The following is a 55000-nucleotide window of genomic DNA, read 5'->3' on the forward strand; positions in this document are numbered from 1 at the left end:
CTCTGCTCTTCCTTTCCTCTTCTCTTCTCTTCTCTTCTCTTCTCTGCTCTTCTCTGCTCTTCCTTTCCTCTTCTCTTCTCTTCTCGTCTCTTCTCTTCTCGTCTCTTCTCTTCCTCTGCTCTTCCTCTTCTCTTCTCATCTCTTCTCTTCTCATCTCTTCTCTTCTCTGCTCTTCTCTTCTCTGCTCTTCTCTTCCTCTGCTCTTCTCTTCTCTTCCATTCCCTTCCTCTGCTCTTCCTTTCCCCTTCTCTTCCCTTCCATTCCCTTCCTCTGCTCTTCTCTTCCCTTCCTCTGCTCTTCCCTTCCCCTTCTCTTCTCTTCCTCTGCTCTTCTCTTCTCTTCCTCTGCTCTTCCCTTCCTCTTCTCTTCCCTTCCTCTGCTCTTCTCTTCCCTTCCATTCCCTTCCTCTGCTCTTCCTTTCCCCTTCTCTTCCCTTCCATTCCCTTCCTCTGCTCTTCTCTTCCCCTTCTCTTCTCTTCCTCTGCTCTTCTCTTCTCTTCCTCTGCTCTTCCCTTCCTCTTCTCTTCTCTTCCTCTGCTCTTCTCTTCTCTTCCTCTGCTCTTCCCTTCCTCTTCTCTTCTCTCCTCTTCCTCTTCTCTCTCTTCCTTTTCTCCTCTCTCTTCTTCCTCTTCTCTCTTCTTCCTCTTCTCTCCTCTTCCTCTTCTCCTCTCCATCTCCTCTTCCTCTTATCTTTCCCTCTCTCTCCTCATCTCTTCCTCTTCTCTCTCTTCCTCTTCTCCTCTCCATCTCCTCTTCTCTCTCCCTCTCTCTCCTCATCTCTTCCTCTTCTCTCTCTTTCTCTTCTCCTCTCTCTCTTCTCTCCTCTTCCTCATCTCCTCTCCATCTCCTCTTCCTCTTCTTCTCTCTCATCTTCTCTTCTTCTCTCTCCCTCTCTCTCTCCTCTCCTCTTCTTCTCTGTGGTGAGGGCATGTTATGAGTCCTCAGTAAAGCTAACAGAGCTGTTGCTGATCCTCTATTGTTCAGCTGGTTTCTTTCAGGCCACATTAAACCCTTTACATAGACAGTAAAAGGTCCATTTGAATGTGTCTTCAGAGCTGCGAGTCCTCCCTGCCCCCTGGCCTCGACTCGACCAGAGAAAGAGAAGGTGTGTGTGTGTGTGTGTGATCAAGCCCTGGAGGCTTCAGACCTTTTATGGGCTTCAAGGCTCTTAAAGAAGCGGATCTTATTGGGGACGATGAACCCTCTTCTCTCGCAGGTCCTCATTTCAGCTCTGCTGTTTAGAGGAGAATTAAGGCTACGGACACATTAATCCAGATACATCTGACAACGTTTTCGTTTAAAAACGCTCTCCGTCCACACTAGCGTTTTCAGGCGTTTCATTGTGGATGAGAAACTTCGGGAAAACACCTGCAAACGCTAAATTCCCCTTTATTGTGCATGCGTAAACCCTCACGAAAGCTCACTGAGATGATACAGATGGAAAATAAATAATAAAGTTATCACACAATTCTTCTGACAGGATCATTTGATTTAGCAATATTCACTGATCGTCCAGATCGCTCTCATGTTTCACTGCAGCAAATGCGAGTGAGTTTTCTGTCATGTCTGCAGGACTGTGATATGAAGAGTGTGTGAAGTAACATATTTTAGCAACAGTGTGAAAGTGAACAGCACATTACAGGCACAATACCATTATAAACATCAATATCTATTAGTACAATATGCGTCACATGATTAAACTTATGTCATCGCTTTTAAACAGCTTAGTTTTCACAGTCCACACGACAACACGGAAACAGCGTTTCAGATTCATCCACTTTGAAGAACGTTTTCAAAAAGCTTAATTTTCATTAATAAAAACGGCATGTCAGAAAAAGATGCGTTTTCAAACGGAAAAGTGGACAAGGCCTCGGTGTTGCCCATGTTCTGTGCTTCCCTTCTGCCGGAGTCTCAGGCTTTATAGAGCCGGTCTCATGCAGAAGAATGAACACACATTCGTCATATAATCACCCATGATTAATTAAGCCATGAAGATCATATGATATAAATGATATAAACGCATGAGTGTGTTGTGCCGGTCCTGAGTGGGTCTGTGTGTAAACAGCTGTGGGCCGGGTCGGGGGGGTTCTGGGCTCATGTAATCTTCTGGCTAGTCTTCTGCCAGGAAAGAGTGGGCTGTGTGTGATGTGGTCAACTCTCCGTTTTCACCAAACCAACACGAAAATCACATCTGGTGCACACTGCCGTTCAGCAGTTCGGGATCGGTGCCACTCATAATGCTTCTGAAAGAGCCTCTTCTGCTCACCAAAGCTGCACTTATTTGATTAAAATTTAAATAAAAAAAACAGAATATTGTGAAATGTTTTCTATTCTAAAGTGTAATTTATTCCTGTGATCAAAGCATCATTACTCCAGTCTTCAGTGTCACATGATCCATCACAAATCACTCTAATATGATGATTTGATGCTCAAGAAACATTCATTATTATTATCAATGCTGAAAAAAGTTCATATTTTTGTGGAAACTGTTATCCATTTTATTTTTGAGGATTCTTTGATGAATAAAAGTTCAAAAGAACAGCATTTATTTGGAATATAATCTTTAATAAAAGTCTTTACTGTCACTTTTGATCAATTTAATTCATCCTTGATGAATAAAACTATTGATTTATTTTATTTATTTCCCTCAAAAAAATTAAATAAAAATTCTTACTGACCCCAAACCTTTGAACGGCAGTGTTTAATGTTACAAAAGCTTTCTATTTCAGATAAATAGTAATACTAATAAAAATATAAATGACTGTTTTCATCACTGATAATAATAATGAATGTTTCTTGAGCATCAAATCATCATATTAGAGTGATTTCTGAAGGATCATGTGACACTGAAGACTGGAGTAATGATGCTGAAAATTCACAGGAATAAAATACACTTTACTGTATATTCACGTAGAAAACAGCTGATTTACATTAGAATAATATTTCACTATATTACCGTTTTTTTTGCATTTTTAATCAAATAAATGCAGCCTTGGTGAGCAGAAGAGACTTCTTTTAAAAACATTATAAATCATATCGATCCAAAACTTTTGACTGGTCGTGTGTATTGAGACTATTCTATGTTCTATGTATATAAATATGTTGGTGTGAGTTAGCATGAGCGCTCTCAGGAGTGAATAACGCACCAGAGAGGCTCAGCATTGTGGGAACAGTGCGGATAAAAGAGGAACAGGGACGTCAGAGATCTCCCAGTAAACGGCATTCGTCACTGAGTCTCCGTCACAGGACGTCCTTCCTCCTCAGGACAAGAGCGAGGCGCTGAAACATGTTCACACACACACACACACCTCTGGGGCTGTGTGTCCACACAGCGTCTCGATCAGCAGAGACATGGGGATAGTACTGGACAAAACTATTCGTTTTGGATTCATATGTCTAGAATTTAAAGAAAAAGAAAGAAAAGGAGCACAGGTTTATCTTTATCACAGGATTATTTAGGATGCTCTTGTCTGTTTTTAGAGTAAAAAGGCCAATGAAAAGATTATGAAAGTAAATTTAAAATAAATGTAATTATTATTGTTTTTTTTTTTATTTATTTGTTAATTATTTTATTTTGCTTGCATAATGTGTGTGTGTGGGGGGGGGGGGGGGGGCATTTTCAATTGTGAAAATGGCATGAAAATAAATAGTTGTTTTTTTATGGTAAAAATGCATTAAAAAAAGTGTTCTGTTAGGTTTAGGGTATAGGTTAGGGTTAGATTATAATATTTATAACTGTCTTCATATAAAAGCAGTAGGTGTGTGTGTGTGTGTGTGTGTGTGTGTGTGTGTGTGTGTGTGTGAGTGTGTAGCAGCACAGTGATTGTTAGATCGTGTCCTCTGGGGGCGGAGTCAGTGACACTGGAGTGGGAGGAGTCAGTGGGCGGGGCCAGAGTGCCTTCAACAAGTCAGACAAACATGCTCAGTTAGTCAGTCAATCTCAGGCACTCGCAGGAGAAGTCATTACCATCTGGACTAGCAGTGGGACGAGACGGAGAACTGAGCTGCACCTGTCCCACACACTCACTCACACACACACACACACACTCAGGGGAGAGATCACACACAGCCTCTATGTGTGGCTGGGACCAGAGCGTCCTGGTAAGTGACATTTCTCTGAGCTTATTTCTGTGGGAAGCCAAGAATGCGCTTTACATTACAATCATCTGTTTCTGTTATTTCATTAGTTCAATGTTTAGAGCTTATTTAGTTGTGCAGAGGTTGTTAATTATATGTGGTGTGATTGTTTGTTGTGAGGCTTGTGAACTGTTTTATTGGGGCTTTCTAATTAATTCTTTTTTTTTAGTTTTAGTTCTCGGCTATGAGACTGTAGTCATTTCTATTTATTTAATTCATTTAAAACAATTATTATCTTCTGTATTTATTGGCTGGATGCATCTATATATATATATATATATATATATATATATATATATATTTGTTATATATAAATTTATATATATGTAATTTATTTAAAGTAAAGGTTTTTAAATGATTTCACCTAAAAGTAGAGTTTTAGATATAGTTTTATCTGTTATCTGTATATTTAGTTCACTTACATCTGATTTCCATGTTTGTTAATGTTGAGTTTCTCAGTTTCACTATGAGTTTTGGTCCTACAGCTGTCCTACGCGCAAGACTTTCTAACAAAAGAAAAAACTGTTTTCTGCTCTTCTCTTGTATAAAAAAATAGTACAAAATACTAGTATAATAGAAAATGCTCAACAACAACATAAAATATCCACGGATCAACTTTTTTACTTTAGAAGTTGCTGTCTGTTCTGAAACATGAAATTTGACTAATTCAGGGAACTTTATATATTTATACAAATTATAGAACATTTGTGAACATTTGTAGTTTATAGGAACGAAAAAAGTTCCCATGAATGCACTTTTAATTCTTCAAGAGGTTTAAAAAACACTCTCAAAAGTTTTGGTTGAGAATTTTACCTATTTTGTCTGGAGTGTTGGTTGAAGTATCGGATCGTATCACTTTTGCGTCCCAGTGGAAAAACGTTTCTCCTCTTTTGTTTCTGTTTCTCTCACACACACATTCTCCGGGATGGATTGATGGTTCCTCTGATTCCACATTTAGCCACATTCAGAAGCAGACGGGACTTCCTTCCTCTGTTTTCCTCCATTTGTGACTATTTTTTCCCTCCGGGAAGAAAACAGGGAGAGGGGAAGAGGAACGAGGGACAGTTGATGGACAGAAATGAAGAGTAGGACACTAGAAGAGAGATTGTGATCAGTTCAGCTCAGGATGTCTTTTATTTACTTTAAGGAGCACTTTAGCTTCTCTGTGTTGAAAGACGATTCGGCAACACTTCATGTATGATGCATTATAAAAGCTTTCATATTGCATTGTCTTTTTTCATAAATAGTTGTAAGCAAAGTTAAAATGCCGTGTGATATTTGCAGATTTCTTGTTACATCTGAAATGTGTTGTTTTTCGTGTGTTTTCATAAATTACACTTTCTAAAGGCGTAACATAAGTATTGTAATATAGTATAACTGTGGTTACAATTATTAATGAGACCATACAATGCATTATAAGGTGCATAATTAAATATATTATAAAGGCTTTAACCACTCATCGTGTGGAAAAATGACTAAATTATTTTTTAGTTTTCAATGAAATGAATGTACTATATTTTAGTTTGATAATGTTTTGTATTTAATATTCAGTATTTTTAGGGGATTTTATGGTACTAAATTATATTTACGCTGTATTTATAATCCATTTATTCACTTTTTGAGCACAGACCTGAAAACTAAATGTCCAACTTAAACTGGTAAATCTTGAACTCTTTAAAGCAACAGACTGAAGTTTGATCTCTTTTCAAAGACGACACTTGGCAGATTATTGCTGACGTGAAAGAAGTTTAAAAAAGTGAACTTAAAAAAAGTCCCAGAATGTTATGTTTAAATGTCCGAACAGCACCAGGGGATAAAGTAAAGTTTTACCAGAAACAACCGAGATCTAATTTAGGCAAGAGCAAAAGTTCAAATTAATTTCTTGCTATTAAAGAATATTTGTGTATTATAAATGTTTCATAGGAAAAGAGCATTGATGTAGTTCAACCTTTGCCCTTTACCTAGATAATGTTTAGCTCTCACACAGACTACAGCTCCTCTTCTTGTCCTCAGGCTGCTTCTCATCACAGCTCGGCAATGTTGACTACTGAGGGAGCGCCCTACACCGCGGACAATGAGGAGCTCAAGATGGATGTGGAGGATGCAGACATGACAAAATGGACGGAGGACGAGTTTGAGGAGAAGTGCACGTACGTGGTGAAGGACCACACCTGGGAGGGTCCGGTGGAGAACACACGGGCCGAGGCGTCCTTGCCCAGAAACCTGGCCTTCAAACACCCGGCACACACCAAAGAGGTACGACAACGCCAGCACACACTCATGCTTTCTGAAATCAGGTCACAACACAAGCAAACGGAGAGAGTGTCACATTATCAAACTGAAGAACTTTGAATGGTTGTGATTTTTTGTTTAAACGGCATCTCCATAAAGCCACACCTACTGATCACACAACTGGTATTAATCTTCTTTATCTGCACTGTCAGCCCTTGTTTTGTTGAAAAAACCCTCCCTGTCTACGTCTGTGTGTGTGCTTAATAATTTCTAACTCGCATTGTCACTCGGCTAACACAAACATCCATACATCAGCGCACCGCATGACAAGCTCCTCGAGCACCAGAGTGCAAAAGTTGAGCGGCGCGATCGTTTGCCATCTATCACACCGGGTTTATCTCCACGTCTGTGTCCACCACAGTCCACAAACACACTACTTTCCACCTTTCCTGCGCTAATGATGGCTGACGCTGTGAATGGGATTAGGCTTCTCTTCTTTTCAAAGTGTTTGTAGATCAATAGGAACAGGGTTATGGATTTTTTCATCAATTGCTCTGTCCGTCTTATCTCTTCCTGTGAGCACGTACTTATGAGCTGATAAAGAGTTAGCGCTCTTTCTTCAAGAAACACCTGAGGATCAAACAGGAAGAGAGTGAGTGAAGTCATGTGGGAGATTAGCATGATGAGAGACGCTGTTTAATGAGTGCTTTTAATCGCTCTTTACAGGAGTGCATAGATCCAAACAAAAGTATTTGAAGTATCAAACTCGTACACTGTGAAAAAATTATCGTGATTTTAACAGTAAAAGACTGTAAAATACTACGGTGAAAAACTGTTAATTTGTTAACGGATAGTTTTCATACTATATACGGTGAATAACTTTTTTTGGATGTGAAAAAGAACAAGTCATTGTGTAATTTACAGTGAAAAAACGTATATTGACATTCACATTTGATGTATTTTTGATGAAATAACTGTTTCTTCATAGTTTTTTTCTAATCAGTTATGTACATTAGGGTTTTATGTCACATTTAATGTTGTTAAATTAATGTTTATTGCATTTTTAAATTTCATTTCATGTGTGTTATGATGGTGTTTAGTGTGTGTGAATGACACTGTGCAGCTTCTATATTAGTATTAACTTTCTCAGCTTGAGATGAGCTTTGGTTCATCATGTGACTCTCATCACCGCTGTGATTAGTGGATGTCAGTGTATTACAATGGTACAAAACAGATATTAGTACTTCAATAGATCAGTAAATTAACATATCAGATAATGAAATACGGTTATTTACTGTATATTTGTTAAGTCTGTAAAACCTAAAATGTTGCTACCGTATTTTTTACGGTAAATTTCTGGCCACCATTTTATTACCATAAATTTAACGGATTTTTTTTTTTTTTTTACAGTGTATCACCATTTTGTAGTATAAACTTGGAAAGCCTGTTCCAATAGGCTTTATTAATATAACGCACCTGTATGATTCGGTGTTGTGTAGAGAGGTTAAGCTCTGGCGCTCTCGTCAGAATTGTCCGTGCGGTTAATCAGAGGTGAAGCGGGACAAACGAGTCGTCTCTCTCAGCCTTAGGACACAACCTTGATGACCTTTCACTTCCCGTGGCTGTCGGGAGAGGTGACGGTTGAAGAGACGCATGGCTCTGTGTCTTTCAAGTGCGCACATCTGGCTGACTGTCAATTAATTACCCCTCTTTCTCTCTCACACACACACACACACAGACACACACACACACTAATATAATGATGCTAGCAATGAATCAGAAAATTATTTTGGTCCTCTACCTCTTTCTCAACCACCTGTTTACCTGCTATTTTTTGACCAGGTCATTGGTGTAGTAAGCAGAGATAAATAACTCAACCCCTGGGTTGTTGTGTCTGACCCATGATCTGGGCAACACAAGAAAACTACCCAAACACTGGGTTGTTACGTCTGACCCAGGAGCTGGGTAACACAAAAACTACCCAAAATACTGAAAAAAATAACCTAAAAAATTACCCAAATGGCTCAACCCAGGATTTGGGTAGAAAAAAACACCCAAGATTTTTTTTTAGAGTGTAAGGTCATCTACCTCTTTCTTAACCACCTGTTTATGTATTTTTTGACCAGGTCATTGGTGTGGTGAGCAGAGAATACATCCCCAAAGGCACACGCTTCGGCCCCCTTGTGGGAGAAAGTTACACTGCAGAAAATGTCCCCAAAGATGCCAACAGGAAGTACTTCTGGCGGGTGAGTTGTTTTGTTTCAGAAGCTTTCAATAAAAGTAGGAGCGGACGAGTAAAAAAAAAAAAAAAAAAAAATTACCGGGTCACTTCCTGTTCCACTGACTGACTTCCTGCGTGACATCATGGGCTGGATGGTTACAGAAGCAGTGAGTTTGTATTGTCAGAGCGATCAGAAACTGCTGAGTAAAGATCTGCTGTTTTGAGAACTGCACTGACTGAGAGTGCAGCGATTCGTTCATCTTTATTTGACTGTGCAAGTGTGTGGGACCGGAAGTGCAGGATGACTCTTCAGTTTCTGCTGCTGTAAATATAAACGTCTTTCTTGAGAATACGTGAGCTCGACGGATCATCCGTGTCATCGCAGCGTTTGATCAGTGAAAAAAGTCAGCATCACAGTTGTTGTGCCACTACCAATCCCCTCACTCGTCGTCGCGGAGAAACTTCAGCTCTTATTTATTCATATAGCACATCTAATAGCAACGTTTATTAATTTACCAAGCCTAGCAAATGAAGGCATGACTACACACTCTTAGACATGTACACCCTCACACAACTGTATAGTGAGATCAGTATAGAAGAGTTAGAGAAAAAAACTAAATAAAAATAAGTTATTACTTCAATGAACAGATTACCCTTAACTAAGTTAAAAAGATAAGTTTTCACCTGAGACTTAACAATCTCTATTGTTTGAGCTTGCTGGATATGAAGGGGAAGACTGTTCCACAACTGAAAAAGCTCACTCAACCTTTGACTTTTTCTTAGAATAAGGGACAAAATTGGTTTGTTGATCTTAATTTCCTACCTGATAAATAAAACCCTAAAGGTCATTTGGGGACGTTATGCATTCTTTCCTGAGTTCCTGTCAGAAAGTGCAAAGTCACCCCGCTCTAGTCTTATTTTCTGTCACTTCTATTTTGCTGCCAAATCTAAGATCCCCAAGCGGAACAACTCTGGTCTTTACCTACTAGTGACAGCATTGATATCATTCTTTCCTCAGTTACTGTCAGTCTTTCGCCGTATGGTGCAAGACAGGTGATGACACAGTCACTGGTGAGAGTTTTCAAGTAGAAGAGGAAGTACAGTGTTGACGTTTCAGAGGGAAACCTTGTTTGTGACGTCTCAAAGTGTTCCTGGAACTGGAAAGCTTAGAACTCATACTGAGACAGGCGTCCCCCCTAACAAACTTCAGACGAGTCCTAGGACTGTTGGAGAGACTGTGAATATTAGTGCGGGGGTGTTTGCTGACTCACTGTGTGACTTTATAAGAGCAAATCCCACTCATTTGTTTCACAGACTTGAGAAACACACTGGGGGACTTGAGAACAGAACGTTTTTAATCGCGTCTGATCTTCATTTTCTTCTGTATGTTTTGTAGATATACTCAAATGGAGAGTTCTGCCATTTTGTGGACGGACTGGATGAGGAGAAGAGTAACTGGATGCGTTATGTGAATCCAGCTCATTCCCAGCAGGAGCAGAATCTTGCCGCCTGCCAAAACGGGATGAACATCTATTTCTACACCGTCAAGGCCATTCCTGCTGACCAGGAGCTTCTGGTGTGGTACTGCCCTGAGTTTGCCCGCCGCCTCAACTACCCTGCCTCTGGAGAGATTATGATGCAAAAACTCAGTAAGTTCATGCAAACAACTTCTCTTTGTTTGTCATAGCCCTGGGGTCTCATTTATAACCGCTGCGTGGCACAAAACAGGCCCTGAAAGAGGCGTACGCCACTTCACATGCATAAGTTGTGATTTATTAAAACAAACTTGACAGGAAAATTTTTGCAAAATTTGATCCATGCGTACGAACATTCTGGAGACGGAGCAGTTTAACGACACCGATGATGATCTGAGGGACTGATGAAGGAAAACCACTTTAAATCTTCATTATGAGTCCTAATCATAAATACAGTTCACAATAACAGTTTACATAAATAAAATAATGATTAAAACTATCTAATATACACATTTAGATTAAATATGCCACTCTCATTAATGGAGTTAAGCACTTATTTCACATTTCCGAGAAGTTACAGCATTTTTAATATTCTAATAAATAGAAATATTTGTAGTGGATGTGATGCTTTTGAACACTTTTCCTGCGGCATGCTGAGTTTTAATGTTTTAACTACAGCGAGGATCACTTAGCGCACTATAATAGCAGAACTCATGGTCTGAGGAAATATTTTCACGCAAATAATGATCAATTATTCACAATAAGGACTATCTGTTTCCATTAAAAATATAAAGCAATTAAAAATACTATTTGGCCGGTGGAAAAGATTGAGAAAAACTTTCTCTGAAATGTATTTTATACAGTTTGATTGATATATTCTAAAACAAGGCGAGGATCGGCTACTAAATGATTTTTAACCATGTAATGTGACACACTTTCATATGTTCCTGACGTGGATGAATATGCATATGCAAATGATAGGATATGCATAGTAAAACAAGGCATTGTAAGCTCATATATGGTTATTTCGGGGAGGAGAAGCGTGTTCACAATCTTCCTCTGACTGGGATTATAAAGGGAATTTTGCGCAGGTTCTGGCGTTCGCACGTTTTTTTAAGTTTGAATATTTTTTGGCGTTCACCATTTTTGTCTTTCGGGCGCACATACACTTTTAGTAAGGATCCTACACACAGTTTTATAAATGAGACCCCTGGTTCCTCGTTATCTCAGTTTAAGTCAAAGAAAACATGCCATCCCACTTTAGAGATAGACCATTGTGCAAACACACCAGCGTCTTCTCTTTCATCTGCGTTAGGATCGGAATTCTTTGAACCACTCGATTTCTCTGCTTTCTTCCCCAACAATGTTTTCCTTCAGACTAATTACAAAGAATAGCAGTGTAATGTTCCAGCCATTGGTGTTTGAGGATGTTCTTTAAACATGAAAGTGCAGGCTAAGGTTTGTTTTGCCCAACATAATAAACCGGCAATAAAAGTCCTCAAAGCTGAAAGGACGAGACAGAAGAAAAGATTGATACGGAGGACAGGGGGAGATTATAGTTAGGTGAACAGGCCAGTCAGTGTGACTCCTCTCCCCAGAGTCATGCGCATACCCCGGGGCCACTGGATGTAGCCGACCCCTTGAGCTCAACACACACACACACACATAGACAAGCCTGTAATTACACCTACTCCCTCATACCTGCAGCCTGAAGAGGGAATAATAGCCCCTGGATCTCAAAGCTGAACAGCAGTGAAACCTAGTGTGACTCAGCCCAAGAGAACGGGGTGATCTGACTGACACAACCTCCCACATGAAACTGATTTAGACGTTGACTTTCTATTTCACTGGCCCTGTCTGGTGTAAAACGACAGCACATTCAGCCAACGTGTATCCTAAGTGCCTTCATTCCTACCATCCTGCCTCAGGAGGTGTGGGAGGAACTTTTTCATTTGCTTGCCACTTTAAGAGTAAGGAGAGGCTAGTAAGAGCGTGCGCAAGAGAAGAAAAAAAACAAAAAAAAACTCTCCATTGACTAGTTGAACTTCCTGGCGGCAGGGCTGTGCTGACAGATTGATATCTCTGTGATCGCCGGCTGTTTGTTTTTGGCAAGCTCTCTAGGGAGGAACAGAATTGGTGCTATCTGTGGAAGAGAGGTGGGAGGGGAGAACTGATAACCTCTCGGTTTGTTTACACGTAGCTGCCGGGACAGAAGGATAGGGGAGAAGAGAGTACGGTACATCTTTTAAGGGATGCACACAGTCATATTCACACTTGAATTCTACACAGTTAACCCTGTGAATGTTAAGTGGACAGGAAGCAGGAAGTTATTTAATTGTTTACATCCTTTTAAAGGAGATAAGTATTTAAGACGTATGGGAAAGTAATTTTCTAATTAGCTTTCCACCTTTCATTAAATGTGGGTGTGTGGAAGAGTCCGGGTGGTTTATAATGGGTCTATTTAGCCCAAACATTCTGACTCCTCATCTGATTTTTTTTTATTTTTTTTAATGTGAATTCTGTGCAAGCTTTTAAGTTTGAGGTTGTGCAGAAATTTGGGAGCTCATGAAAGATCGATCACTAAATAATATCCGGTCTCTTTGGACTCTACAAGGGAGAGATCTAGGCATGTAGATCCCTATTAGCAGGACGCCATCCGTCCCCCCACACCCACTCAGTGAACCCCATTAGATAGTATCAGTGCATCCATCCCACCCTGACCGGGGCGCTGTCAGGCTCACATCCTGTAGACCCTAACACCAGACAATTTGTCAAGCTGTCACACTAAGTGAACCACTGGGGTGCTTTGTTGAAATTTGGTTTAAGAAGAGCTATGTGCTCTGGGACAATGGAGCTGCTGTATCCCTCAAATTAATAATAACTGGACTGGATGTACTTGTTTCTCAGTCTCGTTGACAAGTAATATGTGTAAAGCATAACACAAAGTAGAGTTGTCAAAATTGTCAAAAAAAAAAAAAAAAAAAAAAATTTGACGCTTTGAGCGGAATCGTAAACGCCTCTGATTACCCACAATGATCAGCGCACGGAGCGCATTTTCTTTATTACCATTAGAAAATAGTAATAAAATACGATAAGAAGTCATACTCATAAAATATGACAAGAAGAGTTACCAAATCAGTTGATATTTGACTGGTTTTGTCCATCCTTCTGTTAGACTGTCTCACACATGAATTATGTTGAATATCTGTCAGCTGTTAAATTTAACTGCACAATTAGATAATACCAGTTTAGCTCAACCAATCACCAAGCAATGCTTCATTTTGTTCAGTCTGTGTGTAAAAAGAGCATTAGCAATTAAAGAACACACACTTCAGCAGAACATGATCAGCTCAAAGTGTCTGAATCATTTCTGGTCCCAAAAGTTTATAAATGTTACTGGTAGTCACTGTATGAAGAATATTTGGGTATAATATGTCAGTTTACTTTATTTTGCCCTCCTCACTTACAGAAATTAACTATAGTGTCCTGCACACACTAGTAAAAAAATATAAAAAATTATATCTGGTGTCTGAATATTTTGTTGTTGGTTAGACTGTATATTTACAACATGTTTTTGAAGCGCTGATCATTGTAGCCAATCACAGACATATTCGATGAGTGCGTGAACATCATGGCCAATCAGAGGTGTTTATGGTTCCGCTCAACAGTGCTCAAAGCGTCACATTTTTTACACTTTCAGTATTGACTTGGTACAGGAGTCTGTACTTTTTGACAACTCTAACACAAAGAGATATGTGAATTCGTGAGAAAATTATTGACATTGTTTTATTGTGTGTGAACAGAGCAGAGCCTGATTGAAGCCAAGCAGCAAGCGACCGAAGTCAAGCACCCGGTGAAGAGAGAGCACAGCGTTTCAGAGATCTTGAAAGACGTTCTGCAAGAACCCAGCAGACCTCTTCCCACCCGTCCCCGTTGCCCAAACACCCCAGACCGACCTCTGTACCCCAGTCCTGTCTATCCGCTCCGCCCTTCCCTAAACGAGGACTTTTTAAAGAGCGCCACAGTGTTTGGCCTCCCGACCCGCTCCCACAGACAGTGTTCAGCGACGCCCAGCCCTTCTGCACACAGCAGCCCCGAGAGAAGTCCAGAAAGCAGTCCTACACCAGCATCCCTTGAGCCACGAGACAGTCTTCTTTCCTTCTCTCCAGCACTGTACAGTCGAGGCCTGAACCCCTACCATGGCTACTCACCGGCCGGCTCAATGCCATTCTACCCGAACCCGCACTACTCACGCTACCTCATGCCCCACTACCCTGTTAGTAGTCTGAGTGGGCCACCTACCCTAGGGGGAATGTTTCCACACATGTACCCGTTTTACAGCAGCCTGATCCCCCCTCATGTACCCTTCCCACCTGGGATGCTTCCATCCGAGGGCGGTCGACAATTCCTGCTTCCCCCTGACTCTCCGGCTCCCAGGGATCTCCTTCTCCCAGCGGCCAACAGTGCCTTTTCCGCAGCCACTTCTCTGAAAGACAAACCCATCATCCACGGGCACGGGCACCACTACGCTCCTGCTGGCGGGTCTCCAACAGCCGGTTCGGGAGCCTCTACGGGACGCGTTCCTACCAAGCCTACCTCAGCCATTCTGAGCACCAGCCGCACAGAGGACGAGGCCATCAATCTCAGCAAGATGAAACGAGGCTCCGCAGGCTACAAAAGTCTCGATTATCCACTTAAGAAGCAGAACGGGAAGATCAAGTACGAGTGCAATGTTTGCACCAAGACTTTCGGTCAACTTTCCAATCTCAAGGTAAGCAAGAGGACTGTCTCTCTGTGTGCTATATTTGAAATACTCCTCGTAGTGCCTAGTAGGGTTGTGTATCATTTGAATTTAAACGATTCCGATTTTGATTGCGATTCTTATCGATTCCTGATTTCGATTCCAATAAGGTATTAAAAAAAAAAACGTATATATCATTCACATAGTCTTATTGCAAAACATTTCATTTCAGCTGAAGATCATGAACAAAAATCAACAGGCTAAAGAACACTTTGCCTGTAGTTTAAAAACACCATATAAAAACAACTAGCCTAACTAATATACATTTCAAGCATTATTAAAGACAAGTAAACACTCAGTAATTAAAAAATTACTTTGATTCCAGAACTGGATTTCAATTTGATTCGATTCCCAACTCTAGTGCCTATCTAAGCTATCTTTATTTTCAGGTTCACCTGCGTGTCCACAGTGGTGAACGACCCTTTAAGTGTCAGACCTGCAATAAAGGATTCACCCAGCTGGCCCACCTGCAGAAACACTTTCTGGTCCACACCGGAGAGAAACCCCACGAGTGCCAGGTAAAATAAACATAAAATGTAATATAATGTACAGTCAAACCAAAAAATGATTCAGACACTTTGAGCTGATCATGTTTTGCTGAAGTGTTTTTTCTTTAATTGCTAATGCTCTTTTTACACACAGACTGAACAAAATGAAGCATTGCTTGGTGATTGGTTGAGCTAAACTGGTATTATCTAATTGTGTAGTTAAATTTAACAGCTGACAGATATTCAACATAATTCATGTGTGAGACAGTCTAACAGAAGGACTGACAAAACCAGTCAAATATCAACTGAGTTCTGCTCATGTTTTATTACCATTTTCTAAACTATAGTGAATAAACTGTGATAATGTGAGAAATGTTGAAGGTGTCTGAATACATTTAGTTTTGACTGAGTTCTCCGCACAGATGAGAGCGAGATCCTAAAACTCTGCTTTGACCTTCACAGGTGTGTCACAAGCGTTTCAGCAGCACGAGCAACTTGAAAACACATTTGCGGCTGCATTCTGGGGAAAAGCCCTACCAGTGCAAGATCTGCCCGGCCAAGTTTACACAGTTCGTCCACCTCAAGCTGCACAAACGGCTACACACACGAGAGCGTCCACACCAATGCCCACACTGCCACCGCAACTACATCCACCTCAACAGTCTGCGGCTCCATCTCAAAGGCTATTGCTTAGCGCTCATCCCTCCTCCCAGCTGCAGCCTCGACGAACTCAACCGCGTCAACGAGGAGATCGAACGCTTCGACATCAGCGATAATGCAGACCGGCTGGAAGAGATGGAGGGCTTTGACGTGGACGGCATGGTGGAGAAACAGATCTTTGGTTTGCTCTGGCAAGAGATGGATTTTAAGGCGTCGTATCACGCGGTTAGCACTAGCGGAGACCGGCATCCGTCGACACCGTATCGTCTGAGCGAACATGGAAGTGAGGCGTCGGTCATCAAGGTTCATTGCAGCAGCCCTATTCAACTCCTACCCATCACGGTTAAAAAGGAGACAGAGGAGGCCATGGAAACCTAGCCGACGAGACGCTTTGGACCAGAATACACAATTCTTCTCAAAGAATCAGGCCTTTAAAGGGATAGTTCACCCAAAAATGAAAATTAGCCCATGATTTACTCACCCTGAAGCCATCCTAGGTGTATATGGCATTCTTCTTTCAGACGAACACAATCAGAGTGTAAAAAATGTCCTGGCTCTTCCAAGCTTTATAATGGCAGTGAATGGATGTATATGTATATAAGTCCATCATAAAAGTGCATCTATCCATGATAATAGTGCATCTTGTCATACACACCTATGATGAGTTGAGGGAGAGTAAATCATGGGCTAATTTTCATTTTTGGGTGAACTGCTCCTTTAAGTTCAGGGACTTCAGTACTCAGGGCTAACAGACATTGATCCATCAGTGCTCCAGTATGTCCTACACAAATGATAAAGACAATCATATCTTTTTTTTAATTATTATTATTATTATTTGCTCTTCTTGGTGTTTATTTTTAAGTTTGTTACTTAATCTATTTAATTTATTGTTCAACGCGTCATTCTTCACAACCAATACAATGTTTACAATGACTCATTGTAATTTACTGTTTTATATATTTCCTTCTACTGTCCTCTTCTTTGTGGATGGTAAGTGTAAATAGTGTCCCGGTTGACTGTGATTTGATGCGCGACTGCAGAGAGCTTCCCACATTCAGGTTGATTTTTTAATGTGGGCTGAAGTCAGAGGAAGGTTTTTTTTTTGTTTTACTCTAGGAAAGGTTACATATCTGTGTACGTGTTTTACATAACATTTATTTCTCTTAATGTTGAGCTCTACACAATATAATGAATGCAAAAAGGGCATATTATATATTAACAACTGTTACCTCAGATGTGGGAGTGTGTGTGTGCGTGTGTGTGCTTGTATTGAGAGCTATATGTGATGTTTGTTTTGCTAACCAAATGTCCCAGTGTGCAGTTCTGCATGTGGTCCAAAGAAACGCAGTCTGTCACACACAGGCTGTGAGATCGACACTGCTTCTTCTTCCTTATGTGTGGCACATCACTGAAACCAAAAATGAGAAAGAAATGAGAATGTGTAGAGACTAACCAAAGCGAACTCTTCAGAGATGTGCAAACGCAGTGTGAGCTGCTGCGACTGTCTGTTCTGAGGTCAGTGGTGACGACCACCTCGGCCTTCGTATGCACTGGCTCTTTGTCTTTCATCTTGTGTTTGTACTTTTCCCTTTGTTTTTAATATGATTCTGTCCAGCGATATTAGCAGGAGACACATGTGCTGTGAGGTAGTAGTAGTATCTCATAGACTCTCTGTTCTAAAGTATGACCAAAGTCTACACCTCATCTTCAGCTTTAAATTAAAGAAAAAGACTGTCTTTGTTTACATACTGGTTTACGTAGCTATTTAAGTACAGCTTTGACAAAATGTAAATTATAATATAAATCTTCACTGATCTAATGCATTTTTGTCGCTTGTGTGCTCTTTCATTATATATAGGGTACAAGGTTTGATTTTATTCTCCTCTAAACCACCAAAAACTGAGCGCAACACTTTCCTAAACATCCGCGGGAAACTGGAACATTGGCTGATCCTTGACGCCAATTCATTCTGAGAGAAAGGTGTTTTGAGCCTCGAGAGGGATATGGAGATCAACAAAAAATGGTCAAATATGTCAAATGTTTTGGTTTGCGAAATCAGGGGAGCGCAAAAACTTTAGTGAGAAAAGGCAAAAGCATATATCTCTTCAATTAGAAAATAAATTTGGCATTCAATCAGATTTGTTATTTTTAACCCTTAAAGAGTTTTTGCATCATGATGACTTTTGTTTTTCAGATAAAAACATAGTGTTCAAATGTGCAAAAAACGTATTTGCAATTAAATACAACAACAAAAAACGGCCAAAAATACATTTAATTTAGAAACTAAACATCCGTGTGAAACTAAAATGAGCTGATTCTTGACGCAAAGTTGATTCTGAGAGAAAGGTCTTTGATGGAACCAGTAAAGTGATACGGTGACGAACAAAAAGTATGTTGAATGTTTTGGTTTCTCCCGAGAAACTTTGTGAAATCTTTGCGAGCGAACGCACAGTTTCTCAGGGGAGCGCAAAACTTTAGTGAGAAGATGCAAAAGCATTGAGATATATTTCTTCAATTAAAAAATATATATTTGGCATTCTATCAGAGCTGTTATTTTTAACCCTTAAAGAGTTTTTGCATCATGACTTTTGTTTTTCAGATAAAAACAAATGTGCAAAAAAATTATTTGCAATTAAGTACAGCAAAAAACAAACAAACAAAAAAAAACAGAATAAATTCATTTTAGAAAATATGTAAGGGCTCTGATTCTTAGGTACTTAAAAATACAGCAAACTACCCTAACCAGTGCATTAAAAACTATAGCGAATAGCTCCGGGGTAAAAGTTAGCAACCCCACAATTACGAGAAGCTTCATGAACATTTCCCATGACTCAACAGACAAAAGAATCAGCCAATGTGTCAAATTCCACACCGCACAAATCATGAGCTGTTAGTAATGCCACCACAACAGGCCTATACATCACACTACCCCACTATAATAATGAAATGCATATGAATGCAAGACAATTAATATCTTTGCACAAAAACATCAAAATGTTGTGTACAGTACTGTGACCAGCTGTGACCACAACAGGGCCTTGTGATGGATTATCTGGCGTGCCATGCAGGGTATCCCACTAACTATGACATCTCATTAGTCTAAAACCCTCATAACTGTATATGAGCTAGGAGTTCAGAGGTCCATTTCAAGATGTTCTTATTTTTAATGAAAATCTGTCCGAGCAACTTTTACTGAAGCGACCTAAACACTTCAAGCCAGAAACAGTCTGAACTGAATGAGTAGAAGGTATTTTGATTGTTAGACAGATGTGGTAACACACAGCTCTTCCTAATCCAGCTCTTCTGAGAACACTGACTACATCAACTGGAATCCCTTTCAGCTCTTCTAAACATGTACATTTATAGGTCCCATGTGAGCATGTGGATTATACTTGATAATTGGCTTTCTCCGTTTCCCGCTGGGATGATGATGATGAGGATGATGATGATGATGTCTGAATCACTGACGCTAAAAGGGGAAAGTTGCAGACACAAGTGTGTTTTCAGAACAGAATGGACAGAACAGCAAATCTGAATCTACCAATATGGTCATATTGTTTAACCGAGAATGAACATAAAAGTCACAGGTTCATTGGAAAAAACAGGCCTCTATCTACATTTTTAAACAGGCAAATCATTGATAAATAAAGTCTTAATCTCACACGGTTACAGCTCAATACATATGTAATGAGCTCAAAACACTTTTACCACAGTATGATTTGTAAACTACTAGCCTATATTTTAACGTTTGCATCACATGATGTGTGTGTTCGGCTCACCTGATCAGTAGTGCACACTTGAGGAGTCAAACACACACAAGTCACAATCACAGAGATAAGAAGATGCAGTTAACACCACATGCTTTAGCATCTCAGTTTGCTTCTGTTCACACTAGAGTCCATCATCGGAGCTAAAGCCGTTTCTGACTTTATTCTCTTCTAAACCACTCGATACGGCACAATCAATCCAGCTCAGCACTTTCCCGCGTTTATGATGATGCTCGTGGAAATGTGGCTGATGCTGGACGCGATCGCGGACAGCGAAAGGATCTCCTGTTAAATAGTTAATAATTAATATTACATTATATTAAAGCGGCAGACAAGCACGCGCTTAGAATAAACAGAACGATACAGTTCGCTGGTGTGGATGCTAATATTTTATAGTTTAAAGTTATCTTTATCGTTCTTGGTGTGAACGGGCCTTAAAGGCACATTAACAATTTTCATTATACAATAAACAACAAATAGTAACATGATAATAAACCGCTGGCATGACTTTTCCATTTGATGACATGTCATCATCGTTAGATTCAAATGGTAAATATCATAGGCTATATTAAGTTGGGTGTCCACCTGAGATAATAACCATATTTATAAGGAAATCGTCATAATTAATATTAATAATAATATTAAAAACCATATGCTAGTAATGGTTAGGTTAGGTTTAGTCTAGGTGCTGCACTATTTTCAAACGAGGTAAAGCATAACCTTTAACAATACCGGACATTTCTGAGCGCGCGCGATACGTACAACAACAAATGTAGAATAACAAAAGGCTGTCAGATTCATGTTCATCTGTTTCAGATAAAACTGAGATGCTTTTAGCGCCTAGGACGTGCTAGAAGCAACAATATAATTTTGCTGAAAAGTCGGCACATTTAAAAATGTCCATAGCATAGAAGTATAATTGATGCACTTAATATTCAACAGTTTTATTTATTATTGAATATTATATGAGAACTGAACTGAGCTGGATGATGACATCGCTGTTTTCTCCAGAGCGGCTATATATAAATGAACTAAATTAATAACTTTTTAAATGAACATCACTTAATTTACTTAAGCTGCATGGACTATATTTCCCACATTTCTAGTACAATTATGTGGGTTTGTTTCATTAATACAGTGTCTTCTTTTTTCTTGATTTATCCTGAAAGAATGGAAATGAAATGGGACAACATGCCCCATCACATGCACATTATATCATGACCATAGGCCAGATTCAAATGTTATCTGATCTAATAAAAAAATATACAAGACAAACTAAAATATGTTGTCAATAAAACACAATAATTAACTTTTTCATATAAAATAATGGTATTTTTTATTTATTTTTTGACAACAAACAGAAAAACACAACTATATACAGAATAGCTCAAAACATAATAATAATTAATGATTTCTGAACATTGACTCTCAGTCTTTATTCTCCTTTTTCTCATGGTTTCTCGATAATTCATAAAAGTATAGAACAGAATATCATAGTTCTAATAGGGGCTCATTGTGACGCAGTGAGACAACATGCCCCGCCTGAACCCGGCGAGTGTTTCTGCTGTTAGATCAGCATTAAACAACTATATCAACTGTTAAATTACAGATATAAGAGTAAAAATAAAATCAGATTTGTCTAAACACTAAAAAACAGATGAAAAATTAACATAAGACTACTTTTACTTTTGCTATGGATAAATAAATGTTCAGTGATATCTTCCACATTTTTTTGAATTGTGGCGTATTGTTTTCTCCTTATAGCGTTGATATGGCAGTAAATACTCTAGGTTTGGTCATGCTAGCATGTGTGGTGGAAGTGTTTAAACGAGTGTGTGCAACTACAGCTGCGTTAGTTTGTGCCCCGCTCTCTCCTACTGAGGAAACAAATGAAGGAAACAGGAAAAAGGAAGGAAAGAGGAAGAAGTGAATCAAAGTATAAAATCCTTTTTTTAAAAGAGAGAAAACTGAACAGGACACACAAGCTGAGTGACGTCACCGGGGTCCGTCGGCACCTGTGCATTAGGGCTCAGGTTAATGAGAAGAGAGAGATCCTCCTCTCCTCTCTCAGCTCCAGGTGTTCCCTGCGGACAGAGGGAAAGTTGTCTTCGGACACCTCGTATAACTCAGCTGAGTTATGGCCTTGAGTTTTACTTTTATATCCAGTCAGCCAGTGTAGGGGAGTGAGGACGCGAGAGTAATGTGCATACAGACCCACATACGAGACATGAACCTCATTAACTTCACTTCAAAGAGGGTCAGGACTAAACCAGCTTCCCATGGAGGAAACCACGAGATGCAGGACATGAAGACAGGAGTTTTTACTGCTCTTACGGCAGAACAAATGTCTGCGGAGAATGACAGAGGAGTAGAGTGGCTCCTGTGATCTTTAAGTGACGGGTTTACAGGAATCAGTGAGTCTCGACCAGCTCTTTATTTAATGAACACATGAAGAGAACTGGGCTTCACTTTGATGTTCTCTACGCCTCCCACCCGTCTTCCTGTGCGGAGACCACTCACACACACATGCGCACACACTCACACACATATACACAATGGTCCTGAAAATTAAATACTAACATTTGTTCTGTTTGGTGGTCATTAATGAATGGAGACGGAGTTCCTCTAGTGGAAGCGTCTGGTACTGCAGCCGAACACACTCTCACTGAGAGCTCGTTTACTGAGATATCAGCCGAACATCTGGAGCACAACTTGTTTATTTTCTCACAGTTTTAGAGTAAAACATATTTTTGAGAATATATTTCATGTAAAAATTGAAAACAGTATTTTTCACATTTTTCATAACAAAATTCTGTTACTTTTTTAAGTTCTCTTTTTAAAACTTTTCTCACGTCAGCAATAATCTGCTGAGTGTCGTCTTTGAAAAGAGATCAAACTTAAGTCTGTCGCTCTAAAGCGTTCAAGATTTACCAGTTTAAGTTGGACATTTAATTCTTAGGTCTGTGCTCAAAAAGTGAATAAATTGATTATAAATACACAAAAAAAATTAATTGAGTAGCGTAAAATCCCCTGAAAATACAAAATATTAAATAAAAACCATTATCGAACTAAAATATAGTACATTCATTTCATTGAAATAAAAAAATACATTTGGTCATTGAATGCAATGCATTCAGCGAGACTGTACATTTTCAGTGTGAATAATGAACTGGAAGTACGGAGTCTGCGAGGGGACAAAAGATATCGTGGCCATTAATCAAACATTTCCCAGACAGCAACATAGAGTCGGCCCAGATCCGGCCCACATCCGGTACTCATGATTCCACACGGGCCGGATCCGACAACTTAATTTCATCCCTCATTTTAGTTAGACAGTGGACACAATTAAAACAAGGAAACAAATTAGTACAAAATGGCCACTATATGGCCACGAATGAATAAATCGTGTGAATGATAGACAGGTGTAATATTGGCTTATTATGAGCAGCTGGCCTGTGACAACACCACACAGTTCTGCTATCAGTTCGAGATGAATGAAATATGGATATCATATTAAAAATAAAGGTTCTTTATGGGAATCAATGAAGATTCTTTAACATCTATGAAATCTTTCCATTGCACAAAACGTTCTTTATAGTGGAAAAATGCTCTATAGATTTTTTAAATATTCTTCACACTAAGAAAAAAATAAATGGTTGTTTTAAAAAGAGTTAATTCTAACGGAGGTTTACTGTAGAGTTAAAGGTTACGCTTCTCAGGATCTCCTTCTGGACTCATCACTGGAATGTAAAGTTGTAATAAAACTGAAGTAGAAATGATGTTTTCTTCACATTTGAGTGAAACGTGATTAGAAAGGACAGCATGTACGATAGGGACGTCAGATGGAGAGAGTTTGCTGTCGACTCACAAAAGGTGCGGGTTTAAAAATTTAGTCCGTCGTTTCACCAGAAGATTAGAATTATGATATTTTAACAAATTAAAATGCCTTTTTTTAAAAGGAGACAAGCATGGATGAATGGTTCATAAGACCAATAACATACAGCTCAACCAATCACCAAGCAATGCTTCACCGTGAGTGTCTGCACCGATTACGGAGATCCTGTGAGAGAGATCTGAGTAATAAACACAGAAACACGTCATAGTTATAAAATAGTTTTAATTCAATGCATTTAAATGAATCTAGCAAAGACAGAAAAGCAATCACGCACACTGGAACCAGTTATGATTTAACCGTGTTAGTAGTAGAGACGGGTCGCAGCATCTTTATTCAGTACTTATGCGAGGAATGATCTAAACATCTGAGAGTGTGTACACACACACACGTCTCTGTGTAGAAGAGTCTGCCGAGAAGTGGCGTAAGCTCTGCGGTGTGTGTGTGTGTGTGTGTGTGTCTCGCTCCGGGGGAAACACTCACCGATTCCTACACACCAATAATGAGAGTCAGCTGTGTGTCGTCTACAGTCCCACATCCCACACACACACACACACACACACACACACACACACAGGCTCAAGGCAGGGGGTAAATACACGCTCAGAGAAGAAGAGAATACTGTAAGGTTACTGGGGAACAGTGTGATATGTCGATGTGCTTGTTTGGCTTTTGATACAGTATTAGTCTCTAAACGAGTGACAGCCGTTTCCCAGATAATGAAGCGAAGGTGACCGGTGTGTGTGTGTGCTACAGTAATGCCTCCTGTGAGCTGAACCCAGACACACACTCATGACTTCCTCATGTTTCTGTGAATCTCCTACATTCGTCCCTGTAATAATCGAGTCGGTCCTGCAGTTCAGCGGCTCGGTGAACACCGGGACTCCTCCTGACACTGGTGAAGGATGAGCGAGTCTAAGCGTGTGTTAGCGGGATCAGAGAGAGGGAGCGGGAGAGTTAACTCTCAGTAAGGCTTCTCGATGTGTGTGTGTGTGTGTGTGTGTGTGTGTGCAGATCCTCTATCCGGTGTTGTTCTCGCCGGGATCAGTCGCTGGGCGCCGGGATGACGCTGATGTGCAGGAAGTTGTCCGGGTGGCTCAGGTGTTCGCTCAGCCACTGGAGCGGCGTCTCCAGAAGGGGTTCGATCCCGTGGACCATCACCTGGAACCGCTTCGGCTCGTCTGAGAAGAGGAAGAGGAGGAGGATGAGGAGGGAGAGGAAAGGACACAGTTAAGCATCAAGGGAAGTGAAATGGAAGGAAAGCAAGAAAAGCTTGTATGTTCCCTGGAAACTTCCATAGTAACCAGGGTTTGAAATTAACTTTTGGCCACTAAACCTTTAAATTACAGGACATTCAGAACTTCTACTAGCCAGAAAAAGAAAAAATAAAGAAATGAACCAGATTAACTACGTCACCGCTATCATCATTATTGATGTAGATATCATTTATCACCCAGCCCTAGTGAAAAACTACATTACCCATGATGCTGTGCAGAAAAGTACACCAATCAGAGAGCTGAAACAAGAGCTCGTTAGCTCCGCCCACTCCCATGAAGCGAAGGATGTAATCCTGTAATCGCCCTGCGCTCTACACTATATATACACTATAAAGTCTATATTTACTATCACTATAAAACTTGGATTTCATACATTCATTTAATATTAAAAAAATCCAAAGTCATTCATTAATCCTCTCCTGTGGCCTCATGGGATATTAAAGTGTCCATCAAATACACACTTCAGCTTATATCTGGAAGAAGTTGGTACTTTTCACCCACTCTTTTATGAGAACTGTGAATTTGTTCATACTTCTTTTGTCACACACTGTTTTTCGTCTACTATAGTATGCGATTTCAAACACAGCACACCTTTATTCTCATCAACTCTGCACAGCCCGGAGCTGAAACGGACTTCAGTACTGTGGTGTATTTTCAGAGTGAAATGGAATATTAAAAATGAGCAAATAAGAGGGTGAGGCTTGTTGATCCCACTGGGAACTGACTGAAGCTCATGCCGTCTCAGCCGGAGGTCCCGGATAAACATCTAGATTCTGATCATTTCTTTTCTTGTGAAACACATGTAAAAAAGAAGAAGCAAGCCAAAATATTAATGTCAAATATGTACCAAGTAATTCCAATATTTTATAGAGGAGGTACATTTTCCAAATAAGATTTATTTCAATTTTCACCTATTTTTTGTGTCTTTCTTCAGAAAAAAAAATGAAAAAAAAAAAAAAAAATCAATAATTTGACTTTCCAAAGTTTGGCTGATTTGACACTGACCCAGAATAAATTGAACATTTATGTTAATTGGAAGTAAAGCTGAAATAAAATATAAATATTAGTTGAAAAACCAACTAAATAAAACTTAAAAATGGGAATGAACTGAAACTATTTAAAGTTGAAGCACTAAATGAATTGGAAATAAATGAAAACTAAAACTGATATAAAAAAAATAATTAAACCTCAATGTTTAGAAAAAGAGACAAAACCACAGAATGAAATGACTAAAAATTAAACAAAAATTAACGTGAAAACTTAAAATATAAAAATAAAAGCAAATTCAGAATATTAATAAAACTGTAATATACATATATACACTGTATGTTTATAAAAGTATATAGTATTAGAGATGAAAGGATCCGAGTCTGCACGTCATACTGACACGAAATGCTGCAGTTTTGGGAAACACAGAGTCGCTGGCCTATGCTGGTGTCGGGAACTGTTCTGCAATAATCTAAATGCTGGCATTATAACAATATAACCGTAAAATCAGTGCGTTTTATGTTTTTATTTCTAGAATAAAACTTTTAGAGATATTTTGTAGCTTAAACATTTAATACAGCTCAATGGTTTTCAAGAAAATGCTAAAGTCGCCATGATGTTGAGCAGCTGAATGTGGAAAATGAACACATTAGAGTGTTAGTGTGAGCCTGTACGTCACCACTGTAAGTGTGTGACGACTCTGATGCTGGCACTGATGATCCTGAACTACTCAGATCATTTCATCCAGTCCTCTCTGACATTTCACACAGTCAAACCCTGACATGCGGAAAGTACACGAACAGCCGTTCTGAAACCGCAGCATGATCATTACTGCTGTATCATCAGCATGTGTACACACACCGGCTGCAGACGAGTGTAGAGCTGGAGGAAGCGCTGGAGGCGGTGACATTATACCGTTAGCCTGCTGACCCGCGGGGTTAAACGGCTAATGCAGTCTGAGTCTGACAGCCAGTGATGGTTCAGACATCAGCATGACCTTCAACACTACACAACTACATCACTGATGATCACTGCCGACCACAGCGCTCTGGCCCTTAAAGGGACAGTCCACCCAAAAAGACCATCATAAATGTGCACTTGCACCTTTATCATGGCAGATGCACTTTAATGGACTTCAAAACAGAAACAGCCATTCACTGCCATTATAAAGCTTGGAAGAGCCAGGACATTTTTTCTATAACTCAGATTGTGTTCGTCTGAAAGAAGAATGTCATACACACCTAGGATGAGTTGAGGGTGAGTAAATCATGGGATAATTTTTATTTTTGGGTGAACTATCCCTTTAAAACCTTCAGATAAACGCAGGATCTCGCTGTACAGATCTCCCTATGATGAGTCCTGAACAGCACACACACACACACACTTCATCAGGTCTGTTCTCCTCATCTATCAGTGTGTGATGAGCTGTAGCTCACACACACACACACACACACACACACACACACACACACACACACACACACACACACACACACACACACACACACACACACACACTCGTCATCTATCAGTGTGTGATGAGCTGTAGCTCAGGGCTGAGGGGTTCAGGACACTGATAACGAGCGCAGGAAGGAACTTCTCCTCATAATGCACTCTTTTGTTTATTAAACGAGTGGTCAAAAAGGCACGGCCTCAGCTTTCCCTCTGTCAGATCAATTACCCTGAACTACAGTCATGCATCATCTACGCTTTCATTAGCCGGAGCTGTCAGCGAGGGCAGCAACACAACTGCTTTTATATTTCTGCATGAAACAAGCAAAAAAAGTGTTTACTCTTCATCTTTTACATGCATTTCTAATGGCAAACCCCACTGTCTATGTGTCCTGTACTGCTGCTTATCTGTCTTTTTACCTACTGATATGTGTGTGTTTGTGCATTCACATGTATTTATATCGCGCTTTTCACAAACACATCGTTTCAAAGCAGCTTTACAGAAAATGCATGAGTCCACTTTACAATTTACAGTGATCTGTTATCAGAGGAAACTGTCTAAGTTATGTTTTTCAGAAATGTATAAAATCACAGTTAACTAAAAATGTATTAATTAAAAGTAATAATTTAAGTCAGAAACAATGAGCTAATTAAAGTAATGAATACTTGTAGATAAATCACACTGTAGATCAAGGTTATTATCGCTAACTAAAACTATTGAAACATTTCTGTTAATTAAAATGAAGTTGAAATAAAATATAAATCAGTTGAAGAACATAAACTAAATGAAAATTAGAAATTAGAAATGTTACCATGGCAAAAAGTTAAACTGGAAATAAATGAATTAACCCTAATTAACCCTAAATAGCAATTAAAAAAAAAAAAAAAAAAAAAAAAGACAAAATCATATTGAAATAACTAAAAATGAAACTAAACTTAACATGAAAACAAAAAATATACAAATAAAAGCCCATTCAAAATATTAACACTGCTTTAATAAAACTAAAATGAACGTTAGAATAACACTATTGTAGATGAATTTTGGTAATTGCAAGAATATGTTGTTGTCTCTGAGTTTAGTGGAGGTGGTTATGATTGTTATTATTAAATAATAATATAATTGATGATGATGATAAAAGTTTCCATGAACAATGCTAGAAAACAATAGTGTATTTAACGAGGGTTTAATAAAATCCTCTAACGAGCGTGTTGGCAGGTGTTCACGGCACACGTCCTTCAGCTAGTCTTAGTCTCATGGTCTTCAGCTCAACAGGAAGAAGTAAAAACACACGCCTCCACACACACACACACACACACACACCCAGAACAGGGGACTCACCGAAACACAGGCACATATGACTACACACTGGATGACCCTTACACACACCAGCACACACTCTTTCATCAGCAGAACCTCCACGTCATAACAGGACTGACTCCATGCCCACTTATGCGACACACTTATATTAATGGAAAAAAGAATCCATGAGAGATTTATGATCTCAGAAACCCTGAACAGCTCAGAGCTTTATAGATATCGGACAAACTGGACACAAACAGACTCAACGAGAGGAATACACAACAGGGTGAGAGTGACGAGCAGGAGGCACTGATTCCTTGAAGATCTGTGTGTGTGTGTGTGTGTGTGTGTGTGAGAGAGAGAGTGTGAGTGTCTATGTGTGAGAGAGAGTGTGAGAGTGATGAGCAGGAGGCACTGATTCCTTGAAGTTCTGTGTGTGTGTGTGTGTGTGTGTGTGTGTGTGTGTGTGTGTGTGTGTGTGTGTGTGTGTGTGTGTAAGGTGGGTGAGTCCCCACTCTCACTCTCAGAATGATGCGAGGGGAATTCAAAAACAAACTCATATAGTAAACACGAACACAACTTGCTTTTATTTTCACAACTCGCTAGTTCATCGGTTATGAGGAGCGCCCACAGGAAAGCCCTGGCACGGTCTCCTGTGCGCCGGGATTATTAATAAACCATACGTGCTGGGATGACCTTGGCATTGCTGGCGCTAATGTTGTCACGTTAACTTCAGTAGTCGAAACCAAAACCAGCCAAATCCCAGAGTTCTCAGTGTCCGGTTTGGAAAAGGCTTTATTAATGTCCGACAGCTGGACAGGAAAACACAGCGCACATTAGACAACGATCTGAGAACACAGGGAGAATACACAGGGACATCAGGAGGGAAAGAGGGAGGACAGGTGTGGCAAATAAACCAATAATCAGGTAAGAAGAGGGGCGGAGTCAAGACGATCACATGGGCCAATGAGAGCTTCCGTCACAGATATTCCTCACATCCTCCTTGTGCAGAGCTGACCTTACGGGGAATTATTATTTTAAATGGAAAGAATACGCAGCTTGACATTACACAAAACTGTATAAAATACTGTAAACATTTAATATACAAAATTCTCTGTCTTGTTGAATGATTCGAGTCCCCCCGTAGTCAATCATTTAATTTGATCACCAAAATGACATATTTAAAAGTTTTTTCCTTGAAAAAAAATATCTTAACGCCTTAAAATATCTTGAGTGTAACTCGACACCCTTGCCTCATTTAGTATGCGTGGTTCTATGAATATGCAAATGAGCCCCGCCTCCACTCACTCACTCACTCAGCTCAGAGATCCACTGGTTGACGATCACACGTTGATCTGATTGGTTACAAGGTAGTTTGTGACGTCAGAAACACCAGCGATTTCAAAGCGTGTTTTTGAGACTGTCTTTGGTTCACTGCAGTTTTAAGGAGGAAATACTCAGCAATGCTGTCGACTTATGAACTTACACATGGTTTGTCTTAAAGCATATTAAAAACACCACAAAGACACATAAACAACACTAAGCGAACTGGTTTGTCATTATTGCTACTACAAAATATTTAGGAATTACACCTGAACTCGGACAACTCGTTTCATATATGACATAAAACACTTCCTGAACATTAATTGAGACAGTGAATATTTGTATGAAAGTTTGACGGGTTTGGAACAACAGGGGCGAGTAAATGATGACAGAATATATTTCTGGGTGAACTAACCCTTTAAATCAAAACTTATACAGTAATTCAAAACAAGACCTAAAGGTATATATGCTCTGCCTTATAGATTCATGTACAGTCAAACCAAACATTATTCAGACACCAGATATCATTTTTTATATTTGTTTTACTAGTGTGTGCAGGACACTATAGTTCAGTTGTGTAAGTGAGGAGAGCAAAATAAAGTAAACTGTGACATATTATACCCAAAAACTCTTCATACAGAGACTACCAGTGACAATTATACAAATGTGGGACCAGAAATGATTGGGACACTTTGAGCTGATCATGTTTTGCTGAAGTGTGTTTTCTTTAATTGCTAATGCTCTTTTTACACACAGACTGAACACAATGAAGCATTGCTTGGTGATTGGTTGAGCTAAACTGGTATTATCTAATTGTGTAGTTAAATTTAACAGCTGACAGATATTCAACATAATTCATGTGTGAGACAGTCTAACAGAAGGACGGACAAAACCAGTCAAATATCAACTGAGTTCTGCTCATATTTCATTACCATTTTCTAAACTATAGCGAATAAACTGATAATGTGAGAAATGTTGAAGGTGTCTGAATACATTTAGCTTTGACTGTACATTTCAACCGAATAATGTTGATAAAAATCCATTAGCACATTGTGTAAACTACACGATATCTCATGACTTACATATTCTATAAGTCGTCTTATGAAAAGCCCTCTGATTTCTAACCTCAGAATCTAGAGTTTAGATCATTTCTGAGTAACTAACCCCATTTTTCACCACATTATGAAGGTAAGAGAGCGTGTGAGAGCGTGTGATGGAGGTGGGCGGCCCAGCTGGAGCTTTCTGAACCCGTGGGCTGATATGAAGGGATGATGGGCGGGGGGTTTCTGTGCAATTCATTTATTGAAGCAATACCACCACACACCCTCTTATTCACTATAAACCTCTCACTCTTCTGACCAACTTCTACAGCAGAACAAAGGGAAATTTTAGATTACCGTGTATTGCCGTTTCGATATATATAATTTTTTTATCTTATTGTGAAAGGCGTAGGAGAGGCCGAAACATTTGAGCATGTCTCCATTTTTACCCCCAAAATGGATAAAATCTGTCAACAGATTCCATTCCACTGGGCGTCTGAGACGAGCATCACCAGCCAGTCTGTCTGCAAATCCTCTTTATTTTTATTTGTGGGAATCCCCATTTTGTTGCAAACATAACAGGACTGCAAGTCATCATCTGTGGCGTTAAAACACCAAAGCTTCACACAGAAAAACTACATCTGCTGATAAAACAAGACGTCTAAAGTCACAAAAAGTAGATATTTACTCATGTGTGTATTGATGAGGTATTAATCAAGCCAATGACACATGAACTGAGACCATCTGAAGTAGGGCCTTATCAATTCCCATTCTTAGAGATTCCCGGTTTTGATTCCAATAAGGAAGAAAAAATTTAATTTTCCAAAAAAAAACAAAAAAAGTGTTGCAGCTGAATAGCAAGAGCAAAACTCATCAGGCTACTGAACACTTTTGCTCATGGTTTTAACAAAAATACCACAGCAAAAACAGTAACACTCACTAATATAAATTTCAAACATTATTTAAGACAAGGAAACGGTCAGTAATAAAATACGAACAAATAAAGAAATGAGCAATAGCACAAATAAATACAAGTGAACCATGAACCAAATTAAATAAAGTGTTTTTAGTTTTTCAGGGAGGCATAGTACAGAAACTGAAATCAAATATAATAAAATGTAAAAAAATAAATTTCCTGATGATTTACTCTCTTCCTCGTCATCCAAGATGTCCATGTCTTTCTTTCTTCAGTGGAAAAGAAATTACGTTTTTTGAGGAAAACACTCCAGGATGTTCCTCCATATAGTGTCTTCAATGGGGTCCAACGGGTCGAAGGTCCAGATGTGAGTTTCAGTGCAGCTTCAAAGTCTCGACACGATCCAGCCGAGGAATAAGAGTCTGATCTAGACAAACCAGCGGACATTTTAGAACTAAATAAACTTTTTAACCACAAATGCTGGTCTTGCACTAGCTGTGATGCGACACACATTACGTAATCAGGTTGAAAGGTCAAGCGTGATGTAGGTGTAAGAACATTTACAAAAAGTAAATAAATAAAAGGTAAAATAACGATGTCGGACGATTTTGAAGCTGAAGGAGAATGAGATTGAGTTTTTCACTCTACTCTACATTTCTGATCCGGAACACGCGTGACCTTTCAACCTGATGACGTAATGTGTGGCGCATCACAGCTAGTGCAAGACCAGCATTTGTGTTTAAAAAGTGTATAAATGTTTATTTTGTTGTAAAATGTCCGCTGGTTTGTCTAGATAAGACTCTTATTCCTCGGCTGGATCGTGTCGAGACTTTGAAACTGCACTGGAAAAAACATATGGACTGAAGAAAGAAAGACATGAACATCTTGGATGACGTGGGGGGGGGGGGGGGGCAATTATCAGGACATTTGAATTGTGAAGTGAACTACTCCTTGTTCATAAGCGCAATCAAAACCCTAATCTTCTGACAGAAAAGGCATTTCCCAGGTTGAGCAAGTCGAGATGTATTTCCCTGTAATCTCGACACCATGAGCTGTTATCAAAGCTAATCCCACATATCTGGAAGAGGCAGAGCAATAACAAAACACAAAGTGCCACTTTCTCTTCAACCCGACTACAGACAAAGCATCAGGCCTTGAATAGACACAGATGTGCTGGGTTCCTCACGGCTATTGTCTGCTTATCTACTTCCCATCAGGAGGAACACACACCGCCTCTGTTTTGGCTGTGGATTTCATTCATGCAACCCTCATGTGTCTTTTCCTTTCATTTCCCTTTTCTCATCTCCTCCGTCTATCTCCAGATGTTTTCCTCTACTGTCTCCTCCACTAATCTTTGATTACGACCTCCCGTGAGAGATTAAAGGTGACATTATAGCCCTTTTCACAAGACGTAATATAAATCTATAGTTTCCCCAGAATGTGTCTGTGAAATTTCAGCTCAAAATACCAGATCATTTATTACAGCTTGTCAAAGTTGCCCCTTTACACCGTGTCCTAACTACACGAGCCACGACACATGATAAAAGGTTATTTTCCATGTTAATCGAGTGTTTGTCCTAACCAGCGACGGCGACAAGTGACGATTCTATTGTAGAAACGGTTTCTATTTTTCTGCGACGTCGCGCTGCAACAACAAACACAAAGTGTGGCGATGATAATCTCAGGTGCTGTTTATGTGCTTTATTTAATGTTAAAAGCGTGTCATGTGACTCTGAACATCATTTAGTGCTCCAGCTTTGTGGCTGTAAAAGCAACAGTGGATAATTCACCTCAGATCTTGAAATTAAACAAATGGAAACAAGAACGTTCAAACTGTGAACAAACAAGTGTATTCTTTGACAAAGACTGTTTTAGTAACTCAGCCTATGTATTTTTAATAATGTTTAAATGGTGTAATATTTGTGAATTTGATTATGTAGCTACTTATCCATTTTCTTGCGAGTGCCGTCAAGATTTCTCTCTGGTACCATGCACTCGCCGCGAGACTCCGCCCACACGGTGCTCTGATTGGCTGTGGGTTTTGATTGATTTCGACGCATTTCGCAGTCGCGTCATGTCTAGTGTGGACTGACTAATTATTTGTCTCTGAAATATCGCATTGCGTCTGGTTAGGACACAGTGTTATGGGTGTGAGCAAAAACACGCCGTTTTAGTGTGTGTCCCTTTAAATGCAAATGAGCTTTAGCTCCGCCTCCATTCAGAAGAGGGCGGAGCCTTTACACAAGCTTCAGAAACTCCGGCAATAACAGAACAGGCCAATCTCCCTCATCCAGAATCCCAGAATAACCAGTAGCGAGTGCAGCCTTACGGAGAGACTCAGGAAGAGCTTCTGAATGTTAGCGGAGACATTTCTGTAGTTGTTGTGGAGTTACACTGATCATCTCATCATCATGTTGAACTTCTCCACAAGTGTCCACAGTTCCTGAGGTCTTTATAAGACAGCGGTGACATGTTCTGGTCAATAGTGTTCAGTGCTCGTCTGTGCTCAACCACAGAACAGTTTCAGGCTCTGCTGGATCTTCATCATTGCGTTAGAACTGGTCTCTGTTGGCGCTCGTGGAACCAAATGTCGGCTGGTGTGTGTAAACGTGCAGATTAAGGGCCGGTAATATTATAATAAGATCCTCTTCATACGTCAGAAGGGAAGGGAAATCTGATCGGCTTATTTTCTGACATGCTTGCAGAGAAAGGCTCTCCAGAACACAGTTACTGGGTTTCACTTTTCATGTTTTCTGGGTTGGTAGAAGCACCGGAGACCCGATTATAGATTATAGCACTTAACCCCCTGAGGTCGGCTATCGCGCCGGCGCGATAGGCTCGTTTTTTTCCGTATGAGTGCAAAAAATTTATTTAAAAAATTTATTAATTTTTATCTTATATGCTTGTGTTATACATCAATCGATCCTGTTTAGTGTGTATTTTTTTGTGTATGCTCATAATAAAAACAAAGTGTTGTGCTTTTCGCCAAATAAAGAAAAATAAACATGATGCGAGTTCTGCCTCCTCTCCGTCAGTGAAGTCAATTCTGAAACGCGTCCGAAAATGAACGGTAACTCAGCGAATACTCAGTCAAACAGGCATACAGTCACACAGGCATGAAGCTTGAATTCTCTTCTTTTAAATGAAGTAATTTTTATAAAAAACAAATATTCACAGTTTATGTAATATGTATGCAAAGAGAGAGATGTCAGTCGTTCTCATCTCAGCTAATTAAGTTTTAATGTGCTCCGCCCACGGAGAGCGCGCGCTATTCAAACGCAAATGTGAGGCGATCCAAACAAACCTGTGAAACGCCCACATCAGCTGAATAACACACACCGCGAGTTCACTTTCAGACTTATGTACTTTACGATGCTGTGAGGAATAATACTATCTTGATAATAATCCTGCAAAAATTTACCTCAGAAGTTCTGGAAGTATCATTTCGAGGAGCAAACGGATCCCGCTGAGGAATTAGGTCAGTTCTGTTTGCTTTGTTCTAATCTGAATGAATGAACGCACAGATGCGTGCTGTTGTGGAGCTACTACAGCTGGCAAAAATACTGTTTAAATATGAATCGCGTTTCTGTGTATGAATGAACGCACAGATGCGTGCTGTTGTGGAGCTACTACAGCTGGAAAAAATACTGTTTTAATATGAATCGCGAATACAAAGAAAGATTACACTAGAAATATTGTTACAATTTTAAATGTTGTTGTAATTGTATAACCTTAAAAAAAAAAAAAAAAAAAAAAAAAAATTATATATATATATATATATATATATATATATATATATATATATATATATATATATATATATATATATATATATATATATATATATATAAGGATAGATGTAAACAAAATCTTAAAAGGTCATTATAAGCCTTCTCTTTAAATAATTTTATTATGCTTTATTAGTGACACATTTGGGAAGAGAATATATTCCAAATCTGAAAATACAGTATGAGAACAATTAACTGCACAATTACTAGAAATGTTTACCTTGGATATTGTACAATTTGCAAGCAAAATTTGTGGAAAAAAACAACAAACCAGTTATATATTGTCCTTGCATTCTTGTGGCTCAGTCACACACCTGAATGAAAGGCTCATTACGTATGCAGCCTCATTATGCGGGCCCCATTGACTCCGCAGGTGTGAATCACGCCCACCCGCATATGGCCTTTCCAAACAAAAAGTGTTTTACAAGATTTAAATCAATGTATTGTGTTATGTGAATAGGGTTGAGTACCGAAACCCGGTTCCAATAGGGAACCGGTTCCGACGTAAACGGTAGTAACCAGACCGAATAAGAACGAAACTTTCGGTGCCTGATTTCGGTGCCTGACGTTTTTTACCGCCCCCTATAAAACATCTCGCGGCACGAATGATCCAATAATAAAACATCTCCAGTTAACCAGCAGAGCATTCATTTAGTTCGTTTGTTAAAGGGGACCTATTATGCAAAATTCACTTTTGCATGGTGTTTGAACATAAATGTGTGTTGGCAGTGTGTGTACACAACCACCCTACAGTGATAAAAATCCACTCACTCCTTTTTTTTTAATCTCCATAAATCAAAAGCAGTCTCTCCAAACGACCCGTTTTCAGAATGTGGCTTTAGTGACATCACTAAAGCCACAGGCCCCGCCCACGAGTGTTGACTGACACTGCCGTTATAACTTAGACCCGCCCTGATCGAGTTCACTACGAGTTTACACATCAGCCATTGCTGCAGCAATGCACTCACGAGAAGCGTCGAAGCATCTCCCAAGCGTTGAAGGTGTTGTAGCTGGATGTATTCATTCACATAGCTCTCTCTATTTACTCTTGAAATCTGCCAGCCACTGAAGACGAGGTGGATTCATTTTGTTTTCAAAGAAAATGCTCCCTCAACTCTACAGAAATTTATGTAAGTTACTTATGCACTTCTTATACTGTTTACTCAGCTCTAACAGTGATTTTCTGAAGAAAAACTGATCCTTCATCTTTTGTGTGACATACAGTAAACTTTATTAAACTCATCAGTATATTTTGTGTCATCATTCAGACAATTAGATCATCAGACGGAGTCCTACAGCAGGCTTGCATTAATAGTGTATACAAGCAATGCCAAATAGGTTATAATCGTAATTAAACTAAACTATACCTTTTCCAACTCCATACAGCATATATTCTCTGACTCTGTAGGCATTTTTTTGGTCGAAATGAACACCATTACTGTGACTGTCTGTTTTATTATTATCATCTTTTCTGTTCTCTGGCTCTGATCGCGGCTGCTTAGGCTCCGCCCCCTGTGCCGTGAACCAGCAGCTCATTAGCATTTAAAGGAGAAGCACTAAAACAGTGCGTTTTTCACAGACCCAAAAAAATGATGATTTAAACGTGCTGTAAATAAAATTCTGTTGGGTATTTTGAGCTAAAACTTCACATACACACTCTGGGGACATCAGAGAATTATTTTACATCTTGTGAAAAGGGGCATAATAGGTCCCCTTTAAATAAGAGACGATCTAGCGCTGAAATGTGTTTTTTAAATCAAGTGATCAAAGTGCTCGTTGCCGCTGCGATCAGTGGCTCGGATACAGTGTTTTCTCTTGGCTCCCGCACTGTCTTCACTCGGACGCGCGCTTCAATACGTTGCGGAGATCGATCTATTTATGAGGCGCCGTCTATATGATTATGTGCGCAGAGAGTTTGTGTGTGCGTGCTCGCGTCTCAGATGAGTATGTGCGCGGAGAGTTTGTGTGTGTGTGTGTGTGTGTGTGTGTGTGTGCTCGCGTCTCAGATGAGTATGTGCGCGGAGAGTTTGTGTGTGTGTGTGTGTGTGTGTGTGTGTGTGTGTGTGTGTGTGCTCGCGTCTCAGATGAGTATGTGCGCGGAGAGTTCCGCGCGTCTCGTGTGTGTAGAGTTTGCGTGTGTGTGCGTGAGCGACTTTAGAAGTTGTGCATTTCATATGTATTAGTTTGAGCATTCAGCAGTATACATGTATGTGTGACTACCTAGTATATGTGTATGCAAGGGTTTCATATGTGCGTGAATGAAGTTTGATTTAAGCCCTATAGACGGCGCCTCATATCTATTCGTTCTGGTGAAATCTCAAAATATAATGGACACAAAGTGTCCCTGCTTGATATACAACCACTGATGAGCATAATCGGTTTAAAAAAAAAAAAACTACAAATGCGGATTAGAACCCAAAACCTCTGACACGCTTGACTAAAGTTCAAGTTCAGCTGCCAGTGTTCCTCTTTGGGTAAGTCTAGTATTTTAATGCCAACTGCAAATCTTGCATATCAAGTATGAAGTATATCAATATCAAGTATATTTATATGAGACTATACTGTGTGTGTTAAATATTTCTGCTCAGTGTCAGATATTTCTCTGTTTTGTAAAAGTCATAATATGAGAAGACAAAATTTTTATCTTAACTCAAGTGTTTTGTGCTACATCAGTAGCCTTTTAAACGGCACAATTTTTCATTTAATCAGAAATCAGAAAATCTTTTTCAGAAAATCACACACACACACACACACACACACACACAGAGGTATTATTTTTTTTATAAAGTGTGTGCGGTTTAGTTTTCTTAAAGGGATACTTCACCTCTGGGAAGATGAATGTGTATTTAAAATAGGTCATTTAAGTAGAAGAAATGTGGAGAAATTTTTGAATTTGGAGCTTTCTAGACTGAGAAAAGCCAGAAAATGTATTTTTGGCTTATGTGGATGAAAGACAACAACTCCCAGAATGCACTTGCTTCGCTGCCTTAGGAGGCCACGCCTACCGGTTAGAGAGCACAGTTGAAAACAACAAGGCTAGCCTAAGTAAGTGATGAGTTTGCCAGGGATTTAGAGACCCAAAATGTCCGGGATTCGGCTTTTGCGTTCTACAGTCCCCATTCATTCATTATGTTTACTGTGGCGAGCAGGACGAGGCTGACGGCCGCGGGAGAACAGCGCGAGGCCGGTGGCGTCATTACTGAGACGCGCCGGGTCTCGCATCTCTCACGGAGGAGCGGGAATTTTCTTAGCAAGGGTAAAACGCACATCAACCGATCACTTGTTTAGCGTTCATGTAAACACTACAGTCAGATTCACCGATCGGAATTAATTCAGTTAGATTGAAACGAGAGGTGTGCATGTAAACAATGAATGGCGACCGCAGAAAGCAAAAGCTGAATCCCGGACATTTTTAACAGTCTCGCCCGCCGGACAAGTCCGGGAAAAGGAAGATGGTAACCCCTACTTACTCAGCTTTCTCCTATTATTCAGCTTTCTCCACAGAACAAGAGCATGCTAGCTTAGCTTCCAAAGAAAGACGGCTGACTGTGTGTACATTCTGTGAGTGAGATCCCACCCTGTATGGGCGGGTTGTAAACATGCGGAACAACGCCATCTACTGGCTGTAGTCTTTAGCCTCTGGACAGAAAATCCTCCGATGACGCAAAATGACGATTTTTGCGTCATCGGAGGATTTTTTCCAGACAAAAAATACATAAATCTCTCCTCTCAGGGGGATATGAGGGGGGAAAGCATGGTAATTCGAAAATACTACAGGTTTTCTACTAATACAAAGCTTAATGCTAAATCCTGAAGTAACCCTTTAAGTACCGTTTCAAGAACCGTTTAAGCACCGGAACCGTTTGAAAAATACCGAGTAGGTACTGGTATCGGATAAAACCCAACCAATACCCAACCCTATATGTGAATGATTAGGCAGGATGATTTTCACATAATTTAGAAGAAAAAATTCTAGGCAACGTCATCCATTAGTCAAAAGTCTTATTTACATATATTTAGAATGTGTTTTATGGCCTTATTTCAGAAACTTTAGTTTTTTGTTTTTGAAAAAACCATGCATAAACATTATTCTATCAAAAATACAAACATGTACATGCAAGTTGTTCACATATTATGGTAGCCCTGTTTGTGCTAAATAGAGTGAATTTACACCTTTGCCATTAATATGTTTATAAGCAACTGAAAAAAGCACAAATGTCAGGGCATGTCAGAACATCTCAAGGACCCCAAAAACCCCTCAGACCCCAGAGGGTTAAGGCGAGACACGGCAGGCAAAAACATAGTTTTTTTACTGGTCAATTTTGAGATTTTTGGATATTTGTCTTCAATAACATATCTTCTTTCAGACTTGTGGTGAAAAAAAGTCCGAAATACACATTTAGGTCTTTATTTTACTACACTTTGTCTGTTTGTGTCTGTAGATTTCTCATAAATTCAACAAAAGTTGGCGTTGTAAATCCTCCTGCTGCTCCGCAATCTCTGTCTCGCTCCCTGACATCACACACACCGTTAGGAAGCTCTCTCTCTCTCCTGTGCAATGCTGTCACATCCATATATGGTCATTTCCTTTTTATCAGCAACCAATCGTGAAAGTAAAAGGGCTGAATGCGCAATCTCATTGGCTGATATAAATCTTTAAAGCCCGTTTTCTCAAAATGACTTTTCTCTCATTCTCCAAGTCTAAAATCTCCACTCCAGTAGCACCGATATACACCAAACCTTCCAGTCTTGTAACTACTTATATTATGAAGACATTTACAGAGGGATTTGTAAATATATTATTCCTAGCCTGATTTATATAACATTTTATTCCAAAAAACATGGCGAAAATCATTTTTTTAAGGCTACTGACAGTATATTCTGATTTACAGGATAACAAAAGTAGATATCCATAAATCCCTCTGTAATTTTTTTCCCATCTAGTATGTGAACACAATGAAAAAATATTTTTAACCTGGCTTTATCCAATACTCAGATTTCGTTTTTTAAATTATATGCAAATTAGCGCATATTTAATTAGATATTGCCTAATTTGCATATTTAAACATTAAATTACAGACAACTTGTAATAATTTTTTTTCTCATCTTAATGTAGGTAATCAACTGGGAAAGTTTCATGGTGATATCTGATAGTTAAAATTTTACCCTATTCACCTGTAGTGTCTCGCCTTAAACATGGAAAGTCAGATTTTCATGGTATGTCAAACACGGCTCACCTTCCACACATATGCTGGAGGGAAACATCTCCTTCAGAAGGTCTCCCAGTGTGAGAGTGTGTCCCTCGGCAGACACGGGCCGGAAGAGCTTCTGGATGAACGGGCGGTCACTCGTCGTCTGCAACGGGACAGAGATCAACACTGTTACACTGATTATAGGGAGTGTTTTTATCACAGCTTGTAAATGTTTTAAATGAAACTATATGTGTGTTTATTGTAATGTATGTTTGTTTGTATGTCCAGTGTAACTCTCCTGCAAGGCTGTTGTTGAAAATAAGAACTTGTTCTTAAGTGACTTGCCTGCTGAATCTGAATTGTGTAAAAATGCAGCATATGTTCAAAGCTATTAAGATACTGATATGCGAGACCGTTATTGGTTATTTAACAGAAGTTCTGCCAGCAGCAAAATTACCCAACAGCCCTTTCAATAGAAACTGAACATTTATGGATTTCGGAATTTTTAAGGTCAGTTTTGAAGTAAATCCAGCTTTTAAAGTTGTTTATGTGGTGTTTTTAATGTGCTTTAAGACAAACCATGTGTAAGTTCATAAGTCGACAGCATTGCTGAGTATTTCCTCCTTAAAACTGCAGTGAACCAAAGACAGTCTCAGAAACACGCTTTGAAATCGCTGGTGTTTCTGACGTCACAAACTACCTTGTAACCAATCAGATCAACGTGTGATCGTCAACCAGTGGATCTCTGAGCTGAGTGAGTGAGTGGAGGCGGGGCTCATTTGCATATTCATAGAACTGCGCATACTAAATGAGGCAAGGGTGTCGAGTTACATTCAAGATATTTTAAGGCAGGAAGACATTATTTTTAAGGAAAAAACGCTTAAATATGTCATTTTGGTGATCAGAGATGAGTTTTAAGAGATACAATGATTGACTACAGGAGGACTTTAAAAGAAATGTTCAGTGTCTAAATACATGTTACTGACGATACTACTTTTTTCTACTAATCTACATTTCCTTCAGCCTGAGGCTTATTCATTTCACTTCTGGTGTGAAAGAGCCGTTACATTTGCCAAAACTTTGTTGCAATATTTGTTAATTTTGTACGATGTAACGCATTACTTTCTATAAAAAAGTATCTAAGTAATGCAATTACTTTTTAGGGAGTAGCACAATATTGTAACGCACAATCTAACTCTCATCAGATGCTTTTAACATTAAATAAAGCTCATAATCAGTGATTATCACGGTCATGTTGCAGATCCAGCCGCGACGTCGCAGAAATAGAAACCAATTCTTAAATATAGTCACTGTGTGTCATTATTGAGAGCTAACGACAAAATTCATGTGTTAATATCTTGTCAGTGAGGAGCCCACACTGGTGTGTGTGTGATGCTGTGACCAGCGGAACGAGATATTGAGTGTGTTAACAGCCGGTAGTCACGGCATAGTCTTTCCTTTGGCCTCGGGGTGTCGAATGCTGGACGGGATCCAGGTTTCACACACATCTCGCATGTGGCCAGTGACCGAGCGTGTCATTCTGTAAGATCTGGACAAACACAGCCTGGTAAACAATAGGACTGGATGTTGGCGCTGTGAAAAGCTGCTGTGACACGACACCCTCGGCGCTCGGGAAGAGAAGGTGTCTCAGGATGATCCGCTCTCGATCGGGTTTCCAGAAAAACTGACTCACCGAGATCATCTGAGAGAGAGAGTGTGAGAAGCGACAGCTACTTCCATGCATTTTTAAAGGCCAGCATCAATTATTGAGCTCGGCATTATCCGAAAGGCTCCTGATGCTGATGAGAAGTGTGATACTCTGGGTGCCGACACTTTCTTTTCAACTCCCCTGACACTCGACCTGGAAGACCAACACATGACCCGGCACAGGCCTTTCTCTGAGCTCTCGGGTCTCAGACGACTGGATATCGTCATCAGCATTAGAGGATCTTTCAGGAATAATCAGAGCCTGGGCTTAATCCAGGGATATGGTCAAGAAGAAAAAAATTAATAAATACCAAACAAGTGAGAAATCTGAATATTGAAAACTTAAATTTGGAATTGAAATATTGCAAGTGACTAAATTCAAACTATCAATTCAAATATTGAATGCAATATTGAAGATCAGAGGCGGACTCCACTCTTCTGAATATGATGATGATTAGAGGATCTTTCAGGAATAATCAGAGCCTGGGCGTAATCCAGGGATGTGGTCAAAAAGTTAAAAAATAAAAATAAAACACCAAACAGGTGAGAAATTTGAATATTGAAAACAATCAGGGATCAATTGAAATCAACTTTTTCACTCACCGGCCAATTTGGCTACTAAACTTTTAAAGGGGGGGTGAAATGCTCATTTTCACTCAATCTCCTGTTAATCTTGAGTACCTATAGAGTAATATTGCATCCTTCATATCTCCAAAAAGTCTTTTGTTTTATTATATTAATCAAAGAAAGATAGGGTGTACCGAGTCTTTCCGGAAAAAACCGAGCGGCTGGGGGCGGGCCGTGTGGGCGAAGCTTAGCTGTGCTAACGCACCGAGCTAGTGACAACACACAGAGACATTATTTGTTCAACAGTTACTCACCGTCCGGTTCCAACGCACGACCGCGAACGTTTATCATTGCGACTGCTCGATCCTTAAGCATTAGACGATCTGGGCTTTGTTTATAAAACAATCATCGTCGAAATGCAGGGAACAAACAGCTACACAACTCCGTTTATGCTCAGGAAAACAAACTCCATCCACGGGTTCCTTAACGCTGGGTTCTTTGGGAATCTGTGCAGGGTTGTCTTGCCCTGGCAACCAAAAACCCACTTCTTTGGTGACATTGACTTCCCAAAAGCCAGGCAGGGCGCTTTGATGGCGAACTGCTTTCGCTCTCTCGCTCTGGTCTACGAGTGCGCGCGCGGCCGCGATCTTACCGGAGAAGTGCCCTTAGAACCCATATAAGGAAATTCCGCCCTAACTTACGTAAGACAGAGCCATACTCGAAAAAAACTTTCCGAAACTTGTGACAAACCGGAAGGAGTATTTTTGGAACAAAAATACTCCTTCAAACGTACAACTTAGTTTTTGAAACTTTGTCCATGTTTAGCATGGGAATCCAACTCTTTACCAGTGTAAAAAACTCAGTATGCATGAAATAGCATTTCACCCCCCCTTTAAGTTACCGGCCATTCAGAACTTCTACTAGCCAAAAGAATAAAAATAAAGCTTTCTATCTATCTATCTATATTATTTATATATATATATATATATATATATATATATATATATATATATATATATATATATATATATATATATATATTATTATTATTTTTTTTTTTTCATAAAATTTGAAATTCATACATTAATTTCTTATTCAAACAAAACCCTGTCATCCAGTGTCTCCTTCTACTCTTTCCTCCTCTTCACCAAACACATGTTGCAGGAGGACAGATCAATACTGTACAGAGAACATTAAAAATTGTAGTTTGTTGGAAAATAATGTCTTTGAAAATGTGAAAAATGTTTGTTATGATGCAAGTGTGAATAGTGTGTGAGATTAATACATTTTTTGAGCTCATATTGGACTTTTATCCGACTCATCTATGAATGATTCGGGAGTGAGAGGCGTCATATTTTCTATAAAGTAATAATGTTGACAGCACAGTGTAGACGGGAGTTATTACAGTATATCTGATGTGAAACTGATCTTCACCAATAGGAATCAGAAACAGATAGAGGACGATAGAGGAAAAGAGAAGAGAGTAACTTCCTTTTCATGACCACTCTTAAAAAGGCCAATGAACAAGTCAAGCAAAAAAATAAAATAAAAAATAATAATCAATATATTCAAACTGTCATTCAAATATTCAAACGGTGAATTCAAATAATTAAATAAACATTCAAATGACTATCAAATATAATATTTATACACTTATGAGACCAAGCATACAAATGGCCAGGAAATTAAGTGAAATGCATTCTGGGAATGACTTGACAACAGCTTTTAACATATAGACCAATCTGTGGCACCATCATAGAGTTGATATGAAATTATTGATATCAGTGGGTGTTACAATTGCACAGATAAAACCTTTTTTCTCTCGTCATCACATTTGTTGATGCGTCACACAAAAGCGGTTCGGTAAACCAAAAAGAGATTAAAATTGTCTTATTCTGATGATGCAGTAATAAACTTCATTAATCTATTTACATTAAAAAGATTGATATCGCCACACCTTGTGTTATATTGCTGACATTAACAAACACTAAAAAAGTAAAAACTCCTTTCATTTTCTCCATAGGGAAAGAGATTTTAAAGGATAACTTATAAGCCTTTAAAGTCAGCCCACATTATTCAACTTAATGAATCATGTTAATAATCATGAAATCATGACAATAATCATGTTTAACTCCTGAATTCCAGGCCGATATGGCCAAACATTTCATCACCACTTTCTTTTTCCATGTCATATGATATTTTTCCTAAATGCTATTTTATTTGTTTTTGCGATTCAGTGTTTTATAATTTAATACAAATTTATATAAACTATAACAATATAGTCAAGCTTTTACAACGTAATCAAGTGAATGTATAACAATTAATTTACAACAAAACGTTGCATATTTATTTTTTTGTCACAGAAAATGAGTGCAGAGAACAGAATTGTATACATTTAAAACATGGACGAAAGAAATGTCTTCGTTGTATGATGTTCCTTAGAAATATATTATTATTATTATTATTACACTGAGAAGTACATCTTACAGTCCGGTAGTGATGCATTTCTATCATCATTTCTTGAAGTTAAACTGAACTCTTATTTTGACGGGTCGTCTGTGTCAGTTTCGGTGTGTATTAGACGGTAGTTTTTATCAAATAAAACGGTGAAAAGTTTCAGAAAAGTTCATGTCCTCATATAATGAGATGCAGACGCTGAATATTATCAATAACTATCTAAAGCGATGTCAATATGATATTGTTCATCACCCAGCCCAAGTGAAAAACTACATTACCCATGATGCTGTACAGAAAATTACACCAATCAGAGAAGAGAGCGCTTTAGCTCCGCCCACTCCCATGAAGCACTGCGAATGACATCCTCTAATCTCCTGCGCTCTACACTATATACGCATGCATATTTTACAATGAACTGAAAATATGTAGTTTTATTAATATAATCAACATTGTTAAACGAGTAGTTTTATGTTTCTAAAGCTCGTGTGAATAAATGAACCAATACCTGATATATCCTGAAGGGAATATAGCGGAAGCCGCCCTCTTCGGTGGGATACTCCATGAGTTTACGATTCATGGCCCAGAACTGGTCGAATTTATCTGTGAAAGAAGCAGATCACAGTAATCAATGACAGTAGCTGATGGAGATCACACAGCAGTCTCTCTGCCGTCCAACACACACGGAGACGCCTGGAGGAATCACAGCTGTCCTGTGTGTGTGTGTGTGTGTGTGTGTGTGTGTGCATGACTGAACACAGCTGGCTGCATTCTCACATGTGCAGGTGAAAATCAACATCCGCTTAGAAAATGTTACTTTCTCTGCTCTCTCTCTCTCACACACACACACACACACACACACACCTGTGTGTTATCAAAACATCTCTGCTTCTGAAACTCACAGCTCTCAGTTTATCTGTAGAGCTTCACGTTTTCACCTTTAAATGAATGACTGAAACCTGAACACACACACACACACACACAAACACCTCTACACACACAAACACACACAAAGAGAAAAGAACAGAAGAACGCATGGTTCTGAAGAAACTGAGGACATTACGTGACAAGCTTTGGGACGAACTACTTCATGAGTGTGTCTCGGGCCATTCCGCTGCTTATTTACAGTAAATGCACCTGTTAAACTGGCCTGTCAATCATCTCCTGATCATCCACCATGTTTGTAGTTATATTTGTATTTGTAGTTCTAATCGAATCCTTGTCCAAAACACAATGGGTTGTGGGTAATATAAAGCCGTTAATACACTACGTACAACACACTACAGTTGGGAACACACTGATTCTAATTTGGATTGCTATTATTCAGGACAGATGGTCTGTGCTCATCACACACTGCATGAGTTTCTGTCCATTATCAGCTTTAGCTTTCTGTCGACTCATCCAGACTGCAGATCGTGTCAGAAATAAGAGCAAAAGTTCAGAGTGTGTGTGTAGAGATGCGAGCCTCATATTCTTCTATATCATACTATATAAGCCATAGAGCCTGATGTTTCAAATGATGACACTCAACAACAATTTGATAAAAGGTTCAATAAACTGTTCCATAAAAAAAAGTGTGTTTGTGTGTGTGCAGAGATGTGTGTGTGTAAAAGTGTATGTGTGTGTGTAAAGGTGTGTGTGTGTGTTTGTGTGTGTGTGTGTACCGTTCTGCAGCCCCATCCACAGCTGTGTGTGTGTGTGTGTGTGTGTGTGTACCGTTCTGCAGCCCCATCCACAGCTGTGTGTGTGTGTGTGTGTGTGTGTGTGTGTGTGTGTGTGTGTGTACCGTTCTGCAGCCCCATCCACAGCTGTGTGTGTGTGTGTGTGTGTGTGTGTACCGTTCTGCAGCCCCATCCACAGCTGTGTGTGTGTGTGTGTGTGTGTGTGTGTGTACCGTTCTGCAGCCCCATCCACAGCTGTGTGTGTGTGTGTGTGTGTGTGTGTGTGTGTGTGTACCGTTCTGCAGCCCCATCCACAGCTGTGTGTGTGTGTGTGTGTGTGTGTGTGTGTGTGTGTGTGTGTACCGTTCTGCAGCCCCATCCACAGCTGTGTGTGTGTGTGTGTGTGTGTGTGTGTACCGTTCTGCAGCCCCATCCACAGCTGTGTGTGTGTGTGTGTGTGTGTGTGTGTGTGTGTGTGTGTACCGTTCTGCAGCCCCATCCACAGCTGCTTGTGGTCCTTCTTCTGCATGTCGTTGATCACCTGACTCTTGTGTTTGAGCGCGTCGGCCTCTTTAATGCTGGACATGAAGTGAGCCTCGATCGCGGAGTTGGATGTGCAGTGGAGCAGGTCGTGCTCGGGGAAGTTCTGCAGGACACAGCACATCAGCACTCTGGCACAGTAACAACACCATACAGGGAAGCAGAGAGGAGTTCACACACACCTTAAAGTGCACGGACACACTCCAGGGCAGAGCGGTGTTGGACGCGTGCAGGTCGAACAGCACACCGATGGGGTAGTGCCTGGACACAAGCACACACAGTCACACACTACAGCTCATTCTGCTGAAGAAGAACAGTTAGAGAAATCTGGCAACCGATTCTCGTGTCACATGACCTGTGTCGACAAGTCACATGACAAGTCGAGTCTCCTGCATTTATACAGCGCTTCATGCCTAGTTCACACTACACAACTTTAAACGTCGGCAGATCGCTGTGCTGTTCAGACTACATGACTTGCTCTGGAGTCTTGAAGCCGTTGTGGTGTTCACACTATGTGACACTACGTAAATCTTCTGCAACAGGGGGTTACACACTACACGAGCTGACAACAACTCTGTCACCCAACGACTCTATCCGGTCCCAGAACCACATTTTGTCACGAAAACATGCGCAAGAAGTGGAATGGGAAATGGCGCATTGTATTTGAAAATGGACGGCGGGACAAAATTGGCGGTATAAATAAATAAATAAATAAATATTAGGGGTGTGAGTGACGTTTATAGTTGAACACCGTAATTAGAACTCTATAACCGCCAAAACCGTGTTATTAAAAAAAATTTATACAAATATTTTCTATCATAGAGAATGTTTAAATACTAATTAAAAACAATTGTTGACAGTCTGTGTTATTAATGGTCTACGTCGTTTCCAACTGTATTTGATTCTTTGCCAAGTACCCCCTGACTGACCGCCAATCATTTGAGAAAGCTATTACTTTGATATAGTGATGTGCCATCATTGAGATTTATTAAACAAATGAAAAACATTTGCAATAATAAACATTAGCAATAAACATTTGCAATAATAAACAACGTATCATTACCGATAACTGATCGTGCAGTTTAATTACCCCTTGACTGGCCCCAAACATGTTTGCTAAAAGAAACATATACAGCGTGTATATATGATGTGTATTACATTTGAGCTCAAAAACAATTGTAATAAAAGATAGGATCATAAGATGCGCAATATATCGCGAGACATGGTTTTTACCACTTAATGAAGTTTTGCTTTGTAGAAAGCATTTCTTTAAAGCGAATTTCATTTTGTACAAATTGTATCTTAATTTTAATAAATGTTTCATCAACCAATTGCATGTATTTAATAAATAAAAAGCAAATATAGCAGACAATATAATAACCGTGACATGGAGGCGCCGGCGCGCCGCGTTCACTTGCATTGCATTGCTAGAGCGCATCTCATGGTAAATGAATGAAACTCAGCGGAGGCCTATGCCTCATACATTAGCATTAAATATATTTGCTGCATCCTTTCTAGAACAGACAAGGGCTTTCTTGCAGCTCGCACCAGCAGAGCATTGCATCGTCCATAGACCGCAAACAATCAGCGGATGGCGGGCGGATGCGGCTTTGAAATTTGGTCAAAAAACGTTGGTGCGGATGATGAGTTTTGTCATTTGACTCACGTCATAACTGTCACACCAATTCTGAAACCGGCACACCCCTAATATATATATATATACACACACACACACACACACATTATATATATATTGTTTGCGCAATGATCTGTTTAGAACCCCGAAAAAAAAAAAAAGAATATGGGTGAAAGGCTGGATAAGCACACGCGGGCAGCAGGGATTGTCTGTCAGAGAGAGTTGGAAGTGAGTAAAACATTATAATGAAAAAGCAGAGCCTGTTGTGGTTTGGCAACGATGGTTACAAATACAAAGGGCTTTTGTAATGTCATAACAAGCTGATCATTGGCTGTTGCTCGTCGCAACACGTGACACCACAGGCTATCGAGTCGGCCGACAGCTCCAGATATTTGGCATGCTAGATATTTTTCTGGCGTCAGCAAGTGTTTTTGATGCGTCGTATTCACACTTATTTCACACTTAAAGATTGGCGAGCGCGGAACACCCGCAGATTTGCACGCGATTACAGCCCGACCGGTCGGCGAGCTCGTTAACTTGCAAATCGGGCTTAAAATCCTGTAGTGTGAACTAGGCTTCACCAACACTGGCCGTCTCAGAGCGGCTCTACAGAGATAACAGGAGATCACAGTAGCAGAGGCTGTGTTACAGCAGCTCTAGAGTAAAGCTACTGTCCAGATAAAGTTAGTTTTGAGTGATTCACTTCCGTTGTAAAGATCATTAGTTATTAACTTAGGCGCCGCTAACACATCGATCACTCAATAGACTCATAGATCACTTTAATGACATGAATTCTTCAGGTGAGTTAAACTGATCCCTCAATACATGTGAACGTTTAAGCTCAGAAGAGGAATATAAATCAGTGCTTGAGGGATATATCAACCTAATGCCCACACCCCACATTTCCCTTTCTTTTTTATTTTATTTAATTAATTCGTAATTATATATATATATATATATATATATATATACTGTATATATATTTTTTTTTAGCTTTTCCTCCGATACACAGCATATATATCACATGTCCTGTAGTGTTCGATCTCAGATATTACCAACAGATGGTGGTGAATGATGTTAAAACCATTCTTGAATCGGCAAAAGTAAAATGCTTTCTGTTAGATGCTGGAATATGCAGAACACACAGAAACAAACAAATTAAAAACAAACATTTATGTTGGAAAAGTTCTTGAAGAAGAGACACTGAATTACTTTGAACAAGGAAGATATACATTTTGTTCTTCTTTTTTTATGGTTATTATTTCTTACATTTGTGTATATGTGTGTATGTGTGTTATTGTTAGAGGTTGTGGAAAGTATCCTGTGGGTTGGTATGTGTGAGTGAATAGATGTTGGTTATTGTGTTGTATGGTTTTGATATGTCTTAAAAAATACAATAAAGAAAGTTAAAGAGAAGAACTGAATGCCACAGGTGTCATCGGCAGCAGGAGATCCTCAGCTTTACTCCGCCACCCTGTGGTGACAGACAGAAGTGCACCACTCACTCACACACACAGCTCTGATCGTGATCACACTACTTTTCCTTTGAGAATATCAACAATAACTCAGTCCTGTGAGACGTCTGAGGAGCACGAGCTCCTGTAACCAGCAGAAACCAGTCAGTCACACTCAAACTCCACCGACAGGCCTTTAGAGAGTGGCTCGTCCGGTTAAACAATGAACGCTTCATTTATACTGAACACAACATACTATTTTTCTGCTATTTATTAACCCTTTAAAGTCTACTGTCTACTGAATCTTTACATCTCTAAACATGATCAAACTCTGCTGATAACCATCACACTCGATCTCCTCAGTCTTCTGCCTCTGACTGATGGTTTACACTGTTTTATCCAGTAAACCTCTTTTAGTGTCACTGTACAAACGTCCTCCTCCATCGTCTTTACTGGTTTTATCACGTAAACGTAAGAATAACGTTGTTATTGTTTGTGCAAGATGAACACTTACTGGACTGAAGAAACTGAGGTTTACTTGAATATACAGATATAATTTTATAGAATATAATACATGCTTTTGAGGAAAGTTTTACTCGTTCATCTCTCAATCATCATTGCATTATGTGTTTTAAAATCCAGCTTTTAATGTTGTTTATGTGTCTATGAGGTGTTTTTAATCTGCTTTAAGACAAACCATGTGTAAGTTCATAAGTCGACAGCATTGCTGAGTATTTCCTCCTTAAAACTGCAGTGAACCAAAGACAGTCTCAAAAACACGCTTTGAAATCGCTGGTGTTTCTGACGTCACAAACTACCTTGTAACCAATCAGATCAACGTGTGATCGCCAACCAGTGGATCTCTGAGCTGAGTGAGTGAGTGGAGGCGGGGCTTTATTAAGGGATTGTTTGGAAGTATCATGACCATATTTATCCTGACCTGTTCCCTCAACGCTAGCAGGGAAGCTTCGGATAAAAGCATCCGCTGAACTCATGAATGTGGAAGTGAAATGTCTGTCAGCTCGACGTACCATTTGAGCGGCGTTCCCTCGTACTCGAACCACATCTCCTCCACGTCTTCTGCCTTCATGACCTTGAGGAAATGCTTCTTGACTTTATCCGTGACCAGCGTGAGGTAACTGACCCGTGGGAGCAGCAGCTGATTGGACACAACACAGGTCATGTGACACGATCCACAGCAGAGAGGCACGCCTTGTCCAAACACACACTTGCGGTCTTTGCTCTTGAACACTTGCAAGTGTGTGTAGACCTTCTGATTACTCGATAAGACACACACTTACAGTCTTGCAAGTGTTTACAGAGCATTTATTTACTATATTTTAAATACTTTGCATTTTAAAATAAACCTCTACATGTCTGTTCAGTAGTCGCTGTGTAACTAACAGAAGACAGTGCTTCTAATTAACTGATAAAAACAGTTGCAAATGTTGCACAAAACAGGCCTACACACACACACACATAATCATCTTTGCACCAATAAAATGTGCAACACTTTATGTTGTTACTCCCAAATGATATGCATCTAATTAATTGAAGTTACAGTGGAATGTTTTCCTCGACATCTCGCGAGTTCCCGAACATAATGCATGATGGGATACGCTGAGCCTCGAATACCGAGATAGTGTAGGTGTAGACCACAAGTGTGTGTGTGTGCCAGGACAAGGCAAACGAGTGTTGGTCATCTTCACTCACGTAGTAGGGCTCAGCCTCTCTCTCTGTGGTTTCTTCAGGAGAGAGAGTGAAACAGGCCGGGATCCTCCCGAACCAAACGTCCCGGAGCACATCCTTGTCATCCGCCATGATCCTGGTTCTCCAGACGCCACATACACGCTCCTCAGTGTCTGAGCTGTGCACACACACGGGATAGATGAAGCTTTCACCAGCAGATCCAGCAGAACTCACAGTCTCCTCAGAGATCCAAAGCTCAGACACTTCCTGCTATCTGGCCTCACATGCAGACGACTAAATCACATTAAATAGGCTGTCGAAGTTGTTCATTTGACATATTAATCTAAAATATGTTTTAACATTTTATATTATTTAATTTATTGTTCATTTCTTTAAATTCATTCTGCTTTGTAAATAGTGATGGCAATCAATTATGTTATTTATGACAGCCCATGTTTTAACAGCAAGAAAAAAGAAAAAACTAATAAATAATTTAGAAATTGAAATATTTATTCTCAGGTTTATACATCTAACACTACTTAAATAGTTGTTACTTATTTTGTTCTGACAATATTTGATTTAAATTGACAATAATAAGAATTGCTTAATTTTGTAAACAGCATTTCACCAATTAAGTAATTAATCTTTCTAGATAATTCTCTCTGATTGACAGCAATATATCAAACATCAGCTTCTGTCAAAGAAATCTGGGATGAGCCATTAAAACACACCGTGTGTGTGTGTGTGTGTGTGTGTGTGTGTGTGTGTGTGTGTGTGTGTTTTCTGGAGAAATGACACAAGAGGAAATCTACAGATAAACACCAGCTCTTATGAGTAAAAGATTAGCTGTGCTGACATTGGCTACTGTCAACATTTAACACTTTATGACAAACAGAAGAATAACGCAAACTTTAAAACGACAAACTGTAAAACTATCAACTATATTTGTGATGTTTATTCGCCTGTTCTGAAGCTGACAGTATGATTCCGTGTGTAAATAACGCTAGCACTAACACCACAGCACACGGAGACACACATTTACAGCTGATAAAGAGAGCAAAACCGCCTCGATTTCAGAAACAACTGCGAAAAAACACACATAACAGCCCGAAAACAGAATAATAACATACCTTCATTAGGTGTCGACCGGAAGCGGTAGAGTAGAGCTCATCTTCGACAAACATCCGGCGCGGACCTTCAAAATAAAAGTCCCCAAGCGGTGATTTACATTCTAAATAAACGTCACCGCACGTTTGTGTTTTTCACAATAAAAGTCCTTGTCCGTTGATTACAGTGCGTTGCGTTCATCATACTGCAGCCTGTATCTATTCAAATAAGTCCTGCATACAGTAATTAGGATGATTGTTTCTGATTTGTTTACAGTTGACCTTGCATTCAGACAAGTTTTCTCACACAACCTCTTTAAAAAAAAAAAAATCCAGAACAAATTACCTTGTTTTTCTCCAAGTTCGAGAAATCTGTCCGGATGCTAATGTGATTGCTGTGGAGAAAGTGAAGCAAGTGATTAAACTGGTCGTTTTAAACGTACAATTGCTTAGCAAGCACATATACATTACTTTTTTATTTATTTATAAAAAGTCCAATAAATCACATGCACCTCATAACAGCACATTTAAAGCAACTTCTCCAATAGAGTTTATAATTAGCAGACATGACAAAACTGCTACAATTAATGAGGAACATGATCTAAACAAGCCAGAAAGAGGCATTTAATTAAAACTTCGAAGTGACAAAGAGAGAGAGAGTTATTTTAGAATATAATATTATTGACAATGTCTCTGTATGTTAAATCGAAAAAGATTTGCAACTACAGTCATGTGATCAAATGACCAAAATTATCGGCAGTTTTGTGTTTCGCAAAGTTTGATAATAAATCCTTATCTGGAATAAACAAAATAAGCAAGCTGACATTCAGTACAATCTATCTTTATTTCCAAATATATACAGATTTATTTTACATTTTATACCCCCGGGTTCACAGACAGGCCAAGCTAGTCTCAGAATAATGCATGTTTGAGCGGTTTTAAGCAACTTGCTCTGATTTATCTAGAATATGTCAGTGTCATTGTTTTGTCAGAAGACGCACACCAGTAGCCTAATGTTTTTTTTTTTGTTTTTTTTTTTTTCTCTAAGGCACATTTATTAAAGCTACGTAAATCCTAAATGAACATTTTTCTAATTATGATACTTATTTTGAATGAGCAGACCTGAGTTATCTTTCTTCAGCAGGTGAAGCTGGAAAAATAGGTTCGTTGAGAACTATTTAAAAACATTATGGAGAACTATGAATTGAGGATTGATTTCTGATGATTCTATATGTACA

The 55000-nt window shown here is 39.4% G+C and overlaps 2 protein-coding genes across 4 annotated transcripts; one reads left to right on the forward strand and one right to left on the reverse strand.

The window, feature by feature from the left end:
* Positions 1–3850: 3850 nt before the first annotated feature.
* Positions 3851–17830, forward strand: prdm1a (PR domain containing 1a, with ZNF domain). 2 transcript variants are annotated; one of them, XM_079894109.1, is made up of 7 exons: positions 3851–4101; positions 6151–6393; positions 8496–8615; positions 9987–10239; positions 13869–14836; positions 15256–15384; positions 15817–17830. In XM_079894109.1, exons 1-7 carry the CDS (start codon positions 4075–4077, stop codon positions 16390–16392), a joined length of 2316 nt encoding a protein of 771 aa, XP_079750235.1. In that variant the 5' UTR covers positions 3851–4074; the 3' UTR covers positions 16393–17830. The 2 variants fall into 2 exon arrangements, with proteins under 2 accessions (XP_079750235.1, XP_079750236.1); XM_079894110.1 differs by lacking the exons at positions 3851–4101; positions 6151–6393; positions 8496–8615 and adding an exon at positions 8716–8757.
* Positions 17831–24365: 6535 nt separating this feature from the next.
* atg5 (ATG5 autophagy related 5 homolog) lies at positions 24366–53850 on the reverse strand. Of its 2 annotated transcripts, none has more exons than XM_079895098.1 (8): positions 53787–53850; positions 52681–52834; positions 51999–52126; positions 48060–48138; positions 47821–47983; positions 46185–46279; positions 40994–41111; positions 24366–24854 (listed from the first exon to the last, which is right to left on the reverse strand). In XM_079895098.1, exons 2-8 carry the CDS (start codon positions 52786–52788, stop codon positions 24718–24720), a joined length of 828 nt encoding a protein of 275 aa, XP_079751224.1. In that variant the 5' UTR covers positions 52789–52834; positions 53787–53850; the 3' UTR covers positions 24366–24717. The 2 variants fall into 2 exon arrangements, with proteins under 2 accessions (XP_079751224.1, XP_079751225.1); XM_079895099.1 differs by having other exon boundaries at positions 52681–52950; positions 53787–53829.
* Positions 53851–55000: the final 1150 nt, after the last annotated feature.

The sequence above is a fragment of the Squalius cephalus genome (genome assembly GCF_949319135.1).
Source record: "Squalius cephalus genome assembly, chromosome: 15".
NCBI classification, from domain to species: Eukaryota; Metazoa; Chordata; class Actinopteri; order Cypriniformes; family Leuciscidae; genus Squalius; species Squalius cephalus.

Coding starts and splice junctions, on each gene's coding strand:
- prdm1a (XM_079894109.1), top strand. CDS start 4,075: ATGTGTGGCTGGGACCAGAGCGTCCTG. Junction 8,616..9,986: donor ACAGGAAGTACTTCTGGCGG/GTGAGTTGTTTT, acceptor TATGTTTTGTAG/ATATACTCAAATGGAGAGTT. Junction 15,385..15,816: donor AGAAACCCCACGAGTGCCAG/GTAAAATAAACA, acceptor TGACCTTCACAG/GTGTGTCACAAGCGTTTCAG.
- atg5 (XM_079895098.1), bottom strand. CDS start 52,788: ATGGCGGATGACAAGGATGTGCTCCGGGACGTTTGGTTCGGGAGGATC. Junction 52,127..52,680: donor GAGAGGCTGAGCCCTACTAC/GTGAGTGAAGAT, acceptor GTGTCCAATCAG/CTGCTGCTCCCACGGGTCAG. Junction 47,984..48,059: donor GTGTGTCCGTGCACTTTAAG/GTGTGTGTGAAC, acceptor TGTGTCCTGCAG/AACTTCCCCGAGCACGACCT.